Source organism: Astatotilapia calliptera, chromosome 11, assembly GCF_900246225.1.
Source record: "Astatotilapia calliptera chromosome 11, fAstCal1.2, whole genome shotgun sequence".
Taxonomy (NCBI): Eukaryota; Metazoa; Chordata; class Actinopteri; order Cichliformes; family Cichlidae; genus Astatotilapia; species Astatotilapia calliptera.
This window is the reverse complement of record NC_039312.1, coordinates 25,794,853-25,859,652: the sequence shown is the minus strand read 5'-3', so window position 1 is coordinate 25,859,652 and position 64,800 is coordinate 25,794,853. Positions and strand designations below refer to the sequence as shown.

The window sequence follows — 64,800 nt, the reverse complement described above, 5'->3', positions numbered from 1 at the left end:
AATAAAAAGAAAATGCAAAAAATGTGAATGGATGAATCCACTATCAGAACATCTAACTATAATTACAATTTTCTATGGTATACTTGCAATATTAAACACTACCGAGATACTAATTAAAATCCACTGTAGCTCATATATCACTCGTACTATAATTCAAAACTGGCATTTCCCTTTCCTGTGTTCACAGATTTATGATATGCTTCATTTATTCGTTGTCATAAGGTCTGAAAAGCTCTTCACAGACTTGGCCAAAATACTGATTACGTCTGTCTGGCAGTAAAGATCAAAAGCTCTGATTTACCTTTGGACTAATTTAATGGGCTCAGCAAATCGGAAGGTGTATCAGTAAATCAAGTAAGGCATCTTTCTCTTGTGTCCTTGGATGCTGCCTCAGAGAAAAGTAATCGCCCTGCTCGAGTATTGTCAACCAGTTTTAACAGATTTGACCATCTCCTATCTCCAGATCCTTGCTACCTATTATTTGTTTATCAAAGCATGCAAGATACACAAAGAAGGATTCTCTTTATAGTTGATATTTAAAATATATGTATTTATAACTTCTGTATTCACCTCGACTTTTAAATAAATCTGTTTTTGAGATTTGAGTGTTCAAATGTATTTCTTTTAGGTAAAATGACAAAAGGTGGTTGCTGTTATGTCTGGCACACTAACACTCACATGAATTCTTAACAGTGAGTCACATTGCCTTAAAGAAACAACACAGGCAGCAGGGGCCATATTAGATTCATTTCCTGATACACATAATTGGATGTAATGTGAATGTATCCCCCTGAGTCTCGCTTGTTTGAATAAGCTTTAAATCACAGTAGCATTAGGATTGTACAGCTAATAGCATGCAAACTGTTGGCTTTAATCAGCCAGTACGCCGTGTGTGGAGAGAGTAAAGTCGAGGTTACATTATGTTTTTCATTATTCACACTGACAGTCATATAAATCTGAAATATACTATTTGTGTTGTTATTTCTGCACTGTCTGTTTATCTATTCTGTTAAGTATATTAAGAGCAATGAATAAAGCTCAATTCCTTGTATCTGTACACCCCTATTTGGCAAATAAATCTAATTCTGTTTTTCTCAAATGAGTCTTATAAATTGCTGCATATCCTTTAGTCTGTGCTTCCTGCATTTCTAAAGGAATCATGTTTGTACTGCCTTATCACTGTTCATTCTTCTCTTTTCTTAATCCCTTCATTTCTGTTCTGTCAGGAGGTGGAGCTAAACTACTGATATGCAAATAACAGGGACTGTTAGGGGGATTTTGGCAGGCTCTTGGGGGGGGGGGGGATTGAGGACGACACACTGGGAGGCCCAGAAGCTCCAGGGATTACTGAGCTCACCCTGTTTGCCATCCCCCAAAGGACAGGTAACACCCCCCCCCCACACACACACACACACTCACACACACACACCCCCCGTCCTGAACAGCAGCATGCATGCGTGGTAAAGAGCTAAATTTGACCATTTCTTGTGAGATATGATTAAAAATGCAGCATGAGTCAGACATTTTGCGCTTGCACTGAAGAATAAATAATGTTTCTAAATGTAGCACCACTTCAAGTGGAGGTTAGTTAAAAATTCATCACTTTTTTTATGACATATTAACAACAGAGCTCGCTAACAAGCTGACTACTGTTATTTTCCCTGAAGTCTGTTTAAAGTGCGCACTCAACTGCTTACATGCCTGCAGGTGCGCGCACACTTATGTATACAGTACTAGATGCATGAAAGGATCACGTCTCCTCAACACACGTTCCCTTCAAAGAGCAGTAGATGTGTGCAATGTGATCACATGGACAGGTTATGAGCACATTCTTTGCATTTCTGTTACACTCATGATGACACTTTACTGTGTATTTTTTACCTGCACAAAAATAGCATGATTTACTTCATATTATCCTAGGGAGGTTTGATAATTGTCGATAATTAATTTGTTTATATAGAGTAAATGTGATTCATAGATATATATTTTTCATGTAAACTTGCAACTGTTGATTAGTATTTGTATTTCTCTGGATTTTTTTTTTCTTGAACCTCAGGAAGAGGAAATAATATTAGAAGCAATTTTACTGGAAGACAAAGTGTTGTTGCTTCAGGGGCCAGCCTGTAAGGCATTTAAAGCTATTATAGTATTTACAGAAAAGACATAACATGGACACAAAAGACAGACAGCTGTGATAGTTACAGCTGGACAGAAATGTTCTCTCATCAATATAGATTAATCCTGTCTAATCTAGAGACTTGCATTAAAAAAACTAATCCTGTGAGCATCAGCATGAGTAAGAACATGTGTGTAAATGTATTTGTCACAGAGCTCAGTTGGAGCTTGACCTGAAGAGCATATCACTCTTTGTTTGTGTCTGTTGTTTGGGGAGGGGGTCAGTGTGAAGGCAAATCATTCATGTGACTCTTAATATCATTTATTATTGTGATCATTGGGTATAATATGCAGTGGGAAAGAATGAAACTTTCAGTGTTCAGTTTAAGTTAACAGGCATGCCTAATGTGGTGGCTGATGAGTATATATCAGAGGTATCTTCAAAATTACTACATAATTCTGTGATGAATATAAAAATGATTTTAATTATGTGCTTTGGCCAGTGCAGCATAATTTTAGAATGTTCTATACTTTTGTTGACCTTTTCTCCCCTTTTGTTTATTCTGTTATTAAAAAAAGGTTAATTAGCTTTCCTTTCCCTTCCTTTATTTCCTTTACTTCCTGATTACTTTGCGGTGATGTTGCTGGTGTTCTCTTGGCTGGTCAGTTTAACCTCACTGAAACTCAGGCTGTTGTAGTGATGGTCTCCCTCCCTTTAAATGAAACTAGAGGTCAAGGGAAGGCACTCCCACCCCTATAATTCAAGTTTTTCTTTTTCCTGCCTCTGTTATTTTCCTCTCTCTCCCTGTCCTCGGTGGGTTGTCATGGAAATGAAAGCTGGGGTGGGGGGGGGGGGGGGGGGGGGGCTTCTATTATTGAAGCAGTTGTGGGTTTGGTAGTGGGCAGGGAGTTGGGTATAGTGAAATGAAGCGATTCATGCACTCATAAACAGAGAGTGCGCTGGAGCAGAAGGGCGGTGGGGTGAGGGAGAGAGAGGCGAGGAAAAGGAGAATAGAGAGGGGCCCCGGGGGTGAGCGGAGAGACGAGCCAGCTCCACGTGTTTTGGCCCTGTTTCTAACTGATTGCATGTTTTAGGCCATTACGTCATGGTCTGCGAGGCTCTGCTGTTTGAGAAACACTGCTGCGGAATCTCATTCCTCATGGAAGATGGCAAAATGAACTCTTGGTAATGCCACCTGTTGTTGGGATGGTAGGAAGATACTGTTCAAAGAGTAGTGAGCATTGCTGATTTTCTCATATGTCATATAACAGATGAAAGTAATGTGACTTAACAACAGACTCGTGTAAAAAGATCTAAAGACTGACTCTGTCATTTATTGGCTGATCTTAGAAACAATGAATTCCTTAGACCCGGGGAATTCCTGGGAATTTCCTTCAGTCTACAAATTTTAGTCTAAATACTTACTAACTATTCTCCTTACATGTTGTCTGGTTGTCTGTTTCTCTGTGTTAGCCCTCCACCTGACTAGCAACCTAGACTCAAACCAAGGACAATGTTTATATGTTATCAACTGGGACATTTTTTTTGTTTTAAACCCTGAAATTAGGTTTATTTTAATCTTATTTTAATATAGATGTCTGCACACACTGTATCTTAAACATACATATTCCAAGATTCTTGGATATGTAACTTAATAATATATCAAGATCTCCCAAGGCAATTAAAACTCCAGCCCACAATAAGAGGCAGACTACATTCAGATGATTCAGACCAAACAGTGATCTTTCTCCCAGCGCCCCAGAGACACACACAAAGACAGAAGCAACTCTCCCACACTCTGTCTCGCCCTGTAACTCTGCAAGGGCTCACACACACATTTTTAATGTGACATGTAATGTAGGACATGATTAAATCACACTACATGAAACAAAAGACAACATAGTCGTAAATTATTTGAACCTACAGGCTCCCTGCAGGTGCCTTCGCCCTTTCACCCTGTTGAGTCTAGACAATGGTGCAGTAAAGCAACAGGTTTGCTTTCTGAAACCTGAAAGCAATCTGAAACAGCTACTCCAGCTTTAGTGACATCGCTACAGTGTTGTGCAAAAACAGTATATGTTCTTGCAAACAAACATTTTCCATTAATAAATCATATCTACCCTTTCCTTATTCTACCTGCCCTTGCTGCTTAAAATGCATCCTTTTCTTAAAATAGAGATGGGTCAGTGCTCTCTGGGGACATTCTGAACATTCCTGCTATTGTTATTTCATTACTAGGATGAGGGTTGCCCTTGCCATTCATAGCAGCTGACCTCTAGACTTTGCGTCAGTCCCCATTTCTTAGAATCAAAAATATGAGATTGGAGTTCTTCCATTTTCAAAGGTGATTGATGGACAGCTGTTTAGATGATTCAGTTCTCATGCATCTCTTTCACTTTCACATTTTACTTGCTTTTTACTCTATGTAAGAAACGGTTACTATTTATTGGTCAACTACGTGTAGCAATCTCAATATAAAAATGCTAGGATGCTTATTTTACAAAGAACTACTAGACCTTTGCATATATATAAATATATATACATATATATATACACACACATGTATAGCGTGCCTGAGAGGGATATAGCCATTATACAAAGGAACAAAAAAAGCAAGCATTAGAGATCAGCTTCACCAGGATGTTGCGGTCATGCCTGAACAGTTTGGGTTTACATTAGTCTTTTGATCATCTTTTTGAACAACCTTGTCCCTTTCAAGAGCAGGGGTCCTTTTGGGTCATGTTCAAACAACCCAAATTCAAACTGGTACAAAGGGTTAGGGTTATTCTGCACATCTAAGTGCAGACTACTGTTTCCACAGAAACCCCTCAGCAGCCCTGTTTTCTCCAGCACTATCTGTTGTTCCTTGAATGTTAAGGCTCTCAACCATATCTTTAAATTACTTTGAGCTTTTGTTCTTCTGCTTTTCTGGAGTGTGTTTACTAATGCAATTATGCCCTTTAATCTCATATTCTCACTCTTCTGCCTATTTTCAGTGCACAAACTGCTTACAGTGATCAGGGTTAGTTTTAATGAGATATGCATTTAGCTTATATACAGCTTCACGGGTTACTGAAACAGTGGTACGAATTCACAACAGAAACGGAATAAAGGATCTAAGAGCCATTAATTGCTGAACCTCCTGAATTTGTGCAACATTTCAGCACATGTAATACAAATTTAACGGTGGCCAAATGTGATGTTTTTTAGTTTCTGATTTGCATCCATGTCACTTTGAATGGCTCATTACTTAGAATGCTTGATAAATGGACACATGGCTCCTGATACTGAGGTATGCTTTAATTTCCCTATCAGACTGCTTGCCTTCAATACTAGGTCTTTTGTGCAGTGTGTTGTGTGTAGGGTTTAGCTCTACTGTACCTTGTTTTTGTTGCGGTATAAAAGTAAAAAAAATATCATTCAGTATTTTTGTTTATTGCATAGATTGTATATAAAATACATTATTACACTCTTATTTCTTATGTCTTTCCTGCAAAAACAGGTAATGACCTCAATGACATTCGCATGAAATGAGTGATTAAGATATTTTATTCCCCAGGAAATCTACATTTTTTAAGTCTCCTTGCGTCAATATGTCATAGTCAAAACAAAATGTGGAGAGCACGTCAGTATCAGAGATTGTTCATGACTTCAGATATATGTTTAGTTAAAGGATGTTAATGTTTACACTAAGTACGGGAATTCTTCCTTGTCCTATGACATGAAAGAGTTTAATAAGGGCTTACACATTTCTAAGGTTCCTGGTACACACTTATGGCTTCTATCTTCCGTAAACAAACATGACATTTTTGAGCATTCTTGAGCTTTTGGCTGACTAATGGAGCCATTGATCTTTAATTAAAAGCAAAGAAATATGTTTTCTGCTTGCTTTCCATGTGTTCTTGACTTGAAGGAAATAAGAACTGAACTCTTAACTGCTCCTTTTATCTTAAAATTAAAAAAAGACGCTAATCTGTGATTTAATTATAGATAGCTCTTGAATCAACATAATTCAATGACATTAGGGTTACTGGGAGAAATCCACTTATTTAAGTCATGATTAATTTATCAAGGATGATTAAGAATAATATGATTACAAGTACATGGAGACTTTAAGACACACGTGGTCACACTTTTTTGGCTTCAATTTGGCAAAACCAACACACTCCAGCAGCATACCCAACCCCCACTTTCTTGAGCACCCCCCACTTTCAAGTTGCAGTGACAGGTGGCTCTTGGGGGTTTGGGTGAATACAACTCAACAGCTGCACAAAAGAATCCCAATGGGGTCCTTTTGACAGGGTGTCCCCTCTCAAGCGTGCCGATGGGCGCCTGGCCCAGCCCCCACCTTGGCAGATGCTGTAGGAGATCCACAGGTGGTAGATGAGAAGACACAGTGGAGTTCTTAGAAATGCTGTGTAATCAAGATCCATTTTTAGGGACTTGTTTTTGCCACAATTAAAAAACACAAGCTGCACACAAAGTCTGCACAATTTTATTATCTCAATGCAGTAGGCTGAAGTAGATTCCAAAATAAAACCTTATGTATGTATTTTGACTGAGCTGTCATCTTCTACTATTGTTTCACTCCTGTATAGTGTGATTGGGAATGTCTGGTTTCGTTTAGACTCTGAAATCTCAGATGAATCTTCTTTAACGTGTCTCTAAAGATTATAGGAAGAGAAGAAGTATTTACTTTTTAGCTATTTAGCTTTTTTTCTTTGGGGTGTTTTCCTTCTGCACTTAATTGGGGTTAAAAGTACACAAAAGCCACCTTTCCTTTTATTCTGATTCCTAGATAAACCTGTAAAGCCGCATGCTGGATTATAATCCCGGAAAGGCATTTGAATTCTGCAGGTTAAAAATGATATACTAGCATTTACCCAGCAGCACGTGAAAACCTGTTGTACTGATCACGCCTATGTGGGGTTTCAGTATGTAGGTACATTTTTATGTGGGGAAAATGCTTTAACCAACTCATGAATTAGACAAGCTAGAGACTAAACTATATCATCCAGGCACACAGGTACGCTTTACAAGTCAAAGGTTTATTTGAATGTGAACTGTGAACCGGCTGCGAGTCTTGTAGTTTTTGTGGGTGAGAGAACCAATCAGAACGTCGGGGGGAGGTTAGGGAAAAAATATTTTTAACATGAAAACAGATACAGGGATGTCAGTGAAATCTGTGCTAATCTTGCGCTAAGCACATTCGAATGTATCAGTAATTATTCGTGTCTTCTGTATCGTTAAGGATAACTTAACAAATAATACCAGAGTGTCCCCCTTGTTGATAGTGGTACAGTCCGATCCGGAGGCCAGTGAGGGATCGTTCGCACCAGCAGAGCATCAGCTGTGGCGTGTCGTGGAGTGAGAAACTTCTCTCCCTCCTCCTTGTTGCCTCTCTTTCTTCTCATATTCCCTCGGACACCTTGTCATCTAACTTTTCAGAGACGCAGTGACCGGTGAACAGCAGCTGGCTGTACAGGCGAGGGTTTCGTTTGTTTATTTATTTTTTATTTCTGACCTATCTGGACGCTCTCCGGAGGATTTCCTTTTCCAGTTCATGCAACTGGAGTGACTCGACCAACTCCCCCCTCACCCCACCCCACCTCCGAATCCCTGCCTGAGGAATGAGAGGACTGCTGGAGAGGAAGAGCCGAAACTCGCATGTTTGAATGAACAAAAGAACAGAAAGCGAGGCTATCGCTCCCGGAATGGAGGGAAATATTCTGCCTGCAGCAACATGTAAGTCATAGTATAGACAGGAATTTGGGAATTCAAAAGCATGCACAAGTGCTTTGTCATCCACGTCCTTTGTCAGTCTGCAACGAAATGTTTTAAGACGCAACATAGTTGTCGAGTCAGATTTAGAGGTTAGGAAACATTAATGTTTGCGGGCTCGACAGTGTGATGGAGAATAATGAATGTGGGATCAATTATTAATGTTGATCTATTATGGGAGCAGAGAGGGAGACAGACCGTTCATAAAGCGTAAAGATAACGCAGCCTAGTTTAACACCTCAGTCCCAGAGCAGATTTGAATCTGTGTTGTGAGGTGATTTATCAATTTGCAGATCTTAATGTAGAGAAAAAGTCAAACACCGGTGCGATCAGCTGACCGTTGTTGTCTCTTAAAAAAAAGAAAAGAATGTCTGTTGCCATTTTTTTTGCACAGAGCTCAGGTTATAAGGGTTATAATAACAACACAATTTGCACTAGATGAGGTAATCTCACTAGTCTCACCCCATCCCATCCCCCGCCTCACGTTATGTTTAGCTCTCTACTAACACGATGGAGTCACAGGCGGTCTTGTATCATTTGCGGTCTCCTCTTTGCGTCTCTTCTCCTCCAGCAGAGCATGTTTTCCAAATTCAGTGAATAGTTTATGCACAGGTGCAGTCATGCTCCCTGCTGGTGCCGCGATGCATCAACAAACTCCTAAAATCTAGAACATTTTAATGAGATCAGCTGCCGACCAAAGTGCAGGATGAAGAGTCTGCAACACACTCTGGCCAGCTTTGCCGTAGTTACAGATTTATATGTGCAGTTACAAACGGTGTGATCCCACAATCATGCAGTTCAAAGACAGTTTTCCCATTCGGTCGTAACAAATGTCTGAGCCTGAGACAAGATGGAATATCCATGCTGGAAGTCTGCCAATGTGAAATCTCTCATGTAAGACAGATCGACCAAGTCTGGTCTAATATTTTGGTTTCCACGTTAAACTACTGTATATTATTGACATGTTGCCCGTTTCTGGAAATAGAAGGGGACATACAATGTGTCTGATAACAAAAAACTTCCTTCCTTTTCCTCTGTGGGGGGAGGTCAGTGTGATTTGACTCTGTCTCAAGCAGGAGGGGACAGATGCTTTACTCTGATTGTAGGTGCCTTCAAAATGTTCTGAATAAAGCTTGCATTGAAGGCTAGCTCACTCTCACAAGAAGAAGACTGATTTCAGGCCACTCTAATGTTTCATGTAATGAAGTCAGCCAGACTGTTATGCTCCCACGCTTATTAAAAATGATCAAAAGTTCTTCCCACAGGTTTCTTTGATGCATTGATGACCAGAGATCCAATGCTCCTTGTGAGCAACGCAATCGTGCATTGCTACATTCGACTCAAGCATGATATTACATTAAATCCAGTATGTTGCTTTAATAAACATTTGACCTCTTTATGAGCTCAGTTATGAAAGTGAAGAAAGGGTACACTAGTTGCTAAAAATGTCTTGCTTCATCATGTCCTCCAAAAAACACGTATTCTTGGCTCCTCAGCAAATAATTGACACAACAACTGAAGGCAGCGAAAGCATGGATTACAGTAAAATAGGCTGTCAGATGTCTGGGCCCTTTTATTTTCAGGCTTTCATCTTCTTGAGTTCTTCATTCCCTCACAGTTTAACAGATGGGCTTTGTTGTCCTCTTAACTTGAACAACAAGGTTGTGACCAGTTAAGATAAAAAACAAGCTCTATGTTCTACGTCTACCTGCAATTTCTAGAACATTTACTGGCATCTCAGAGGGTTTGAACTAACACACAGACAGCAGACTATAACTACAGTGACAACTGAAAGCGTAAGCGGAGTCAATAGAAGATGGCTCATAGTGTTGTCAATTGTGTAATAAGGGAGAATCCACCAGCTTTGCCTGTCAAGCGTGTAGTGAACAAGATCTGTCAGCTACACATTTGCACGGGTGATTATGTAATCAAAGGAATGCATGCAATCAACTGTGCTGCACTTTTTTATTTGGGGGGGTTGTTAGGTTTGTTTGCAAATTAACAGAGGGCAGAGTCACATGCGCCCCTTTAAATTAACTGACTAATGTGGGTTCTTTTAACATCAGAGGGGAGTCGTTGTTTGCAATGTCATGATGTCTTAAGGTGATGTTTTCATGGGTTTCTGAGGATATGTGGAGTAAATGTGAAAGCACTAATGTTTAACGTGGCCAACTGGGAGTATATTAAGATTCATATCTGTTACCATGTTAAAAAACAAAGATTGTGATAGAACATTTGTGAATATACATCAAAAAAGATATGGATTTTACTTTGTATGTTGAGCAGTGGCTTATTGGCAGTATACTTAAAAAACAACTTGCCATTATCAGTTTTAGCAGGTTGACTCTGTGTGCATGTCATCAGGAATGTGGTCCCAGACTGTACAGAAACTACCACAAAGCCGGTTTAGAGTACTTTGACTGTGTTTCTATGTCTGTCTGTGCTAATGTTGCAACTTTGCGTCATTCAGCGACAAAACATTACACGTACATAGGTGGAATAAAAATGCAGGTGAGAAAGGAGTGAAGGATGCTGGAAGTATAAGGGCCAAGTGGCCCATTGATTTTCCTGTTAGGGCTGGACAATGTTAAAATTTTCCAGTGAAACTATCAGTGTGAACTGGAGCTAATTAACAATCTAAATGATCTAAGTAAAGTAATTAGATGGAGAATGGCTTGTAGTCTCTAAAGATACAAAGATACAGGATGCTATTAAATACTCCGAGTACGCAACCTGTACCAAGAGCCACCAAGACATATCTTTATATCCTACCCTCTATGGGCTCCAGTGTACCTAGTTAGCTCTGGAATTTGGGGGACACGGGATTGGAAACTTTCACACTGGTGCTTCCTTCACCAGTACTTATTATTAACTTAGCAGTAACCAGTGCTCATGACACTACATTTGCTAGTCACATGTGATGGAAGTATTCATTAGTGTATGGGCAGAACTCCCAATACTATCTTAGTAAAATAAAAAAGAAGAAGACATCACCTTATGGTGCCATTCAGCATTTGCACTTTTCAAATTAAGTATTTACTTATTGGATTCTCAAGGAGACAGATTACTAAATTGGTGTAAGGAAACAATCAAAAAAAAAAATTTGAAAAATTTCCTGAAACAGAACTAGTACATGTCTTGACCATGAACAAATAAAGTAGGCCAAATAAGTATTGAACAACTCAACATGTTTTTCTGTAAATATATTTCTGATGGGGCTAGTCACTGTTACCGATATCAAGTGACTAGCCGCTAGTCACTTGATATCGGTAACAGTCAAAGTAATTCACACATATAAAACAAATATGTACGTTTTATAAAGTGGAGTGACACAGGGAATACGTTTTGAACACAGAGGTGCAAAAAGTGATGGGAAGCCAATGAACAAGTTGAAATCTATTTCTGTTACGATCAAATTAATATCAGGTAGTTCAGTCCTAATCGATGGTTTCAATTCCAAGGTGTCACACAAGAAACATCTCATGATGAGTAAAAGCAAACAGTTCTTTGAAAACTGTTGCAAGCTTATTGTTGCAAAATATACCGATAGCATCAGTTACAGACGTATATCTAAACTTCTGATGCATAATATCTGGACAAGCCAATGAACTATTGAGAGTATATAGTCTGATCAGATGAGACCAAAACACTCTATCAATAGAGAAATATATTTACTGTGAAAAATGTTGGCATGTTCAGTAGTTGAATAGAATATTTCCACTGCTGTAGCAGATTTATTCATTCGATTGCTGACTCTGAATTCCCGTTTTATGCCCACGTCGTGCAGTCATTTCCATTTTTTTGCATTTCTAACTCCATTAATGACGCATTTTCATCAGTTTTATCAGTGTGTAATGTTCTCTGTGATAGGTGTTGGTGGGAGCAATGAATGGTGATCTGTCTCAAGATGTTCTGCAGTTCATGTAGTGTCATTAAAAACCTGATTCTGATATTCTGCAGTTTTTTATACTGTTTTTTTCCATCTCATTTTTGTATTACTTGGTGCGCGTACAAAAGGACCAATCAGTGAGCTGGCTCCATATTACATAATCCAATTAATTCAGAATATGTGGCTGCAATCACTGATTACATTGTCTATTTAATGGATTTTTCCAGGCATCTTAATCTGGCTTTTTAACAAGAAATGCCAAACTTCATGCATGCTTGAAAGGATTAAACTGGCAAACGGAGTGAACTGTAACACTTTACCACACACTTTGAGAAGATGATGCTTTTCTTTTGGTATCAAGATTAATTGATTATTCTTCTAAGGCTACTGTGGGTGGCCATGTTCAGATATTTTCAAACTCTACACTGAGTGAACTTTATAATGGGACTCGTGCCATGTTTTAAGTTGGGAGAGAAAAGGGGAAAAACAGAAACATCTGAGTCACACAGAACCGACTGAAGTCATGCCAACACTGTGGCACTGAGGTCTGCTTTTAAAGCTACAGTGCAGTCTTTTGACAGTGATGCATTTGTAGTTGAGTACAGAAGAGCCAAAAATCTCACTGGACTGGCAATGAGACAGTGACAAGGGCCTCAGCTCTGAGGGTGTTTGACACTGTAGAAACCAAGATGATTTGAGTATTATCAGTGTCATAGCTTTTACATAAAGCAGCAAGAGCAATAAATATTTCGTATGCTATTTCTCTGTGCGAATATCCTCAAGTTCATTTTAGAAGTTAAAGAACATTTTATGCTAACCTTTAATTTCAAGTCAAATATTTTATCCAGAGACAAATTCTCCAAATACTCAAGATGTGCACAGAATAATCTGTAATAATTTACCCTTCTAACAATCAAAGTAAGATAATTATTTTAGGAATAAAAGCCCTTATTGGTTTATCTAATGTTTAAAAGTTTTTGTATATACATGTTTATCTATATTTAAAAAAACTTATAAGGGAGAAGTCTCTGGAAAACCCTCCCCATTAACAAGCATTGCATGGATTTATGCTTGTGCGTTAAATCTATGCCATAGGTACACAATGACCTCAAACCCTGTGCTGTAACTTGGGTGGTAATCTGTAATGTAACTACATGTCGACACAGCTTGCAATGACTTTAACTAGGCCATTCGGTCCTAGTGTTTCTTCCTGTGCACTTCCAGCTACTACTACTTCTGTTGCTATTTTTCAAATTGACTTAAAGAGAGAAATTGCAGACCAGCAGGGGTTTACCATGCACAGGTATAGGGTCAACAGCATCAGCCACTTATATTGGTTGTGTGGGTTCTTCGTAGATTCTGCACAGATGTAAGAATTAAACTTTTGTTGTAGTCTTCCAGGATATAGCAATGATCAGTAAGTGCATACAGACACCATTATTTACCAGCTGCAACAATTTGGCTTGTTGTTATTACCTTGTGAAACTGTGTGTTTGTCTGTGTGTTTCTGGAGACACGTGGGCCAGCATTTTTATGTCTGTCTGTGGGTAGACTTTGTCAATGTGATGACACTAAAACCCTGAAAGATGCAGTCAGGTGAGTTTACACGTGTACAGCCATGATCAAAATGAGTTGGAAGAGTTAGAAGTTGGGTGTGGTGTTCAATATTTTTGTGTTTTTGTTTATTTTTATTTGTAACTTCCCATATATCATAATCATCATCTTCATGCTGTCTAAATATATACAGTGATGGCCAGCCATCAAAGTGTAGCTAGGATTATTTTGTCGTTGTGAGTCCCTGTGTGTGTTTGCATGTGTCATCACAGCAAAATGTGGTTCTGCAGATACCAACTGTTGCAGCAACAACTACAAAGGTGGCTTTGAATACTTTGGGAAATGTTTCTGAGTCAACGGTGTCACAACCCTGCATGATACACGGAGCTTCAGAACTATAGACGGAGCTTCAGAAATTCACAGTTGAATTATAAAAACAGACAAATAGTATCTTTAACATGAAAATATGGATTAAGGTAGGATTAGAGTTAAACCAGTCTATCTTTGAACCATCTATAACAAATTAAATTGCATGGCATGTCAAACGCCAGGGTTTGTGTGCAAATAGTAGTTCCTACATTTTGATTAATGTCACTTAAATATCTCTGCTGATTCCTGATTCCCTACTAATTCACTCAATTCACTCAATGGCCAGAGGGGCCGATGGCGCGATATGGCAGCCTCGCTTCTGTCAGTCTGTCCCAGGGCAGCTGTGGCTACAACCGTAGCTTGCCTCCACCAGTGTGTGAATGCGAGAGTGAATGAATAGTGGCATTGTAAAGCGCTTTGGGTGCCTTGAAAAGCGCTATATAAATCCAATCCATTATTATTATTATTATTAATTTCCACAGTCCAATTACATGTGCTGTTAGTCACACATAAAAATGACCTGAGGCTGTAGTTTTAATACCCTTCCCTCTAAAATGAAATGCTTGTGACACCAACACCATTTGCTTCTGGAAAATAAATTTGAAGACTAGCTTTACTAAAACCTGTATTTATCTCATTGGGTCCTTTGGTCTTTTCCATATAACACTACCCTTTGATATGTAATACGTCTGATTATCCAGACAGATACAACTTGTCCAGGACCATCTGTGATGACTTTGAGCTGCTGGAGTTAAAGCTAGTCTCAGAGCTCATTATTATTTGGGGATTACGAGGTATGTTGAACAAAAATGAAGACAACTGTACTTAACCTTTCTCCCAGCCAGGTCCAACGGATTTTGTTAAGCATATTGGTGAGATTTTTAGATCTGTTGGTAGGATGCCCCATTTCCAGTTTGATTAGAGGGATTTACCTGCATCACTGTTAATAGTCAATATATATATATTTTTTAAAAATAAAATGTGCAAAAGCTGTTTAAATTACTGGACCTAAGAATGACGAGGCACATTCAACAAACTGAATGCACCTTCATGCAATGCATTAAGAAACAAAATGCAACACAAAAAAGTGCTACTTGGAATGCATCTGCATTCCCAAACCACCTCCTGTCTTTTAGCCTTGACTGTAAGATTCTAGAAGGAAGCTGATGCGGCAGTGCTGGAGCCTAAATTTATTATTAGTGAGCTGTACCACCCTTCTCTCTGGTACACTAGAGGAAGGACGAGTAGAGGGAAGTCTTGATTTGGATTGTATTGCTTGTTCATACCACTCTACTGCTCTGAAAATATCCCAGACAAGACTGCTCCATGCCCTTTATTCGTCCAGTCACCAGACCTATCTGCTAATATTAGATCAGTCTCTCTTCAGCTAAAGGGCATACCTCGTATAGTGTAAACACATCTTGGTCTCCCTACAGTTTCCTGATTTTCACCGTATTTCATGTAATCAGAACTTTTTTTGTATTTGTATTAAAAGAAAAGTGCTTACTTTCTAAATAAATGCAACATTTTAAAATACTGTAAGATCAATGCAGGCCTCTGGGGATGAAAGTATTGTAATGATGTTTGCCTCTTCTTAAGAAGTTACCTGTGATTATGAAACCCAAGAGTGGACCTTGTAGCCAGCAAAGAAGTTGCGGGTCTTATGTGGGGAGACAAAAATCCAGTTAATGACAACTTTTGGATGTAATTGTGTGTTGGATGGTCATAAGATTACTGCTTGGGATGATTTTTACTTTAGGTAATGTTTACAAAAATAGGCATATTGCAACAAAATGACAAACTGCTCTGTGAGCTACATTTTAAAGGACACATAGTCAAGGCTATTATGAAATGTCCACAGCACTGCTGTCACCAATTATATTGTCTGTACCTATTTATTGTTCCTAGGGATGTTTCTAAAGCACCAGTACTACTTCAAACAGCTAGAACCAGTTTGGTCTTTATTATATTTCCAAATTAGTGTTAATTCTGGAGTCTTGTACAAAGAAACTGAAATTAGGTTGTGACAGAAATAGAAAATTAGAGAAATGCATATTACAGAAGCTTCCATGGTGGCATTGAGGAGTCAAATAAACTTTATGACATCCTACCTGGCTAACCACAGACTATTGAAATCTACTGTATGTTTCTATCTAGTAAAAATGCCAACGACATGTAGTCAGTCATAAGAATCCATTATAAATTTTGACTCTGTTGCCCTTGAAGGCACAGTGAAGCATTGTTCTTCTTGTTAATAGGCTTTGGCATAATAATATTAGAGTAATTGGGGTCAAGGAATAATTAAATTCCCCAAAGATCAAGCTAAAACTGTGACAAATTGTTCCTAACCTCTTCTGACTAAACCTGGTCCTGGAGTGTGATAGGGAACAAGGAAAAACGCAGTCATTGAAACCATTTCCTAACTCCCAAAAGGGATGTAAAGCTGGTAAAGAATGCCAGTCAGGCACTCCTGACTGGCATTCTTTACTGCTTTCAGTTATTAAAGCATTTTGCACAACCTCCGTGTCCTCTGCTGTCCTTCAGAGCAGTTTAGTTTAGTGTAGAGATGCTTGACACTTTGTCCCACCTCTGGTTGGACCGTTTTTGTTAGTCCTGTGTGTATGTTGGAGCATGTTGGTGGCAGCAGCAGATGCGGGATCCCTAGGGATCCGCTGCTGGTTCAGATAAGCGGAGCCTTTCATCAGCGCGGTAGTTTTGGCACATACACTGGTGCAGGGGAGAGCAGCAACTAAATGCCGGGCATTGTTGTTGGTCCAGTCCAGGTGATGGGATGAACGCCGTTGCAGTCATTGATGGAGACATTAGTATTCACTGGCCAGTTACTATGCAGGGAAGGAATGCTGTGATCTGAACGGTCTTGAGCCTTGTTGCTTGGTGTGCACGGCCACTTTTTGTTTTTATAAGGCAGACATTAGCTAAATCCTGATGAGTCAGTGTGCAGCTTATGTCACTATATTATGTTTTCTATCATGTGATTGAAAGTCTTTGTATTTTACTGTAGGGCAAACAAAAATATGTTTGAAGATTTTAGCTCAAATGCGACAGACTTTTAAAACACTGTATACACCAACCAATTAATAACTTGAGAACAACAGTTGATTCTTACACCCCCCTCGTTCATTTCCTTTCTTCTGTTGTTATGGAAACACATTATCACACATTTATAAATAGAGATTGACATATCGTCTGTCCATTACATCAAATTCACATGTTTTATCAGCCAGTAAAAATGTACCAAACTATCTTCTGCCAGCACTTTGTTGCTGAGTCACGCATTGGGCTTGTTAAAAATCACAAAATTCATAATTCATGTTGGAAATGAAAGAGTCCATATAGAAACTTATACTTAGCAAAGGACCTACATCTAGAAGAACAGGGACCTGTTTTTAGTGCATGTAAAATACCTACATATGCACATGCTCGACTGGTTGCAGAGGCTTTGAATGGTGAGTTGAGGGAAGGCTGACTACTGTCTATATTTTTTTTCCCCATTTATATTTTTACTTTTCTAGATTTCTGCCTATAGCTGTTTAAGGAATTTCCCCTAATTAATGAGCCTTTCCTCAGTTATAAATAAGTAAAGTCTAAGGTGCAGTCGCATCTACTTAAACCTTTGTTCTCACACACACAGGGCCTGGTCTGGCTTTGAGCCTGTGCTTGTTGTTTACACTAGGCTTCCTGTGTGTCTGGGCCCCTTGCCCTCTTACATCATCCTATTCGGTGCAGGAGGGACACAACGGGGTGAAGGGGTGATGGGTTAGGCAGTAAGCAATGAGGTAGTTCATTACTCCCCAGGCCCATCCTAAATGAGATGCAGATCCATTCTCCTTGTTTCCATACCCTCCCTCCCCCCTTTGTTACCGCCCCTTTCCCTTTCCAGTCTTTTGATTTTATACTCCAAGGCTCTTGGTAGGCCCATTTACATTTACATTTTCCTGGGAATGTGCTGCATTTCCACTCCCTTTATCTATGGTTGTTTTATTTATTTGTATTTTAGTCCATTTTATAGGTGGTGTTAACACTGGCCATTTTTTCTTCTTATCTGTTTGGCACAATAGGGATGTACATAGGATTAAAGCTCTTGGCTTCATAAATTTTCCATTATATTCTTACTCTGATTTGTGTCTTGCCAAAAACTTTGGCAGAGCTCTGGGATGACAAGAAAATGTTTAAAGCTTTCCACTACTTTGATGCATTTCTCACAAAGGAGTGCCTGCCAGAGTTTCATATTTATATGTTTTACAGCTCTTCCTGGCCGAAAGTATTCCTCCTTGAGCAGTCGCTGCCATAAGAATGTGCTGTTGTTTGTGCAGTTTGCTGACTCTGTCATATAGTGAGTCATGTGTTTTGCTTTGCTACATAGAATTTTTTGTTATCCTGGATCATAGTTCCCCTGTGAGGTTAGAACAGGTAGAAATAAACAGCTGTGTGGTATATTATTTGAGAGTACAAACATGTCTGCCTGTCAGAATCTGTGGTTTTTATATTTGTGCTAAGAAAAAAGAATTTTCATTGAAATGCAAAGGGCTGTTCCAAGGACACGCCTTTCTCACCTCTGCTTCATTTCTCAATAGTTATTTTTTATTGTTTGAACAAAGAAATTATTTCTAGTCTGTTGTTACTGAAATAATTAACCTGGAAGGATTTTTCTGCATTGCAGTTTATGATGTGGCTGTTTAGGAGGTGGAAAAAGGGCTCTGTGGCGTGGGTATTTATACACCTGCTCTAACAAAGTAATATGCTGTGAAATTGGATTTATGCTTAATCACATTTGGTGTGGCAGTAGAACCAGTTGCCCCAGTTTTAACTTGGCCCTTTACCCACAATATCTTCAGTCAGACTGTAAAGCGCTAAATTCCTTTGTAATTGTGCTTTGGGGGTGAATGTACAATGGACGTCATTAGATGCTGTGCTCTGTGCTTTCCCAACTCAACATTTGAAGTTTCATGCTGTGGTTCCAACTGAAAAATGGGACTGAGTTTCTGCTAATTACCTGCTGATTCTCAACCTGTCATTTTGCTCCCACACTGTGCTTATGCATCCGTGCATACACGCACTTCTGCAGGGATTTCTTTACCATTTTTGCCAATTCTTATAGATACTTTGTGCCATTCTGTCACTTTTAAATGTAAATGTGCTTCAGCTTGGTGCAGTAGGCTTTTTTCAACACCTGCAGCTAGAGAGGCCACAGAGGAGACCTGATGGGGGTAACAGAGATGTGGTTGAGCTGTATGTTCAACCGAATCATACATGGCGTGCTACAGATTCCCGAACGGCCTCTGACCCACTTTACTTTAGTCTCTTGGTTTTCTCATGCCCATATAATATGCAGGGGAACAAAACAAAGCATCCACACCAGGACATTATGTCTTTTTGTTGCTCTTAAACATGATTTTCTTTGTAGCCCCAGATTTGTCAGATAAAATCAATGAGAGATTTTGGATTATCAGACAAATAAAGATAAATATTATGTGGGGTTGAATGCTCATACTACAAAGCTGAATCATTGACAGATGCTAGAGGTACACACCGCAGTCAGGATCCTGTGTGAGATTTTATCAGGCTTGTGAAATAATGACCCAAGCATTGTGTATTTTTTTTCTCTGCACTTCCAATAATAAGATGGACCAAAGTGTTTTTCCATGTTTGTTCTTGGTGGAGACTCCAGCCTCTCAGAGGAAGCTGATGTGCATTGATTTATGAATAATGTAAGTGACAAGCAGGTGGTCTAATGGCTTTCGGTTGTTGGAAACTGCCACGTAAATACAGAGAGGGTGTAGTTATAGGTTAATTAAGAACAACCTTAGGTGGTAGAGTCTCTCTGTTATTGTCCCCCAAAAAGTTGGGAAGATGTTTAAAATGGAAGTAAATATGAAATGCAATGATTTGGCCATTAAACACAACTTTGTATTTTATTTATTTTTCTTTTTAAGACATCCTTATCTCAACATTTGCCGTTGAAAAGTAAAAAAAAAAAAGGCACATTTACCTATGTCGCCTCTTCGAAATAACAGTTCTGAAGACACCATGACGTGAGTCATAATGTAATAGAATTAAGTGGATAATTGTCTTTTGGCAATGATTTCACATATAAATGCTCCAAATGAGAACATTTCATTGTGCAAGAGCTAGATAATTTCATTAGCTTCGCTCAAGCCAGTTTCAGAACATTTACAACACCGAATTCGTAAACCGCAGAATTAGATTAGTGCCATGCGTTTCGTCATTGCATTTAGCTCATCTGTGCAAATATTACTCAAGCATCCTGTTCAAAGCACCACATTAGTGTGTCCCCGTCGTGTTTGCTTTTAGGGGTCACTGCATGGACAGCTTTCCAAATGCACCGGCACCCATTACTGTCAGCTAAAGACATGCAGTAGTCCATAAATTAGAGCAATTACGTAACTACTAACTTAGCAGACGTCTTTGACATTTTTATGTTGAAGGTGATAAGTGGAGGATACTTGTGAACAAACTTGTGCCGACACTCTGTGCACCGCTTCACAATTCATTGTGTGCATCCTTGGTTCCTGGCTTTGTGTCCCCTGTGTTTATATGCAGTTTTGACAGAGTGAATTAGTGCAGAACCATCGACATATACAGTACGGTGCAAAACTCTGTTAACCCTCATTTCTATATATTTTATTTCCAAGAAGCCAAGGTTTCTTGTTATCTGTTCAGTGCCCTTGAGCAATACTTACTCAAGCTTTCTGAAAAACCTTTAAAGTTTTCTTTGGACATAGGCTGCTTTTTATTTTTTATTTTTTTATTTTTACTAATTTTCAGGCCAGTCCTTGCAAAAAACCCCCCAAAAAACCCCATGGTTCGATCCCAGACGGAGAGATGAATATCTTGGGGGTTGCATAAGGGAGGACATGCAGCATAAAAATCTACCAAATCAAATATGCAGCTTTACTTTGTGAGTTAGCTTTACTGACTCAATCATTCAAGCATAAAAAGGCACCCAACTCAAGGGATGAAGCAGTGTTGGGTGTACACCAATTACAACTACCACCCTTTGACAAAAACACATAATTTGTTTCCATTTCTTTATTTGAATGTACAAAAAATGGTGTGATGGGGATAAAATAGCATTTTTGCACTATTAAGATGATTCCCAAGAGCTATTAGCCACAAATTTCACATATCTTGACAGAGAGTGCAGTATCCTTAAATTTGAGAAAACTGAACAAATGGGGTTCAAAGAAGAAATGGCAGGGCTACAAAAACTATGTACAGAAGGAGCGCTGTATCAATCAACCCTTGTTTCAGTCTCTTGATACACAGCAGCAGTCCTCTCCCTCAACTCCCATCCAGTTTTTCTACCTCAGGTTTCATTCCTATTCGTTGTCACTACCACCTACACAACAGAGTATTCTATGTTCTCACTCTCTTCAGCATTGCCAATGTACAGTACAGTAACCTTGTCACCAGCTAAACACAGTCCTACAAGTTAGTTCTTTGTGGTTCCAGTTCCCAGGTGTATGGAAAAGTGCTCACAGAGTATAATGTTAGAGCTGTACCAGCTCCTGCCACGTTTGGTAGTCTAGCTGTCATATCTGCCCTCTGGGATGTGTGAGAAAAAAGGGCCAGATGATAAATTCCAAGATAAGGTTTGTGTGAGTCATCACCTGAGACTTCACGTCATCACCTGAGACTTCACAGTGGTGCAACACCTGAGGTTCTGTGTAGCAAAAAAATGTAGCAGGGTTTGATTACTAAATCACAAGAATAGTTTTCTGTGCAAAGACATAATCTGAATGATTTAACCTGACCAAATCCAGTAAAAATATCCCTTCTTGTTGTATTACATTGCGTAATTTCCTTTTTTACGCAGGCTTGCACCGAACAGATTTTAGTGCTCATCGTCTACGTTCCGCCTATCTCACCACTATCCCCCTCTTCCTTTCCGCTCTCACTGTCATTGCAGTGTTTTGGCTGCTGTCCCGTTGCTATGCAGAGACCACAACAATGGCCCCTCTCTGTCACAGCACATCACTGCCCGAGGAATGCTTATTTAATAGTGGCATGCTCTGACAATGAAATTGCATTGTCTTGTCTCCCAGCTGAACTCTTTCATAGACTCTTACTGCCTGTCAGCCTTTGTGCAGTTCAGGTTCATCAGCAACAGGCTTCATTTCCCAGATTGCTTACATAGCCTATGTGCCAAGCAGAGTTCAGACAACCTCTGCCCCATGTCTTTATTACTTTTTGAATTCTACCAAGTGTCTGCAGTTGCAGTAGTTGAAGGTTGACCAACGCTCTTGGATGACACTCATCCATACAGACTGTTTTCAGGTTTTTATGGACAAGGCAGCAGACGTACAGACGTGTGTGTGTGCGCGCATTGAGTTCCACAGTCCGTTTAAGGCTTAAGAGGCACACTGTACAGTTTACACAAAAATTGATCAATTCCCTTTGAAGCTGCACAGAATTGGCCTCGCTGCTGATTGTTCCTTTTCTGTGCAAACTGTTGAACAGCACAGCATTTCTATAGTAAATCTTCAGCGCACTCACTGTCTTTGTGTGACAGCCCCCAACTGTCTGTGCTGTTTTTGGATAAGTCTGAATAATTTACAGCATGTTGCCCCAGTGTGTACCTTCAGACACTATACAGAAAACACTGTTCCCCAACATGGTTCCACGGGGAGTGCAGGGATACAGTGCTGAGTGGACAAAGCCAAGTGTCCCTGCCATGAGGATCTTTGTTTGACCGTCAAAGCCTGGGCAAACTAATGTTTGAGTTAGAGATTCAAGTTCAGCAGCCTGCCAAATGTGAGTCATAGTGCTATTAGTGAAGCTGCCGCCCTAAAAGGCCACCCCAGCCCCCTTCCCCAAAAAAAAAAAATCTACAGATGACTGCTGAACCTAAACTGTGTGCTCCTGAGTCGTTTTCATTAAAAACAGGAAGTTTAACCATTTTTGGATAGATGATTACTCTGATTTTGTTTTCCAGTGACTCAATAGAATCGTCAGGATGCCAAAAAGCAATTACAGTGTTTTGCTCTGCCAGAGACTCAGGCTATTTGTACAGGCCAGTCTGTCAATAAATCGGTAGCACAGTAGAAATGCTATTATGTGTAGAGACAGAAAAGGAGGCTTTGGACTTATCATCTCGTGCTTCTTGACAAATGGTGCAATCTCTGCAATTGATAATATTTTTCAGTCTTTGGAAGAATTTTGTACAGAAACAGAGACATCTCACTCATTACTTTTGCAGTGTTCAGTTGGATTATTTTCTTTCGGTGGTGAGAATGTTGTTCTTAAAGATCCTCTCCCATCAGTCGGCTCCACCTCACACTTCAAGAAATTTACATCATGCACACTGAACTACTTCGTAGGCTCAGTAGTACATGGAATGAAGATAAACAGGTTGAGTTACGGATTCCTGTTACCTTTTGGCTCTTCATTTACTAACTTAAATTTATTTTGTATTTTTCTGTTCCATCAGCTCCCTGCCCAGTTCTAAACACAAACCCTGTGAGACCTGATCCAGAGGGGGAAAGCAGTCCTTTGAAGACGGACAACACCGAGAGGATGGATTCTCCAGCTAAGAAAGATACAGACCGAAGACGGACGACCCCTTCAAAATCTGACATTATCTCTCGATCACCTGCGTCACCAGCATCACCAGCCCTCAAGTCAAAACGAGGTGAGCAAAAATGAAAGATTTTATCTTTTGAGGTGTTCCTTAGATAGCATTTAGCTGCTTAAAATTAATGGAGGCTGAATTTGGCTGACTGGTAATGGTATAATTACACTTTTGCATTAAGTTGGAGTGAACTCAACTCTCTTTGGCCAGTATTGGAGTCACAGTGACCACAGGCTTTCAGACACAAAGCAAAATCCAATAGTGCTGCTGCAGGTTATCTTTATGTGTTGGAACAGTCGCTGCACAGGATGTTATGTTATGTGAGAACAGCTTAGCCTGCAGAATATGAACAAATTAGCTTTTGGTAAGTGGATAGCTATTGGTGATCACTGCTATGCACTAATCTCCAATGAACGGTCTGCAGATGGAACCTATATTGAAATTTCCATTTCAAAGAGTTTTTCCAAGAAGGCATTGAGGTTTACGTGCCATTTGCACTGTAGTTGTTCCACTAGGACTCTGTACAAGAAGTGCCTTTCTCTTAAAAAAAAAAAAAACCCAACCTTATTTCTTTTTATTTTTCAGCTAATAACATTTTACTGTGGTCATGATCTTTATTCTCTTAGAGTAAAGTGACAGGACTACACCCCCACAAGTTCCAGGTGTCTCCCAATCTTAGAAAATACTGCACAGCTGGATACCTCATTGAGAGTTCTTGGTTTATTTGCCAAAGTTTGCCCTGTCCTGGGTCTCCAAACTTTATGTAAGGTGTGCACCTTACACACAGCTATCATGCAAATGACTCTTTAAGGAAACTGCCTTTGCTGTTTAAACAGTTTTGCTAGACGGTTCAGTCTGACTTCTGTCCAAAAGATTCTGGTTGCGTCGCTTCTTGCAATGTTTGTTTCAGTGTTGTGATTATGCCAGATGTTAATGGTGGCAAAGGCCAAATTGTTATCTTAGTGAAAGTCTCTTAAGCATGCTCATTTTCTTGCATCCTGACTACTACCCCAGTAATCCGTATATCCTGTGCTGCTCCATTTGTAAAGATCGGAGCCAAAGAAATAACAGAACTGACATTTTAAGAGCAAGCGTGAACAGTCTGAAACTCAGATGCCGCACCTCGTAGTATTTTCTAGGCCAGTCTGTTTTCCTCTTGGACACCTTGTACATTTGACTTTATGATTAACATGGTGGTGAGTTGCGAACATCAGCAAGTAACACTTACCAAGGCCACGCACATGGCATTTCCAACATACTATAAATATCAATGTAGGTCAGGAGTTGTTCTTAGGGGAGGCTGCATGGCAGATTGTTTTCGTCTTCATGATTCACACCTCCCCCTATTCGATGTTGCTGAGGAGTGATTTCCTTTGTGATTGATGCTGAACATCTGGACCGTAAAGATCGAGGAGGATGATGTAGACTAAAGGCTCAAGAATGCCTTCCGTGTCACTGTTCTCAGTGGGTGGTACTAGGGTATGTTGGCTGTGGTAGAAATGGTATTTCACAGTAATTCATTTGAAGTCTGCAGAAATGAGTTGCATACATACTGTTGAGAAAAAAACATGCAATTACAGAAAAAAATAATTAACCTTTCCCCAATTTAAATCTGTTTTAACATCAACTATAAGTGTTAATTTAATATGGGTTACCAACCACATCTCAACACACTGTTCCACTGACTGTTTTTGTTAGTTGTAAATGATCTTTATTGATATATTCTTAGGCTCACATACCAAGACAAAGTGTGCCTTTGGCTTGTTTGAGCATTTTTCACTAGACATGCCCAAAATTTAAATTACTGTGTCAGAAAGCTATGTTTATATAATTTAGTTATAACATATTCAAGTCACCCACACTACGAGATTTCTGGTATTTGCCACATGCTACTGCTTCTATTTTGATGGGATTGGCTTGCTGGCAGAATTTTCTTAATTTTTTCCTGTTGTATCTTAATCTAGATAATAGAATACACATTATCTGTAGCCCTAGGTTGTGCATTAGTGTTGAAATTGTGATATTAGTCAGTCAGTCAGTAAGTTTCCTGTCAATGCATTATGCCATGGATTTTCTTGTGGAGCCATTTAGAGATTAAAAAGCCATCGCTGCAATGACTTTATAGCAGTGAAGAAGGCATTTACTGCATTTCTATTTATATGAGGTCAGATGCATCATTGATGCCTCAAGTCAGTTTGCAGCTGAGGATGGTTTGAAATGGAGTGGTTTTCTGTGGGGCTTTTAGAAGATTGTAGAACTTATGATTAAATGATGTATTCTTTATATCTTCAAAAGGTGCCCTTGACTAGTCGGCTTTAACTGATATCTTAGTAGGTGTGTTTCAAATAGGTATCATTTTAAGTACTGGGAGATGCAATGCTAGAAATCTGCAGATACTGAATGATTCAGTGTGTGTGTGTGTGTGTGTGTGTGTGTGTGTGTGTGTGTGTGTGTGTGTGTGTGTGTGTGTGTGTGTGTGTGTGTGTGTGTGTGTGTGTGTGAGGGAGAGAGAGAGAATAAGACATGCTGGATAAAGCATTTTGAGTCCCCAAGTAGAGTAGAAAAACGCTATATAATAACCACAATTTCCAATATATAAAGTGTCTGGAGATGATTTAATCAGTTTGGATGATGCAAGGTGATACCTATCATTAATCCTCTTTCTTCTGCCTTCATTCTAATCTTAGATGCCATGAAGTCAGAAGACAGGCAGAAGCTTGCAAAAGAGCGGCGAGAGGAGAAAGCGAAATATCTAGGTAAGTAAAAACCAGGGGTGGGAGGCCATTTCTTTTAAATGGATAGAGAGCTCCACCTGGTGTTAGGGTGGAGGAGGTTGTTAGCAGTTGATTGGCTACTGGGTTGGCTTTAGGCTGCAAAAGGCATGCTCAACATTATACACACAGACACTTGGAGAGGATAAAAAGGTAGTTTGGACTTCTACAGAAAATGGGCCAAAATCAGTAAAAGCCAAGCCACCATTTTACCAGAGACAAGTGAGCATCTGTTTTCTGCATGCATGCTGAAACAGTCTTGAGCACTATCAAGACGCTTATTTATTGTTTTTGTATGAACAAAATCATTGCTTTAGCTCAACTGATACACATTACATTGTTCAAAAATGCTGCACGAATGACAAAAACGTACACGTTGATGGGGCTGAATATTTTATAACTTTTATAACTTATGACGAGTTGTGAAAGCCGAGAAAGTGCCCCAACTTACACTGATGCATTTTCAAGAAATGTCACAGCTCTCTCAGCACCTATGAGTTGTCTCTCTTTTTGTTTAACACGTGGCTCTCACATTATCACTTGCCTACTTGCCATGCACTGCTTTGCATGATTGACAGCTGCCTCTATCTTTTCTCTCACCCTTTACTCCTGCAGAAGAGCTCAGCAAGTTGCAAGGTAAGCCACTCACCTGTGTTTTTGTGGTGGTGGTGGTGGTGGTGCCAATGAATACCCCTTTTGATCATTCAGTTTCAGCTTAATAAAGTTCAGTAGTAAAAGCTAGAGCTGGGGAATGCACCAAAAGCTCAATTATCCTGCCTATAAAGAGAAGCAGCATGTAGAATAATGACTACTGTTTCAGTAATAGTGTAACAAAAATAAAGCTTTTTTGTAAATTTTAAAGCATAATTACACTTTAAAAAAAAAAAATCAAGTTAAGTGCTGCAAAGACAAAACTTGCATATTGACTTTTGGTAATAAAACCCAGCCCTAGAGCCTTTTCATTTATTTAATCCCCATGTTTCTTGTTTTAATCCTCCTCTTTTCCTGTGACAAAAATTTAAAATTTCATCCTCCCTTTCTCTGAACATCATAAATATGACTTAAACAAAAATCATGTACTCACTAAATCATCATTTATGTGTGAAAACCCTGTTACTTAACAGGAAGTTGTGGGTGACGAGAAGCCCGCCCTTACACTGACTGTTGTTTATCCACGTTCTAACAGCAGTCACCACAAAACTCTTCGGATTAAAAAAAAAAAAAAAGTACAAACACCAAGCCACAAAACCACCATGATAATCATCTGCCGAATTTATCTTGGCTGTGAAATTATATATAAACAACTTTGTTGCCAAACAGGACAAAAAAAGTTCAAAATGTTCTTAAAAGGGAAAATATGCAAATTAGTGTTCAGATACTGAGCCGAGTTGTATATCACCCAGCCTGTACGCACCGCGATACTTGCGTGAAAGTCACACAACGCAGTTCTTTTTTTAAAGCTAGTTGTTGTCACACTCGTACTTTCTGTAAAGCTTTGCTGTCTAATCCAAATTTGTGTTGGATTGCAGTAAGATGAGGTCAGCAGACTTCATACTGTGGATCAGTCTAATTGGGTGATCACCGTGGTACGCCAGATGGTAGGGGTCTGATCTAATACTCTCAGCCAGCTTGGGATAAAAGATGCGATCCTGCTAAAGCTTGTGTTTACAATATCAGCTTAAGGGATCTTATATCGCCAGAACCATTTCTAGTAGCAGAGGTATAAGTAGAAAAAAAATCTACATATACGAGCTCATCTGCTATTGGATTTGTTCTGTTATAGTTGCATAGATAGATGCTACTCTCATACCCTGTCCATCTTTGGTGAGGAGGTATAAATACTTAATGTACCAGGGTTAGCGCAGCCCTTTGGCAATGACTATTTAATGGCCATACTGTAGCAGGTCTAGATGCTGCTTGTCAGCGCTGATCACTGTCAGGAGAGAGTTGAGGAATGTCAGTGTCACTCTGGTACACTGTAACCGTCAAGACCCCAGCCAGTATCCAGCTCATTTCCTCCTGCAACCCACACCTACAGTGGGGCAAAAAAGTATTTAGTCAGCCACCGATTGTGCAAGTTCCCCCACTTAAAATGATGACAGAGGTCAATAATTTGCACAAGAGGTACACTTCAACTGTGAGAGACAGAATGTGAAAAAAAAATCCATGAATTCACATGGTAGGATTTGTAAAGAATTTATTCGTAAATTAGGGTGGAAAATAAGTATTTGGTCACCTCAAACAAGGAAAATCTCTGGCTCTCACAGACCTGTAACGTCCTCTGTAAGAAGCTTTTCTGTCCCCCACTCGTTACCTGTATGAATGGCACCTGTTTGAACTCATCATCTGTATAAAAGACACCTGTCCACAGCCTCAAACAGTCAGACTCCAAACTCCGCCATGACCAAGACCAAAGAGCTTTCGAAGGACACCAGGAAAAGTATTGTAGACCTGCACCAGACTGGGAAGAATGAATCTACAATAGGCAAGCAGCTTGGTGTGAAAAAATCAACTGTGGGAGCAATCATCAGAAAATGGAAGACATACAAGACCACTGATAATCTCCCTCGATCTGGGGCTCCACGCAAGATCTCATCCCGTGGGGTCAAAATGATCATGAGAACGGTGAGCAAAGATCCCAGAACCACACGGGGGGACCTGGTGAAAGACCTGCAGAGAGCTGGGACCAAAGTAACAAAGGTCGCCATCAGTAACACACTACAGCGGCAGGGAATCAAATCCCGCAGTGCCAGACGTGTTCCGCTGCTGAAGCCAGTGCATGTCCAGGCCCGTCTGAAGTTTGCCAGAGAGCACATGGATGAGACAGCAGAGGATTGGGAGAATGTCATGTGGTCAGATGAAACCAAAGTAGAACTTTTTGGTATAAACTCAACTCGTCGTGTTTGGAGGAAGAAGAATACTGAGTTGCATCCCAAGAACACCATACCTACTGTGAAGCATGGGGGTGGAAACATCATGCTATGGGGCTGTTTTTCTGCCAAGGGGACAGGACGACTGATCCGTGTTAAGGACAGAATGAATGGGGCCATGTATCGTGAGATTTTGAGCCAAAACCTCCTTCCATCAGTGAGAACTTTGAAGATGAAACGAGGCTGGGTCTTCCAACATGACAATGATCCAAAACACACCGCCCGGGCAACAAAGGAGTGGCTCCGTAAGAAGCATTTGAAAGTCCTGGAGTGGCCTAGCCAGTCTCCAGACCTCAACCCCATAGAAAATCTGTGGCGGGAGTTGAAAGTCTGTGTTGCTCGGCGACAGCCCCAAAACATCACTGCTCTCGAGAAGATCTGCATGGAGGAATGGGCCAAAATACCAGCTACTGTGTGTGCAAACCTGGTAAAGACCTATAGTAAACGTTTGACCTCTGTTATTGCCAACAAAGGTTATGTTACAAAGTATTGAGTTGTATTTTTGTTATTGGCCAAATACTTATTTTCCACCCTGATTTACGAATAAATTCTTTACAAATCCTACCATGTGGATTCATGGATTTTTTTTTTTCACATTCTGTCTCTCACAGTTGAAGTGTACCTCTGGTGCAAATTACTGACCTCTGTCATCATTTTAGGTGGGGGAACTTGCACAATCGGTGGCTGACTAAATACTTTTTTGCCCCACTGTATGTTCTGAAGAACCATTGCAACTGTGAGAGAATCAAATTTAAAAACGTAACCATCAAATGTCACAGACCTGACTTGCATGGAAAGAGTGGAAACACTTGTGTGACCTAAAGGTTTCCCTTCTGAGAAGGGAGGAAAAACTGGATGTGGAAAACTGCATTTGTAGGCGCTGGGATCTATTTCCTCCCCCTACTCGTCTCATCACTGCACAATAGGTGAATTATAAAACAGTTTCCACTGTGCTCTACTTAAAGTTCCCTAAAGCTTTAAGTCCGTGGAAGGTAGAGTTAAGGTACGTCTCAAATCGGGGCCATCGAACTCTGATATATGCACTGCAGCAGTTAGAAGTGTTTTCTGCAAGATGCTGACATGCAGGGCCTCAGTATAACTTTTATAAATTTCAGATCCCCTAGCCTCCAGTGCCTCTGCAATTATCCATCACTCTAGTCTGAAATCCACTATCAGTTGATTTTGGTGCATCAAGTGCTTCAGGGCGCAAAGCTTTACTTCTTTGAAAAGCCGATTGTTTGTGGAGGTTTGTAGTTTAAAGAAGTACGAAGAGTTGTGTACACAGAGGCAGCTGCAAAAGCCTCCTTCACGCTGTTTTTGAATGGCTCTGTGACAAAGAGGTGATTTCCATATCAAAGTGTGTGGTTTACTGAAGCTGAAGTGTAAGCTGTATGCGATTACGATGACATAAAAATGTCAGTTCAGAAGTCCTGCATCCATCTAATTTGGTTTTATGCAGTATTGAATTTATTTTTTCCAAACTCAAAAAGAGGTCTGATGCGAAGACCAAATTTGTTTTTCAAAAACTGCTTTATGTAATTTAAAACATCAGAGTTGCTTGATTTTGGGATTGCTTCAATGTTGGGATTATTGTTTTTTTTTCTCCCAACATGCCAAGTAGTGACTCTCATAGAGAGTAGAATTGGGGTGTTATATATTATTCTGATCGAACAGTGGAGGGAGACAGGACTTTACTTTTTCAGCACTCAACTGGAAAATATCTTCTCTCCTGACTATATTATCTGCCTTCTCTTAGCGGCCAAAAAGACCCAGTGGCTGGAGAAGGAGGAAAAGGCGCGGCAGCTCAGGGAGCAACAGCTGGAGGAACGACGCAGGAAGCTCGAGGAGCAGCGGATCAAGGCGGAAAAGCGGCGAACGGCCTTGGAGGAGAGACAAAAACAGAAACTAGAGAAAAACAAAGTATGTTTGGAAAAGCAATACATGTAATGTGATGCTTCAGCACCTTTGAAAGTGATGACTGCTAGATTTTAAGGTGAAATTTCAATGCACTCTGTCTGTGGGAGAGCACCTGAACTAGGTCAGCTGCTAGTTTCAATTTAGGGATTTAGGATTTTCGTCAGGGACTCATCAGCTACACAGGATTCAGGCTGCTCAGTTCACAGACATACATGCCATCCCTCCATATAGACTTAAAATGAATTCACATGCTAAAGACTGATATCTGTTCTGGTATCTGTTTCAGGAACGGTATCAGGCGGCCATCAACAGGTCAACAAAGAAGACGTGGGCAGAAATCCGACAGCAGAGATGGTCGTGGGCTGGTGCACTAAGCCAGAACTCAAGCCAGAAAGAGGGTGAGTATACTGGTGCCTCCTAGATAATGTAGTTTTTCTGAGGAGAAAATTATTTTGCCTCAGTATTACTTATATCAGTTATACTTGGATCTGTTTTTTTTAATGGGACTTTCATGTTTCAGCTATAGCAACTTTGCATGATCATTGTTCAAAATGGTCCCTATTAACCTTTGTTTGTTTCATTTGCTGTTTGAAACAAACTATTTGAAGTCTTTTTCTCTTCCTTTTTAGTCAGCTTTGTTCTGATTGGCTGCCTCTTATAGACAGAAGATGGGAAAAGCAGCTGTGTTTGTCATCTACGCTCACACTCAGAACCGTGTGTCTGAGATGGCCTTATTAAAGATATCTGTGGTCAATGACATCATTCATAGCAAAGAGTAGCAGAAAAGCTGTATGAAATTAAGAGTTTAAAGCAGCCTGAAGTCTGGGCTGTTGGCTGATCCCATTTCAAACTTTGGCCAACATTATGTAGATGACAAAATAAAGAAACAGATAACAGACCTGCTTTAATGATGCAGTTTAAAATAATTGCACATCAAATTCTCCTTCGCTTTCTCTTTTTTTCTGCTAAAGTTGGTCATTTGGCCTGTAAAATATTACAGCTGTTATAGTTTTCCAATTCGCGTGGTGGTCAATTTTACATTGGCATACATTCTCTTGATGGAGCAGACATCAATATTTGTTTGATGGATTTAACACCAAACAAATATTTGATAGTATGAAACCATATCGGTAACACCGCCAAAGCATTTAGATGTGCTGCAGTATGAAATTGGTGCATTATCACCTTGTTCAGATGATACACCAAAACAAATTTTATTGCCTGCTTCTTATTCCCAGCAGTAATCAATAGCTTAGACATTTGCAGTGTTATGACAGGCAGATGATGCCAGCAGTACTCTGTTATATTTTAAACTGGATATGTCTTTACTACATCAGTCACGCTTTTCCTCCTTGAACGCATTTCTGTCAGTACACACTGTTTTGTCTCTTGAACACACTGTTACACGGCTCTTAGCCACTGATCGTGACCAGACTGTATTGATTGCACAAAGTGTATGTGTGTTGCAGTAAGTAGCACGGCACCGCTGACTAGCAACAAGATTCAATTTGTTGTATGCAGTTGCTTAATTTGGGGCTAATAAGTGTCTTGACAGTCCAACAGCCAATTAGATCAGAGCCTTGGTGGTACGCTTTGATGAATGCTTCTGTACCGTGAGCTCCTGTGAACATGAAGTGTCCCATGTTCCATTTTATGCCATGTAATCGCTTCAGCCATATGCCAGGGGAATTATGGACACTCAAACCAATCTCCTTTTCCTCCCTCACTCACCAGCCTGCTGTCGGTCAGATGATGGGAGTAAACAAGTGTAAATAGGCGCCAGTGGAACATTTGAGAGCTCTAGATGTTTGTTTTTGTCCTTTGGAAATGCTCAGATGTATACATCTTAGCCTCAATCAAAGAGCATACTGCATCATGTGCTGGATTTGTGTGTTTAAACCCACAGTCATGCTCAGCCGACTTTAATGCTGCACCTCCATGACCACTAAATTGTCCAAGTCATTTGGAGAAAGAGAAGGTTATCCATCGATTGGACTGTGTTTAAGGGATATGAAATTGGGACAGATACAAGTATTGCACATGGATGGTTGCTCTTTTGAAGCGCCAGTTTACGTCAGCAGCTTTGAAATTAGTTTACATTTCCCTGTAGCCACTTCCCATCACATGTTTCCTTGTCAGGGTTGTATTTAATGTGCCATTCTTTTCACTGGGTTTGTTTTAGTGGCCTGAAGAGGCGGCTTTTAAAGGTTCCTTCTATATTTGACTTGCAATAGTAGATAAATGCAGATATTTCCTTAGTTAGTTAATGTAGCTATGAGAGTTGTTTGCACTAGATTATATAAATTGAGGCTGAGTGCTTATAAGTTGTATCAAATTTAGTGTATGTGTTCTTAACACCTAAAAATTAACATAACTTTTTAAATTGAAGTCATGTCCAGGTTACGTTGAAGAATCCACAAACATCACTGGTGGTAGTTTTACTGGAGTTACTTGCTCACCAACAAAATTGTGCTGATAGAAACTGTGCAGAGGAAGTGGTACAGAGTTATTTGGAAAAGAAACAAGAAGAAGCAAAACAAAAATAATATTTCTTTCACTTCCACTTCATTGAGCTCGCAGAAACAATATCTGATTGTAAGAGTAATAATACTGTGCTACAGTACAGTTAGAGTTTGGTTATGTGACACTTTGTTAGGAGTATCCACAAAGAAATATCATTCTTTAAATGCATGTTTTGTGCCACGGGTGGTCTGTCTGTACACTTGAAGGCTTGCAGAGGTGAACAGATCTCTTCCTGTGTGGATGTTTGTAATCAATGGATGGTATTGTGCGGTCAGCACACAAGAATAGCCTTGGATTGGGTTGGATTACACTTGGTGTCGTTGCCTTTACAGTGAGTGGGTATAAATTTGTAAAGGCATCACCTCAGCATAGCCCATGACGTCACACAAGCTCCACATCTTCTTCTCAAACCATGTGACCTGTGTGAACATCTGTGTGGCGCTCTCTTGGCTTCTTAGGCAGATGCTCTGTTTCAACGGTCAACCTGCCCAAACACGTGGACTCTGTTATAAACAAGCGACTCTCCAAGTCCTCCGCCACGCTCTGGAACTCGCCCAACAGAAGTAAGGCTACATCTGGAATGCCCCGCTCCTGTTTTAAATGTCCATCATTCTGACACTGCCAGCACTACCGAACCCGTCCATCATTGTCTTTTTTCAGTTACTTCTTCCCCTTTGATTTCAATCCTCTTCTTGCTTGATGGTTGATATTTGACCCATTTCCATCTTCCAAAAATCACAAGTTTTTTTTTTTTTCATTCCAAACTTTGGGTTGTGGTTTTGTTTGACATGCTCTGCATGCTCATATTTTGATATGGGAGTATTCCTAGTGGCGTTTTACTGTCCTTTGGTTGGTTAATTGTGTGGTGATGGCCTTTTCATTCCTGATGTGCCCAGTCCTTTTGTGTCCATTTGTCACCATAACGTACTGAATCACAGCCGTCTTTTTGTCTTAAATGTTTTTATTGATTTAATTGGTTTTTGTTGATTTCTTTAAATCGAGTTTGTGTCTCCAAGCTTAAGATGAGTATAGCTTTTTATAGCTCTACAGTTAACAAGGCCACTGCATACTTCTACACAGTCAGAGAAGAAAGTTAGTCAGTGAGTCAGCATTTTCTTAATGTATTCTCCTCGGAGCAGGTACTGTTCCTCTGTACTGGTAGAAAAAAAATCGACGGGTAACTTCCTCACTTGTCTTTTTTCCCGTCACAGTTAAAACTCCCAAACCTTACTCATTCTACATCTTACACCCAAATGAGACGCAGGATTCTGCTTCTTCGCCGTTTGTGCACAAGGCTGTCTACAAAAGAATTACCAATAACCCCTCTTCTCCTCGGTCATACCCATGCAGGTCAAGGTTACAGTGGACACATATACTGGCCTATTTTTCTTCTTTAAGTGGTACTGGTGTTTTATTGGTTTATTGTATGGTTCTTCTGGATTGCAGATGCAGTTCTACACTACACTTCTACACTTTACATTTGGTGTTGGGTGAGGAGTAACATTTCCCGTTTAACCACGAATGTGAGCTGAGATATAACAAAGCTTCCTCTGGTTCACGGCATCCCATTATCATGTATCTTTGGAGATAATTGAATTATTTTATTTTTCCTTCTTGCAGCGCGCAGCCTTGCGTTGAGTCCGTGGGAGAGCAGCATAGTCGACCGGCTGATGACACCAACTCTTTCTTTCCTCGCCCGGAGCCGCAGTGCTGCTAGTGTCCTCACAAATGGAAAAGACGGTCGTAAGTTTTCTTCTTTTTTTAAAAGCCTCAAATGAGTTGTTGCCGTCAGTGTGAATTTAGTGAATACTATTAGTATATAAATGTTGGCAAGGCTTAATTATTTGTTGCTCTGTTCTTTAGACTCTCCTCTCTGCCCTCGTTCAGCCTCAGCAAGTCCGTTGACCCTGTGTGGCCATCAGCCGCACCACCGCTGCTCTGACCGCTGGAGGGTGACGTCCAGCTCACCAGATATCACCCAGCGTCAACGCAGGCGGAGCTCCACACCTGTAAGTCTGCATAATTACCTATATGACATTATTATATAATCTATATGCCGTTTCAAATCTGCTTCTTTTTGCTTTGCATGTTGATATTTTCCATCTTTATACAGATGGATAAAAACAAGAAGGAAAAGAAAGACAAAGAAAGGGAGAATGAAATGGAAAAAAGTGCCATCACTAAAGAAAAAGTGCTGAAGAAGAGACAGTCTCTACCTAGTATGAGACATAGACCTGATCCAAGGTAAAACACTTAACAGATTTAATATTGGCTTGAATATTTCACCACTATCAGTACTGTGAGTTATATATATTTTATGGCTGCAGTGCAACATTTTTATTCCATTTAGTTACAAAATGTCAAAAGAATATCAACAAGTTTTGAGTCGAACAGAGAAATTTAAGCTTTTCACATTTTAGTCAGATATCAGCTCACAGATCAATCTTCTGTTAGTAAATCATCTAATCATCTAACTGGTTCTATCAATAACTTATGATGAAGAATAATCCAGTGAAATTACAAAAACGAAAGACAAAATGAAGCTAACAATAAAGACTCAACAGACTGTATAGCATACCTATATAGAAATCAGTGAGGGGATAGCATGCTAGCATGCAACTTATTTACAGTAGAGTTTTCTTGGATAGTCAGCATATCAGCAACAGTCTCGAGTTAAGCATATTTGGTGGCCAATTTCATATCGTTAGCTTCATAGCATAAGTGCCTAAGTCATTTGACTTAGTCAAATGACTTAGGCACTTATGCTATGAAGCTAACGATATATTCTTATTCTTATTTATTTTATCGGTGGATTAAAATATTCACCATATATACTACTAAAGTTCAGATGTTGCTAACCAGTTAATCCAGGCCCTGGACCATGTAGTGCATGCGTGGAAGCATCCACATTTGGCACATATACACAAAAATAAATCACAGAAACCTGAGTTCAATGCTAAACATTTTCAATAAATGTCTGGCCTCTGGGAAACCTAGCAGAAAGCTCCAACCCCCATGTAAAGTCAAAATGTCAAAGCTACCATCTCAGTTTAAAGTTTACATTATTCCATAACCTTAGAACCAGTTAAGAAATCTGTGTTATAATAACGCACCCTTTTTACTCTTTTAAATACGCAGAAACAAAAACTGCATTGTAAACCAGATTAGCCTTGGATGCACCTGACCTGCAGCCTGTTTCTGGTCAATGACTGGGTTGGTTTGGGTCTGTGCTGCAAAGACTTCACATTTCATGCATTGCTTGAGCATATGCATTGAGTGAATACCCAAGAATTTACCCTCTAATCCCCTGGTCCCAGAATAAATGACATCCATGGCAGAAGGGATAGAAAAGAAGAAAAAAAAAATCAATTTCTTTTGACTCAACAAAAAGGCAGCAAAGAGCTTGGCAGAGCAGTCAGCGCCAGAGGCTCAAGGGGGGAAAAAATCTTCAGCATAATGGATGTTGTTCCTCCAAGTGCTGCATTGCTGGGATGCTAACTGATAATGCACTATAAGGCATGATGCAATGTTTGAGTGCTTTGACTGCTGAGATCCTGTGCCGATGTCAGAGTTTCTTAAGGACATGTGCCATTTTAAGCATTTCAGGCCAGGTCTAAATATATAATGTGGTACGAGAGAACAACGCTGAGAACTGTTGACACAATTTTCCATCCTTCAGCTTTTGTTTTTACTTTTTTCCAGTCCTAGTCCTTTATCAAGACAACGGCCAGCGTCCCCTGCCACACCCAAGGGCAGAACTGCCTCTCCCAGCCCTGCTGCCTCCCCCAAGCCTCCGTCAGCACGCGGAAGCCCGTCAACCCCGAAGGCCCGGCCCAAAAGAGCCAGGACCCCTGCCAGGATAGACCACCGGACCTCTTCACCTGCCCCTCTTGAGAGAGTGAGACAGCCCCATAGGCCAGCCACCCCAGAAGAAAAAAAGAGTGAGTACAAAAAGGAGTGATAATCATGTCCTTCAGACAGGACTATAATTAATTTCAAATCAATTCAAGCAGTTAGTGAAATGATTTGTCCAAAGTGAGTTTGGATGGTAGACTCTGTCTCTCTGTGTTAGCCCTGTGGCAGACTGGTGACATAGTTCAATTATGAACAGCTTCTCTCTATTTTTATTGTCTTCCCAAAGAGATTCCCTCTGCCTGTGACTGAACAGAAAAACACATGCAGTGAAATTGAAACAGTGGTCAAAGATTACCGTCAAGCATAATTAGTCATGGAAATAAAGGGCGCACACTGAATGAGCCACACAGAGATCGTGGTCGGGGTCTTCTCTCGCACAAAGCTAAGAGGCTGTGCTAATCAGTCTTAAATATATAATTACTGCATTTGTAGGGTGAATGGCTGTGGTTGTTTACAGTTTAATAATAATTAACAGGCATCTCTTTATGAAAGCAAATACATTTCTGTGACTCTCCGCTTACAATACTGTTATTTCTTTTAGGTTCCCCTGTGGCTCCTGCCATTGTTGTATCCTCAGCTACTGCCAATGCATCAGGCACACCAGTCACAGCCAGCGCCATTTCCTCCTTGCCCGAGCCAGCCAATTCCTCTCCCTCTGTGCGTGCAGTGTCACCTGCACCCTCTCCATCCGCTAAGCCCATGGCAGGCACGAATGACCCAGAAGAGGCGGCTCGTATTCTGGCAGAGAAACGCCGACAGGCCCGAGAGCAGAGGGAGAGGGAAGAGCAGGAACGCCGCGAACAGGAAGAGAAAGAGAGGTCAGCTGGTTTTTAAAATGCATGCAAAGACAAAACGGTGACTATGCAACTCCTGTAAGCTGTGGGAAGTTTTTGAACTATGTAATATTCTCCTTTTCTTGTCAGCTATGCCAAAACCTGTACAAAAGGTTATAAGTGGGAATAAATATTAAAAAATACTTGGGCAAAAACAACATTTTGCATATCATTGTGAGGAAGAAGCTGTAGATATAGAGTAGTAGTTGTTTATGCAGCAGAATAAACCCACTCTGGACATTTAGCTATTTTCTGGGCAAATTCTGTGTAAATGGTTACATGTAAGGCAAATCATGAAGGGCTGGATGGACTATCCAAGCATATTCAAGATGAATGACTCTGCATTATCTCCAGATGTGTAACCATTTTTGATTTTGACCACAGCAAGTAACTATTTACTCCCTGGAAACTGATTTGATCTTTTTTCGGCACTCTTAATTCCAATTGTTTCCTTTCTCGTTCACACTGCTTACACTACGAGTAAATCAATTTAAATTGTTTATGACATTCGGAGCATTTGGCAGACGACTTTGTAGATAAAATGTCTTTGAAAAAGAGATTTTAATCTCAAGAGACTTTATGGTTAACTAAAAAAAAAATCTTATCTCAACCTTGTATTCAAACACTTCAGGATCCTGAGAGAGGAACGCTTAGCGAGGGAAGCAGAGGAGAGACAACGCAGGGAGGAGGAGGCACGGGCCATGGCTGAGGAGCAGAGGAAGAGGGATGAAGCGAAGAGGCTGCAAGAGGAGAAGGAGGCTCAGGAAAGGGCCAAAGCTGAGCAGGAGGAGAATTTACGGCTGCAGAAACAGGTATGCTGTCAACCTGCCCCTGGTTTCCAGAAGAGTATCAAGTGTATTTAAAGGAGTCTTGTAGTCACTCATCAGGTCTGGTTAGTTAGACGAGCATAAAACAGGACAACAGTCATAACTAGCTGATAACTCACTGTATTGCCACATCATTCCACTCTTCCCACCATGCCAAAACGTACACGGAAAACAATGAGACCCTTTCAGGTGCTGCTCACATTGACCTTGTCTGATATCATGTTCATCCTACAAACCCAGTCACCTATTTTGGGATGTTGTTGTCTTTTAAAGGTAAATATTAATCTGATCTGGTGAACATGGAGCGACACTGAATGTGGCCCCTTTAACCTTTCAGTCTGCCAGATAATCCGCCCGAACAGTATTGATTCTTCTTGTGTTTGCGGAAGTGGTTGTTGAGAACCAGATGACAATGAAGCTTGATAAGCAGAAAACAGAATGTGGCCATTCATCAGAGTGATCGATTATTCTGGGGTCGTGATTAATTGTGTCACTGCAGTATGTACGTTGCTATCAGATCAGGGCGCTTTGTCTCCCCCTTGTGGTTTGTCATAGAAGTGGCATTTGTGGTCAAACACGTTTCAGTAGAATTATGCAAAGACTTAAGTGTTGTCTTTCACTTTGAATCGCCCCCATGAAGCTGTAAATGTTGAAAATAGATCCTTTTGGCTCAAAGGTACAGAAAAATATCCCTTTTGTGGTCGTAGACAATAATTGCAGGGAGCAACCACACCCTTGTTACGTAAAAGGCATGTTATTTTGGCTGATGTTTTTTCCCTCTTCTGCTGCCATTAAAGTTGTGGTTGGATTTTTGCTTGTGTGTGTTTCAGAAAGAGGAGGCTGAGGCTAGAGCTCGGGAGGAGGCGGAGAAGCAGCGCCTGGAGAGGGAGAAACACTTCCAGAAGGAGGAGCAGGAGAGGCTGGAGAGGAAAAAGGTAGGGCCATACATCTGTCCTGCCAATGTTGTTTCTTTCAGCCAAGTAACTGAATTCCAAAAAGGAAATGGATATTTATGGGTTGTAAAGGATCATAAATGCAAAAATATCCCAGCTTGGATTTTTTTGGAATAATTTTTTTTTTTTAAAGTCCAAAGTTGTTTTTTTGTCTAACTGTCCTGTAGTGCCGTTTATCTATTTTTGGTGGGAGCTGGATTGTGTAGTAGATTGTAAAAATGTCTGTCTTCTTTTGAATATAACTGAACTAAATAACACTCGTGCTTGGTGCTCAATATATGCAATACATGTGAGAAACTCAGAAGTGATTGTCTCTTTACAGCAATCATGACAAAGTGGCTAATAAATAAATAAATCAACTTGTGAGTAGTTTCACGTAGCTCCACTGAGATATCATTCTGCAGAAGAAAGTGTCCATGTGCCTATGATAACAGTCTCATGCTAGTGGCAGCAAGACCAGATGAAAACATTAACGGTGTCCATACTCAGCTGTGCTGCATGTTTGGTTTCCTTCCAAATGCAGACGATGAAAAGAAGTTGAAATTGCTCACAACAATGTTTAAAAGTCATTATTTCTGGAAGGAGACATTGCTACTGAGTTTTTAAAACGCATTTGTTGGCACTTTGAAAACCTCAAGGCATGTGCCATCGTTTTCCTTTATATTGATGACAAGACATAACAATCTGAATGCATCAGTAGCATTACATGCAAGTACATTCGATTTGGAGTTGAACTTTTCCTTTCGAAATACAGCATCTCCAAACAGTGGCTGATTTAAAAGAGGAAAATGTTCTCTTGCACGATACAGAGTAATGCCAAAATCAATTTTGTAGTCGGTTTACAAAAGCTCTCCTCCCCCGGTGGTGGTATATTCCAAGATACATTCATCCTGAGGTCGGCCCTTTTTACATGACAAACGCAGAAAGTTGAATCCCTGAAACAAGATGAATGATGTTTTTTGGCTTATCCTGGATCGGCTGTCTGCATGCCATGATTTAATAGGGCTTACAATGTGAATGAGCATTAAGCTATATATAAAACTAATAACAGCGAGCTAGCTGTGTCAGTCATCTGTGTGTGGATCCTTTCTCATGTGTACTGATACCTGGGCCTTTGGTGAACATATATTCAAGTATATCACACACATAAGATCGTGCCTCTGCAGGCTATCTAAGCCTTTCTTTCCCTCTCCTCATCTTCTCTCCATGTGTGAAAGGCTGTTATCTAGGCGTGTCAGGCCTAGCTCCGCCAGCTGAAGTTTTGCTGTTGGCAGGAATTAGCCCACAAGAACAGCATGTCCTCTGCCCCAAAGACTTGCACCGCAGTCGCACTACACAAAACTCCTTTTACAGTCCTCTACCAAACCTAAGTGACTCAGTCTTATTACCTCAGCACAGGTGTTTATAGGTACCTCGAGCAGCACAACAACTCTTTACTCCTGAAACAGACATTTTGATGCCAAACTAGATACCAAAGCTGTGAGCGTGTGAGCGCTCCATATATGATCTTGGATCTTAAAAATGTCTCACTTTTATGAGTGGCAGCTGCAGCTATGATCTAGCTGTCCCAGGCTAGCTGTGTCCTCAAATAAAATTTTCATGTTGTTCAAACCTCTGTGCATACAAATTACCCATGCAGCGTTCTCTATATCACAGTGTAGCACACGCTTACCCTTTCTGTGTTTCCTGTTGTTCAGTATTCACTATTGTTTCAGCTCAGTACACCAACAGCGTTTTTACCCTCATTAGTCTAACCCACCACCCGATGTGCTTCAGTTTATTTTGAGCATAATAACCTGACTGCTTTAAAGAACTAATGAAAAGGGAAAGTTGAACCCTTAGCTTCTATCTAAACAATTCGGCAAGGTGTGTGGTCTAGTCCAGCCGAATAAGCGTAGCCAAATTTTCATCAAGTCAAACCAAATATTTTTTATAGATGTTGCATGAAGCCTATGTTTTACTGGTAATATGATATAACACAAGTGCCAGTATCATTGCGTTGTTGTCCACCAGTGCACAGAAAATGTACGTCTGCTTATTAGCATCTGGTTCCTTGTGGGGTATTATCTGTTTTATTCCTTTATTTATTCATTTTGTCTTCCTTTTGTAGCGACTGGAGGAGATCATGAAGAGGACACGGAAGACAGATGGAAGTGACAAGGTACATTTAAAAAAACCAAAACTTCTTTTACAAATTGAAAAAATAAAACTTAGTTTTGCTGTAAAAGTGACTGAAATTCTCTCCCACTTTCACAGAAAGAGACAAAGTCCTCCCCAGTCGAACATGTCAATGACAAACAGGCAGAGAGTAGCAAAGGTAAGCCAAGCATCAGTCTGGACTTCCCCTCAGCCTTTTACAAAACATCCCTGAGTGAAATCATTACCCACTACTAGCCTTTAATCTGCTTGAATTACAAAGGATAATTGTCTTAACTCATCTCCCATTAATGTGTTATCTAGGAAGGGATTTAAAACAAAGTGGACGTCTTCTGGCCAGCTGGTGTTCAGAATACTCTTAGACTTTTACTGCTTCGATTAAACTCAAAAGAACTCAATTTTGGTAGATTCTACTGGCGTCTATAAAATACTTTCCACTGATGTACACATAAATATCAGTCTACCTCTTTTACCTCTTCCATAGCTTGCACAAAACAAAGCACAGATATGTCATATGCTTGTTATCAGTTCCCCTGTGAGTAAGATTCAGAGAGGGATGCACTTTTAAAAGGCCTATTATACATTTCCCCTCATATCCTGTACAGCTGGAGTTGCTCTTTGCAGAATAGGACCCATGTGGCCTTAGTTTGTTGTCCAATCCCTCGGACTGAGGAGAATTGAGTGGAAGAGTCACCTTATGGCAACAGCCTGCAGCAGTCTACATTCATTAGAGAGACTTTGAATAAAACAGTGATACATGTGTTGCTGCAAAGTTTTCAGACATAAACTACTCTCTCCCTACTTAACAATATCCTTACTAGCGAAATTTTAACATCACACGTTATAAATGAGTAAGATGGAAATGCAGTTTGTGTCAAATTTCACAAATTTCACATTGCAAGGAGACACTAGCGAGCCATTAAGTGGATTGAGACCTGGCAGAAATGCCTTTTAGTTCGTCATGTGTGAGTGTGAATGTCTTCGTTTTATGATATACATGAGGTCAGAAAACTGGACGTCTGCACCTCAATGTTCGAACCCAAATGTTTAAATGACCATTTGAAAATGATGACTAGAGTTTGGCATTTTATTGTGAACGTTTTGAAAAGGATGCAGATTTGGGGGTTGAGTACCCACTCGGGAGGTGTTTCTCCACAGCTATTAAGACTCTGAAGTTAGCAGCTGGTGTGCAATGTCAAAAGAAAATAAAAATGTCTTTTATTTACTTAGCATTATGGTCCAGCCTGATCATTTTCTCTATGTTGCTTTACAGTGTTTTGGATATTTAGCAGCAAGATCAGGATTGCTTGCAAATATATTATTCTGTAGAGAGTCATGTAGGCTAGATAAAGCCTGGTCTTCAATGTTAGTTCTTTTTTCTGTGTTTGGTTCTAACAGTTAGTTTGACAGTGCTAATGTTTATTTATTTTAATGGTGGTTGCAGCTGCAGCATGCATGTGTTTAATCAAATGCAGTACACCTACGTTAATCAGATATCCTCCTATACCAGGAAAGTACCAGCTCAGTAATAGGAGCTAATAAGACGATAAAAAATAACTACTAACAGATACACTAGTCTCCTGTTACTGCGACGCAGAAAAAATGTGGGTACTATCACCAACAGTTGAAAAGCACCAAAAGTGCTGATTCTCCTTAAGAGAGTAAAAAGAGGATGCACACGTGTGTGTGTTGAGGTTAGCCTGACACATCTCAGGGTTAACACACGGTGTGGGGTGGGATGTTTTATCTCTGTGGTCACACTTAATGACTGTATTGCTTTGTTCTCTCTAGCATCTGCTGACTACCAGCCAACGCCTGAGGTCGGCATTCCCAACAACAAAACAGAAAACGGACAGGCCGATGTCAAGGAAAGGTAAAACTAAAGCTTCTTTCGTTTCTTCTTTGTGTGCACATTGATGCAAGACCACCATGAACAGCACAAAACTTGTGCCAGGAGACCAAGCTGGGAGTTGACAACGAATCAAATCAGCAGGAGGTTCACGTTGCTGTAAACCTCAAGAGAAAACACAAGAAGCCCCATGATTCTGGCCAACAGTAAACAGTTATAACAGTGGGAGAATGATTTGGTATTTAAAAATGTTTACTCTTTGCATTTGATCATGCTTCTTGGGACCATTTAAAAAAAAAAAAAAGAATCCTCCTATTGTGGTGGGATGACTCATTTGTTTTATGAGTCATTCGGACCCATCCTGACTAGAACCATACCGTGATTTATGTCTTCCTCTCCAACAGCCTCTCAATCCAAGCAGTTAATGGGGTCCAGGCTACGAAGCTTGAAAACGGTCTTTCGACAAAAGAAGACACTGTCCACTTGGAAGACATCATCCATCTCACAAATCACGGCAACTCCACTAACGGAGCCTTGGACAAGTCTGAGACCAGCATGCCCACAGAGCCCATCCTTTCTTTTGAAAGCGAGGAGTCATTCATGAAAAAGGCAGGCCCAATGAAGCCTCAGCATGCTGCGGGTACAGAATTACAAACTGCTTTAATATACACAAGTGACAACAGCGCAAACATTTGTAACACAAACATGGAAAAGACAATTTACTTAACACAATCTGAAATGATTCATGAAAATATAAATAGAATAGATGAAATGATGCAGGGGAAAAAGCTATAATAGCAATCGTTCCACCACTGTTGAAATGAGATATTGATGGAGTGTTTTCCACAACTGGCTGACCCATGCTGAAAAGGTCTGGCTGTGCTTTGTAATGAGAGTCCACTTCTCTCCTTCTAGTTAACTTTTTAAGTCCTCGTTCAGGCTAGAGTTCAGGATTGTAAAATAAAAGATGAGGTTTTATTGACAGAGGTAAAAACTAAATCTAAATATATCTCCAATGAAAATTATGCAGATTCAGGCATGATTCATCTGCATCGACCTAGTTCCCATCACCCAATTTGAAAACTGCTGTACAAGGTACCATAAATGGGGTTATTGTCCTTGGCACGGAGCAAGAGAACCTGAATGTGTACTTAATATAAGGTGCAAGTCATCACCCCGGTGAAAGCGAGTCCCCCCTGAGGAGAGGAAGGTGTGGCATGGAGAGAATACCTACACTCACAAGGGGGTGGAGACGGGATATAAAAGAAATAGTGTTGGGAAGGGTGCTGAGAAGGAGGGTATCTTTATACTGTTGACAGCTTTTATTCAAAGTGTCTCACTGACTTGGACCGGGACCCAGTGAGGAATTCCAAGAATGACAGAGGTGATGAGACCCTATCCACAAGTGCTTCACTGCCAGGGGTTAGAAACTGGACTCTGGAGTAATTAAGCTTCATATGACTCCTCATTCATCCTCTTCCCAGCAGCAACGTCAGCAGCACCCTGTCCTCCCCGTTGCTGCTAGATCCTAACTTTCACCTGTTATCCTGAAAGCAAGCCAGCGATCAGAAATACTATGTAAACCAAAAAGAACGATTACCTCTGTTTGCCCCTACTTTAATGAATATTTCACTACCTTTTTTTTAACTACTGCATACTTCTGGTAAGTGTGTAATTAAAAAGGGAACATTCTCACTTCTTATATGCACTCTTGTAAATCTGGATATGTGAGATGACTTTTAGTATGTCAGACTGATTTAATTTTACACAGCAGTTTCTCAGGAGACCGGTTTATTTTGAGGCATGCTTCCAGGGTTTATTTGAATGTTCATACTTGTTGAGGATATGGCCCTCATCGGTCCCACATGTGGCATTGTCAGTCAGATCGAGTTTTTATATGGTAGCCGCTGTTAACAGTAACATTCCCATCTCATTTCTTTGAGTCATGCGAGCTTTCTGTTTGCTGCATGTAAAGACGACAATAAAGGTTTATAGGCCTTCCAATTGCAACATGTTTTGCATCCTTTTGCATTTATCATTGTCACCAGGTTGGAGGTTTGCAGACCTTGCCATTACGCACTTCAACAAGGTTGAATATATAGTTTAATTTGTCTGTTAGCATGTTCATTAAGCTTGTATGACTGCTGCTCCATCTGGCCTTTAACACTTTTCTCTCTGCCTCATTCACAGAGGTCCTGTGACATATTCCAGCGCTGAAGTGCTTGTTGCCTTAGGCCACTGACCTTTCCTAGTCCTGCCAAAGCTCGCATTGCGAGCCCTGTGACCTGTGCCAATCAAAAAAAAGCAAGCATACTTCCCTCCGAAGATAAAGTGGGTCACAGAAGAAGATGACGACAACACAACTGACAGAACAGGATGAAAGGTGTTGCCGCATACGGCACCGTTGCTATCGTTCATCAAACTCTTTGCAGCACCGATTCCATGCACCTTGCTACTCAACAGTATCATCCTTTGTACATTATAGTACAGCTGAGTAATGATTACAGTATACGGAAAAAGAACTGTTTTCTTTGCTCTTTAGTTATTTAACTAAAAGAAAAAAATTAAGACTGGGTACAACTTTGTGTATAATGTAAATGAACTTTACGTATCGGGAAAAGGAAGGTTGGATCAGTGGATTAAAGCTGTTTGAAAGGGAGTCATTTCATGCTACTCTATCATGAGTAGATATGAATAAAACCCAGATACTGTACATCCTGGTTTGTACAAAACTACCTGTACCGGTTTTTGAAAAAGGTAGACTGAGAAATCAGAAGATCTGAAATTAAACGTCACAAAGAATGGCTTGTTACTTTGTGTAAACATACTGTTGGTTCATGTCTAAACCTCAGCTATGATTGATTGTATGCATAACTGGATGTAATAATAAATCTGCAACCTTTACAATTAAGAAACTGTAAGTCATCAAAGGTCAAATGTCTGTAAACGGAGATCTCCTCCACTATTTAACAATTGAAGCCGTTTCCCTCCCCCACATGTGCAAGCATGACTTTTTTTTTTCTCATTTGAAATTCTGGCGCGTGTATATGCTATAGATATATTTTGATGTGCGATGTAAGGCCAGTGGGAATATCTCAAGTCTTATTAAAGACAAGTGGTCCAGTCTCTGTTCTAATCGTCCTTATGTCCCAACCGTTTAAGGATTTGATGCATTGTGAGATTATTCTTAGCCTGATTCAGATTAGTACACTTAAGAAATAGTTCATTTGTTATCAGTTGAATAGTTTTCTACTTTCATTTGCTTTGTTTACTTCAGACGCTCAACAGTGGCCCACTGTTACTGAAAGTAAAAAGAGAGCACATGCTAAGCAAAGGAAAACCGACATCTAAGCGGGACCACAAGCCTTACAGTCTGTGCAGCTAATGTGCTAGGCATGCAAGTTGGTTCAGCTGTCCATTTCTCTTTGGGTCTCCTTTTACAAAATCTCAACAGGGGGTACATGCCACTCTATCTGCTGGCCCTCTTTCACTATATTCTGCAGGCCTGTGGGAGATCTGGCACGCTGTGTTTGCAGCCCTGTAGGCAGCTGAAGTGCACACAAACACAATTTATGCCTCCTTCTACCACACGTGAAAACATGCCACGCTGAGCATATAAATTATGTGACTATGTTCTAACCTTGGTAGAATGAGGGATTAGATTTTCAACTTGAAACTGTAACAGAGACCCCCAGTGGGCTACATAAGATGAAATCACTATGGTAAATACAGCCAAACTGTCACCAAAATGAAACCGAAAGCCAAAGACGGAAAACTCTCTGATTCATGATTAAGGAGTAGCTGATCAAGATTTAATGCAAGTAAAAAAATATCTATTTTTTTCAAACTGTTTGATAAAACACCGACGTTTTTTTGGGAACTGCTTTTCTTACGGTTTCATTATTGCTACAAATTGCCTCTTAAGTCAAGCTAATGCTCGCAAACTTTCTTAAAGCAACAGTTTTTGCAGTTACAGCTGCGTCACTGCTTCAAACTTTTTTTAAAACGTGTCAAATAACACACATCTTTAGCTCGTATACGACACAGCTTTAATCTGCAAGACAGTTGACTTGCATGAGCAGGATGTTAACTTCAACCACATCTCCTCATTAGTTCACTTTGTTGTTCCTAAAGTTGTCCAAATGAGTCTGCTGCTAAAAGCTGTATTCATCGACCCCACAAGAGGGTGCAGCACCGCAGCATGGACTGCACATTTGACTTCTCTGTTTTCAGGCTTTAAACTTTATTACTGCAGTGTGTCAAAAGAGGACACAAACTGAAATGTCCCCATTTTAAAAATCTCTATATTTTTTCCATTAATAATAATGATAAGATTTCTGCCATTTTGTGCAGCTGATCTGTCAGTCAATCCCTGGTAATGTGCCGTACTTCTCAGAGGGGACCTGAGGATTAGTGGGGACTATTTTTAGGGAGGTGTTGCAAAGCAGTGGACAGTTACAGGTTGATTAGTGCCAAGTTTCAAAATAAATTGTCACAGAATGAGGGGTGAAAAAAAAAAAAAAAAAAAAGGAACTGAAGGAGTTGAATGTGTGGATGGGAAGGGTCATCCAAAAGCCAAGAGTGGTAAATGAATAAAGCAACTTTGTGCCAGTTGAGGTAGTCAGATTGTCCTGGAATAGCCAGGCCACGTGTTAAATCCACCACCAACATATGGTGTTCAAACCTGTTTGAATGATGGGTGTATTATCTCCTCTGCAAGTGTGCTCAGGAGGTGGAGGTGTCACAATTCTGACGATATTTTTACTCTCTTGCGTGAATAACGCCTTGTTAAAGCTCATATTAACAGCAACGGCAAAAAGGAAACAACCAGCTTCAGTCGCCTGAGGACTTTATAAGCATGGTGTCAAACGTTTAATGAAAGGTGCTCCATGTAGAGAATGCAGCCAGCCAAACACTGGACATACATTGACTGTTTTCCTGTCATAAATCTCTGCACTTGAGGACTGTATGGAATCTTGCAAATGTTTCTGAATGGCAAGTGTGCCTGCTCAACCTCTATTTCGCATAAGATGTGGGGGGTGGGAGGGGATCACACGATGGCGTCCCACTCCAGATAAGACCACCAATCGCAACCATCAAAGCTCATGTGCCTAACCTCTGTTTAGTGTTTATACTCACCCCTATCTTTATCTGCTCAGCAACAAGCTCTCTCTGAGCTGCTCTCAGATGGCAGGCAGTATTAATGAAAGGCCACAGAATGGCCAGCACTCACAGTAAGCGTGCTTCTCAATCCCTGGCAGAACTGTGGGAGCAGAGCAACCTCTTAGCTATTCTGATTAGAGATGGCAAGTTTTAAGGGTAACCAGGCTCTAGACCTTCTACTCCCCCCACCCCTAGAGAACTGATAACATGGAACTTTCTGAGGTTGCAGAAAGGACCCAGGGACTTGGATCGCATCAGAGGTAGACTTTGAGGACAAGTAGCAGCTGAGCCTACATGGACAGCTGTTGGATCATTGTCACAAACTGTCGGATGGAAGCTCTTTGATGAGATTCTGACGTTTCATCAAACCTCAAGTATTTAAAGAGTCTGGCCTCTGTGTTGCACTCTGCATTTGTGTTATTTTGAGCTGAGGGCATGCAATGTTTCCCCTGAATAAAAGCATGCTCCGATAAAGTGGGAACAGATTTACTGGACAAGTAGGCATTAACTTTAAGAAAGCATCTGCTTTGTGGTCAACTTGTACTGAGAATCTTTTGTTAACACCTAATAACAAAATGAAGGTTTGAATAACTGACTTGCTAACAGAAGGCTTTTATTGGCTTTTAATGTCAAGAATTTGTGCCAGAACAAATGCTTAACAATAAACTGTGCAGACTGTAAGTAGCAAACTCTGCTAATTGCAGACTTGATGAAGGTCCCATATTGTGAAGATGCACTTCAAATACTTAAAATAAACGCTGCCGTGTTACGACCAGTAAAAATATGAGGTTGCTTACTCCTTCCATTCCTCCTAGTATACGTACAACTACGTGCCCTCTCAGACTGACCAGAGAGAATATCCAGTTTCCACATAAAAACTGAAAAACGAATAGCCGCCAAGCTAACTGCTTGCTTCTTCTGAGATGATTGCCCAGGGGAGAACATATGATGATGCTAACTATTTAAATTTATGTGAAAGGGGAAGTTTCCACAGGACTTTATGCAGTCCTAAGAAAAACTACACTACTTCCAATATAAATGAGGTCACGACTAGCAGCCAGGTGCTGCCAATCAAATACACTTGATTAACTGATCATCAACAAGTGTAAGCACCTCTATAAACGCAGAGGTTAAGGAAGATTGCTGCTCTGGAGCATTCAGCTGTGTGCTCCACAGACCTCCTAGGAGTGGATGTCCCAGCAAATTCACCCCAAAGGTCAAACCTCAGAGAAACTTAAAAAATACAAACCCCAAGAGCTACGTTTCAGATTTTACAGGAAGCGGTTAGCATGTTAAATATTAAAACTCACAATAGTACAATTAGAAAAAGACTGAAGAAGTGGCTGGAAGGGCTACATAGAGAAAGCCTCTTCTCTCATAAAACAACATGGCAGCACGACTAAAGCTCGCAAAGATGCATGTGAGCAAACCACAAGCACTTATTTACCATAATGTGCGTGGAAAGCTTTTAACCTGTCCCCCACAAGTGCGTACACAACATGACACTCGGATTTATGAAACATACGCACCGGCCTATTTTGATCTTACCACACTGTAATCATTCTGAACCAGCAGGCTTGTGCAGTCTGCATCCTACCTGCCACGTTTACTCGTTTACCTGCAGGTGAAACGGAGAAAGTGATGAATATAGCGTAGGTTACGTCATAGGAGTTCAGAGGAGTTTGTTTTGATCTCATACATGCGGCGTAGATTTAAAAATACCCCTAAGGCAAGAAATGAGGAGAAAGTTCAACTGAAGAAAGGCAAAAAAAAAAAGGAAAAAATATATTTGTTTATCTTTTTATTACTACTTGTAGTAGTTGCAGTCTACATCTGCAACATCTACGTCTCACATCTGCATATGTGGCAGATATGCTGCACCCATATACTCCCTCAAGATCATTAACGCCTGCTTCTCAATTACTGCTGATAATGTTTCAGTCAAAGCCTTATGTGTCCTTGCACCAGAACTCTGGTCTAATCTAAGCTTAAAATACAAGCTTCCTTCAAGCTTTTGCACTTTCATCATAAATGTGCTATGCAAATAAAATCTAATTAGCCAGGTCTTCATTTCTTAATATACATAGTCAGAGACACTTCTGATTATTCACACAGAGGTTTGTGCATATGCACTGTTAACAAATGAGGGCCAATGTCCTCAAATGACAGACAATACCATAATGGAGATGTTTGGCCATAATGAAGAGCCATGTTTGGCAAAAAGCAAACACAACATATCAGCACAAACACCCCTCATATTAAGTGTCAAGCAATGATGGCGAGGAGGGATTATTTGGGCTTGTTTTGCACATTGCTGTCACCGAGTCGGCCAAAGTATTCTAGAGTCAAATGTGAGACGATCTATCAGAAAACTAAAGCTTGGCTGACATTTGGTCATACAACAGGATAATGGTCCCAAGAAAAGCAGCAATCTATAACAGAATGGCTAAAAAGGAAATGACTCAGGGTACTACAATGGCGCAATGAAAGTTCAGAACTTAACCTCATTAAAATGCTTTGCCGAACCTTAAGAGAACTGTGCAATGAACTGAAGCAACGCTCTATAGAAGAGCTGATCAAAATTCCTCCACAACAATGCAACAGACTTTTAAAGTCACACAGAACACAAGCTATTGCTGCTAAAAGTGGTTCTACGATTCTGGTTCTACATGCTCCTGGATTATGAGGTGTACTTTTTTAACATTGCACTAACCGGCACAAAAATGCAAAACTCACAGTGACACTATGGGAAACTTTAGGGGATTACCAGCATTACCAGCAAACGTCATCCTCTTGAGGCCACAAATGTCTCTACAGAGTGTCAGCCTACACTGCATCCACAGGGCTCGGCAACTACTGTGGTGAGAGGCTAGAACAAGGCAGTAACAAATTTCACCCCAGAGATTTCACATTTAGACGGCACACAGGTTTGATTTCAAAGATCTGTTATCTCTTCATTTTCAAGCTGATAGTTTTACAGCATTCCCTGCTAATCATCGCGCAGAGCTTCAGTTCTGCTAGCTTGCAGTGTTGGTTATTTTCAGTTCATTTGATAAATGGGAATTAATCCCTACCAGCCAGAGCATGTGCCTTTGGCACTTTTCTTTTCATTCCATTTTGGAAAAAAGAAAAAAAAAGAGGCTAATACGGTGGCTCATGAGGCACAACATAGGGATGTAAATATGTTTAAGGCAGAAAACTGATCTGCTGTTGGCCTGTGTTAGTGTTGGCTCACTAAGGTAGGACCCTTATAGATGACTTCTTCATGATAGACCACCTGCAGTGTCTAATGTCACTGTGAAGTATATCCTCACCCTGCTAATGTGTTGTGTTTGGTTGCTGTGACACTGGAACATCACAGCCACAGGAGGAATCAGAGGAAGCCACACCGACTAGTTTTTTTCCACTGGGAATTTTCATGTGACTGATATATTACTGAGCTACTTTCCCAGATTTGAAATTACATCTGGAACTAAAATGTGGTTTGTCACATTATTTTCTCTATAAAAGTTATTATTCTCCATAATAATGACAGAGTTTTGTTTGAAAATACTAAATTCCCTCCATCAGGTTTCTGTCAGTTTACTTAATGTTGTTGAGACAGTCATTTTTCAGCCATCCTCTCTCTCTCTCTCTGTGAATTTGATTTTGCTTTACTATCAAATTCTGTTTGTACCTGCATTTATGTGAACACGCAGATGCTTTTTTAAGTGTAGGAATGTGTGAAAAAGGTTCCAAGAAAGTTTATTTGCATGATACGTGAGAACAGCTGTTGGGACCCTGGAGAGCAAAGAGTGTGTAGAGAGAAAGAGGGGGAGGTGAAACCAGTGACCGCTCGGTACCACAGTGACCCTGAGTTGTCAGCGCTCTCACAGTAAAAGGATTCATGTAAACGGGGGGAAAAAGGGACACAAAGGGACATGTTTCTGTTTCACACCACACAGGGCCAAAGATCAGCCACACTTAGTCACATCGATGGCAGTGTTAGTGAAAAAGAGACTGAAACTGTCATTCTTCTTAGATACTGAATGAAAAGAAAAAAACAACAACTAACACCTGCGTTTGAGTTTTCAATTGTGCTAAAAAAACCGCTGTTAAGAAGAACTTTATAACCACGTTTTTTCCGAGAATTAATGATACGCTGTGAGCGTGATGCAACGGGTTTCGTCTTTGTTCTCACAAAGGTACAAAAAAACCTGATCATCTTTCGCAGAAGTAAAACACATGATAAAAATGTGTGGCTCACTATGTGGAAAATGACAGATGTGTCATTCGCAGCATTGGTGCAACTCTTGCTGTTAAAAAGAAATAAATACAATTATTCTTAAAGGAGTTAATAACATTCCTGTTTTTAAAAAAGTTTCCTGACTTTTCTTTACAGATATTTGTCTGTGGATGCTTTCTGAAGATTTTTGGCTTGGTCATTATTAGTATAACAATAGCTTAATAGTAGCTTTCATTTGACTTGAATTCACAAACCACATGTAATATAAGGAAAATTTGAACAGGCTGCAAAAAGAAACCAAATTGCAGTGAGCTAGTTTCAAAGATTATGTATTGTTCTTTAGCTATGAGAGGAAAGAAGATGAAGTACCTTAGAATAATGAAAGGTGGCTTTATTTCCTTTGTTCTCCAAGCAAAGTTTTAAGCTAAACACAGGACATTTTTACCAGCTGTTATACTGCAAAACTAATAATAAAAAAAAGAGTGTGTGTGCCTACATGTATAGTATATTTGCTGTAGTCCTTATACTTCCTGGTAATATAATGCCGTGCAAAGGTCTTGAATCACCCCTCGTTTCTTTATACTTTGCTGGGAAAATGGAAAAAAGTGCAGGGACTTTATGAACTGTGCAAACATACATGGAATTAATGTATATATGGGAAACAGAGCTTGCTTGAAAAAGCGCTTCTATGTATGTTGGCTGCCCTTTGTTCTGATATTCGACACTGCTCAATCCATAGCTAGTCCATGACTGATAGTCTCCACTACGTGTCTTAATTTGGCTGCCTTTTCTTTCAATTTCCCAATTGTGGCTTCTTGATAGCCAGCCTTCCACTGGGACCATTTCAAGGCAAGGCAAGGCAAGGCAAGGCAAGTTTATTTGTATAGCACAATTCAACAACAAGGTGATTCAAAGTGCTTTACAGAGACATTAGAAACAAGAACAAATAAAAAGCATGATTTAAAATTGATTAAAACAAGCAAATAAACTAACTAACTAATTAACAAACAAACAAACAAAACAGTATATAAAATCAAAACAGATAAAATCAGAACAGTAGATAAAATCAGTAGTTAAATGTAAGTTTTGAAATTTAAGCTTAAAGTGTGGATTTGGTGCTTTATTCAAATGCAGCTGAGAACAGGTGAGTCTTCAACCTGGATTTAAATAAACTGAGTGTTTCAGCTGATCTGAGGCTTTCTGGGAGTTTGTTCCAGATATAAGGAGCATAAAAGCTGAATGCAGCTTCTCCGTGTCTGGTTCTGACTCTGGGAACTGATAAAAGACCGGATCCAGATGACCTGAGGGATCTGGATGGTTCATACTGGGTCAGGAGGTCATTGATGTATTTTGGTCCTAAACCATTCAGAGCTTTATAGGCCAGCATCAGAACTTTAAAGTCTATCCTCTGACGGACAGGCAGCCAGTGTAAGGACCTCAGAGCTGGACTGATGTGGTCCACTTTTTTGGTCTTAGTGAGGACTCGAGCAGCAGAGTTCTGAATGAGCTGTAGTTGTCTGACTGATTTTTTAGGTAGACCTGTAAAGATGCTGTTACAGTAATCAAGCCTACTAAAGATGAATGCATGGACTAGTTTTTCCAGGTCCTGTTGAGACATCAGATCTTTTATCCTTGATATATTCTTGAGGTGATAGTAAGCTGACTTTGTTATTGTCTTAATGTGTTTTTCTAAGTTTAGGTCTGCATCCATCACTACACCCAAATTTCTCGCCTGGTTTGTGGTTTTTAGATGTATAGATTGAAGTTCTCTGGTGACCTGTAATCGTTTTTCTTTGGCGCCAAAGACTATTACCTCAGTTTTGTTTTTGTTTAGCTGGAGAAAATTGTGGCACAACCAGTCATTGATTTCCTCAATGCATTTACCAAGAGCCTGTACAGGGCCTCGGTCTCCTGGTGACATTGTGATATATATTTGTGTGTCATCTGCATAGCTGTGATAGTTTATTTTGTTGTTGTTTATAATCTGTGCCAGTGGGAGCATGTAGATGTTAAACAGAAGGGGTCCCAAGATGGAACCTTGGGGAACTCCACATGTGATACTTGTCTGCTCAGATGTGAAGTTACCTATTGATACAAAGTATTTCCTGTTTTCTACGTATGTTTTGAACCAGTTTAGTACAGTTCCTGAAAGACCTGTCCAGTTCTCCAGTCGTTTGAGTAATATGTTGTGGTCAACCGTATCAAATGCTGCACTGAGATCCAGTAAAACTAGGACTGACATTTTTCCACTGTCTGTATTCAGACATATGTCATTAAACACTTTGGTCAGAGCGGTTTCAGTGCTGTGGTTCTGTCTAAAACCTGACTGGAAGGCATCGTAGCAATTATTCTGTTTTAAGAAGTAACTGAGCTGTTGAGAAACTGCTTTTTCAATGATCTTACTTAAAAACGGGAGATTTGAGATCGGCCTGTAGTTGTTCATTTGTGTCTTGTCAAGATTGTCCTTTTTCAGTATAGGTTTGATTACAGCAGTTTTTAGTGATTCTGGAAACACACCTGATAATAAAGAAAAGTTGACGATCTGTAACAGGTCTGACTCTAAAGTCTTTGAGACCTTTTTGAAAAAACTTGTTGGCAGGACATCTACAGAAGGAACTTTAACAAAAGGAGACTTTGCTGTTTTTCCCCCTGTTTCCTGAGAACATGACTTTCAGATACTGTCTGTGCACTGTAGATTGCTTTTATGCCTGCCACTTATTATTTTCTTCTCTGCTTGTCCAGTTTCCTCGACTTCTTTCAGGACACACTGCAAATGATTCTGAGATATGCCAAGTTTTTGGCTAACAGCTCTATGGGAATGGCAAAATTTATTTTATGTTGTGAGACTGTGTTATAGTTGGCAATTTTCACAGATTCAGCTAAACTAAGTGGGAACAAGTTATGTGTTTTTTATAATAGAATGGTAGTAACAAGGTGCCAAAGATACAATTTAAAATGCTAATTTGTCTATTATGTGTAGACAAAACACTGTTCATCCCTTTTTTGTTCTCAAATGATTTGTAGGCCAGTATTAAGTGGTTTAACAAACAATAAAAACATCCTCTGTAAACAGTCAGGTTGCCTAAAAATGTGCCAGTGTCCAAAGAAAAAAGACCATCAGAAAGGAAACTGTTGCTCAAAACCACTTTAAAAAACTAAATCAGACTCCTTGTAAGCAAAATATAAAGATTATGAGGGTGTTCAAGACTTTTGCATAACACAACAAGTCCACATTGTAAGAATGAATGATCATTTTAATCATGTATGATGACTAACTTAAACCACAAAACACAAGAATCTTTTTAAATTCTGCTGATCTTGAAGAAACCAACCAAAGTCCCAATTTATTGAATATTTTCTGTCCATTTTCCCTGCGGGGACTTGAGGCCCAGCTGGTTCTCGCTTTGAGTTGGAAAGTCCCCCTTTGTGCATCTTTGTACTCATCTATTTTTTCAGTTTCTTGCTCTTTCCTTCACACATGAGAGAAAACCACTTTGCCAAAATAGTTGACTGTCTGGTTCTTCAGTTTGTTGCTGCTGGGTGTGACGTGGCTGAAAATTTGCCTTATGGAGGTGTCATCCACTGACTTACTTTATCTTGAAATTGTCAGGTGCTCCTCCCACCTGGACAGAACATGATATTTAGTTTATTAATTAGCATTAGGATCTTGGACTTCAAGCATACACTAAGATAAAAAGAAATAGAGTTCAAATGTGACAGAAATAAGTGCACACATGGTTTAGAAACAAGTGAAGGAAATAAAAGAGGAAATCCAGATATAGTATATAGATATACTGGTTGTTGGCTGAATATTAAACTGTTGATGTCTTAAACACACTGTGAACATACAGTGCAGATGGATATAATCTATAAAGTTACTATAACCACATGGTGCTGACAAACCAGAAACATTTTCTCTTGATGTATTTTTCCAGTATCTTGCCTACATTTGCTGTCCACTTAGACCACTGGTATAAAAATGTATGACAAAATTAAACAAACTGACATTTAACTGTGATACTGGCAGTACATAAAAGGTCAAGGAATCAACAGCGGTATTACATTCTTAGCATTAATGCTTCCTGGAAATCCTTCAATTGACATTTTACTTTAAGAGCACAAATGTGAACCTTATGCTAGGACTTACTTAAAAAATGGTGTATGGATCGCCAAATTTAGCAGTATTCAGCTGGGAACCATGAATTTCATGGCCGCTGATTGAGCAGGTAGACCAACTGACAGACTGACAGTGCCTTGGCTGACCTTGGCTGTTATCGTGCTTAAAATAATAAAAGACGAATTCATCTCAAATTAAGGAAAAACTTCTTGATTTTTTTTTCTCCTCACTCTATGCAAATCAGGAATAATTAAAAGAGCTGCATACAGTATTCAAACAAGGACACAGGATTTGTTTCTGAGACTATGGGGCCTAAAAGAAAGACCCCAAGACATCAGTGTTTGTTGTAAAATAGTGTCAGGTTGCACGCTGCGTAATTATTTCAAGTAGTTTGATACTGCTTGGGTTTAAAGAGTCTTTCAAAATTTTTGTCCTTGCTGTGATATTTCCAAACAAGGAAATAAATACTGATGATTGGCATAAACAAAGCTGTGGGTTACTTTGGAAGAAAAGGGCACTGGACTCAGTTTAGTTCACAAACTTACATATGCATGTTCCAAAAAACAATTAATATAACCCTGATAGAGTGGAGTGAGCCAGAGAGCAAGCCTTTGTAGTCTACACTCACTCTCTCTCTCTCTCTCTCTCTCTCTCACACACACACACACACACACACACACACACACACACACACACACACACACACACACACACACACACACACACACACACACACGCACACACACACACACATTTATTAAACACACATTAAACACATTAAATGACTTCAAGCATTGAATTTTTCTAGATTGGATTTAGTGAAATTATAAGAGTGTAGCGTTAGTAACATTGCTTATTCTGAACTAGGCCAACCACTACTAAGTGACATAATTGCATGTCATCATGACTCAAATTCACTTCTTTGTCAAGTCAATACTATTCGCCCCCTGCTGTGTTACTCAGTAAACTGATGTTTATTTGTATCCTGTAAAAACCTGCATGACAAATCCACCCTTTTGCACAAAAGAGAACTGTCCTGTCTTTCCTTTTCCACAAAAAAGAAAAAAAGAAAAAGCAATGGAAAGGGGAACACCAGAACTGAAAGTACTCTACATGTGTTCTTCATCTGGTGTGAAAAAGGCCCTAAATCAACCTTCAGTAAAAACTGAAAAAAAAGAAAAAGATGATCTCAGTAAGCTGCAGGGGATGCAAAAAAGCTGGAGAAAAAGGGAAATCTCGAGGTCCAGCATCCAGGACTTGTCCAGTGTCCAAGTCCCCCCTGCCCTGTAAAGCCAACTATCTCTGCACACAATGATCATAAACAAATATTTCCCAAAGACTGAGTTCTATTTCTGCTTATGTGGACACGGAAGATGTAAAACTTATGCAGCATCTTAGATTTCAAAAGGACCAGGGGAAAATACACAAGTTTAACAACGGGATGAAAATAAGAATCATGTTGATCTGAATGTTAAGCAAAGCCAGATCGCTCCACAAAGCCTCTGAGTGATGGATTGATGGTCAGGTTGCGGACAGCACACAGCTATTGCATAATTTGGCTGCTCTTGTTTACAAGTTATTTCTCAGACACTATCTATAATCTAACAGTTATAATATAACAGCTCAAGACTTCATGTATTTGATACAGTGGCGCAAAAGTGTTTTATTGCAGTGCCAATAACACTCTGAGCAACAGTCAAAGCAGCACAGCGTATGCAAGAAATATTTAATAGGTGCAGAGGTTAGACAATTTAAGAGGAGGTAAAGTTTGTGTCCTTCCAAATGAACCTGTTGATTTCATCACTCAGAGTTTTAAGTTGTTTATGAGAGGAACAATTTCAGAGTGCCTTGCGAGTTTACAAAAGTGCAGTATGTCACCATTGCTATTCTTGAACGCCACAAGCTTTCTAAGCTCTACAGCCTTGGATGTAACGCTGACAGACAGCTTGCTCTCTCCCTCTGCCCCTCAACAGTCATTCCTCTCTACGCAGAAATAGGAAGTAAGCTCTGAACGTCACTGTCGTGTTAAAAAAAAATGTTTGTGAGCTGGAAGATGCTGTGTGTGTCAACATGAGAGACGCAGAGTGATGGAACATGTGTGACAACGTGGCTGCTCTTTGCATTGTGTGTAAGAGAGTGTGTAGCGACAGGCTGTGCATGTGTCTGCAGCACAAGTCAGACAGAGAAGGGGGAAATACCGCTTAACCGAACCTTGGAGCGCAACCAAAAGCCACAAAAGTAGCTCTGAATCCAGCATCTCTGAGCTGTGTAGAGATGTCTAGCAGGACAGCACAGAGCTGAACAGAACAGTGGTTCTATTCAAACCAAACCATTTTTTCCCTGGCACCAGTTTGAATGGGTATAAAATGAGACCACTTTTTTTTTTCTTTTTTACAATCATAGATTTTGCAGAGAAAAAAATATTAATGTGAAAACAGAGAGGAAAGCATTTTTCTTCCTTCTATAACAGTAGCCTCGGACCATATGTGTCTTAGAGTCGAATGCAACAAGATTTCATTTTACTCTACAGCTACAAAAAAGTGTTTGGGTTAAAGATGATGGAGCCTCACTTTTTCCTGGTGGGATTGTTTTCTTTTCGGAAGTCAAGAGGACTGGAAATATTTCCCTCAACTGGAAGAATCAATTCACCCTTTTTACTCTGCCTGTCTTCTGTCACTCCTTCTCTTACATTCTTCTACAAACAGAGGACTGTCAGTTAAAACTACTGACTACCTGAGAATATTATCTTGAAGTCATATATCCCATCAGACCCCCCCCCCCCCCCCCCCCCCAAAAAAAAAAAACAACCACAGAGGGAGCCAAAAAAAGCACATTTTCCTGATTAAACTGACCCCATGAAGAAAAATAAGCACCAAAACAAAGCAGGGGTTCTGACTCATCACATCCTTATATTTTCAATTATTTCAGTCACAAGTTAAAAGTTTCAGATGTTTAGACTTATCAGAGTTTGTTTGAAATACGAATGATTTCATTTTCTTCATGAAAAAATAAATATGGCTTGGAAATGCCTGCAATAAACAACAAACGTAGATAAGTGCATGGAGGACGGGATGGCATAGAACACATACAAATATATAATTAGAGCTATAAACACATCTACAGCGCATACTGCACATTCCGTCGTGCTGTACAGTAGATATCTGAGGTCTATCAAAGCATGTTATAATGTTAAGTGCATGGCTCCAACCTATATAAACTTATTGACAAATGAAAGACACTATTGCTTATATTCTTCATAAAATGAGCACTGCTCAATTTAAGTGTCTTCCCTTAATTAGTATTTATTTTTCTGCTGCAAGTTTGGTTTTTTTTACGATTACTGGTACATTCTAATCTGCTTGGAGTTTGCAAATTCAGGTGTCTGGGTGTGTTGCAGCAGTCTATGCATGTGGTTAGGTTAAGTGGAAGTTATAAACTGATTGTAGGTGTGAATGTGAGTGTGAATGGCTGTCTGTTTCTATTTGTTAGCCCTGCAGCAGACTTGCAGCCTGTTCAGGGTATACCCTACTGTTGGGATAGGGTCCAGCTCCACTGCAATCCTCTATTGATGGAATACATTTTCATTATGGGCCATTTTCAAAGTCTCTAGGCAGCTAAAAACACATTACAAGGCACAAGATCACACATAAAAATCTAACTTAATATAAATTTGCTCTTGCAAAATAATTACTTTTGCATGACTTCTTAAAAAAAAGGAGATGAGTGAAGATAATGACGTGTTTGAGGGAAAACTATGGGTGGGACGTCTGCGGAGTATAATTGAGTTTAAGCAAAAACAATTTGGTTAGAGTTCTTGAAAGAACATTTTCCCCCCTTTTTTGAAGTGACCTTTCTCAATAAAAAACTATAGTCATCGAGTCATGGCCAATCCTAGATGGATTTCTTTCACCTGCAGAGGTGATTATTCTTTATCCTCACTCTCAGTCGCTTTCTTTTTTACACTGCAATCCTTGTTTTGCCTCTAGGTTGGCTGCTCCTCTCTTCAGTGGCAAACAGCAGATTTATACAGTGGAGAGACTTACCTGTCCATGGTGAACTAGTTTTGCAAGTGCATGAATATAATGGATGCAATACTATCAATGACCACTAGGAGAAAAAAGTAAAACTCTAAGTTAGAGCACTCATTCAGTTGAGTGTAAATTTAAATAGTTTTGAGGCACATATATCTTCACTACTTGAGTGTTCTGGTTTCTATCTGTCCTTCAAGTGTGACAGACCAATCAGCAGCCTACAAGTCCGTGCAAAAAAGGAAGTGCATTCACCAAATTGCATGAGATAAGCTTATCTATTTTCTGACAGTGACTTAGAAAGCCTTGGCTTGAACATGAGTCAGTTAGAACGAGAAGACCTGAAAAAATTTTTCATTTCCTCCAGAGACTAACTGCTCAGTTCCCAGATTGCACTCACCCGAAACACACAAATTGTACTGTTTGTCATTCCTTTAGAAATCATTCAACTATTTAAATATAACAACTGAATGAGTAGTTGGAGAGAAGCTCAGGAAACACTTTAAAGCAGTATACAAATATACCGAGGTCCCTTTTAAAAACACCACCGTCCATCTTAAAATGCCAAAACACCTATATTCACACAACAACAAGAACCACCAGCAGCATTTATATAACAATTCTTCATGGATGTTAACTATTTATTTGGTCCTAACAACCAAGAAATTTTCCAAAACTGTAACTCCAAATGCCAAATTTGGTGTTAATAATACTTAAAACATTTAATTACATCCCATAAATGACATTTATTACAAAAAGCTTTGTAATTATCATACATCTGAAGCAAATTACTACTTTTTTGCCATCCCTATGCACTTTGCATGAAGGGTATAGGTCTCCTGGAGACAATTATCTTCTGTTAAGTAACAGTGGGTGAGAGAGAATCAAACCCAGATGGGATTGTGGCACGTTACACTATTTGGGAACAAACCAGGAAAAGTACTCCTGACCAAACTGAAGATTTCTTTCTGTGCACCACCCAGACGCCTTTTTCCCTGCGCCCATTAAAAACTAGTTCCAATCAGTGCTGTTGAACAGGTTAAATGACTCGTCTGAACATGTAGAATGCAGACTTGAGGCCATGAGGTCCTGTTACGCTACAAAGCGCTCCCTCTCCTCTACTTTTAAATATTCCCTTTCTTCTCTTCAAGTTCCAAGTCCATATTTGAACATTTCTTGGCTTTTTGGTTAAGTTTAGTAATGTTAAAGGAATCTGGGCATGTTTTAAAAGCACGCTTTGGAAAACACATCTTACTGATACTGATATATGCTTGGATAATGATTTGTTCGGTAAGCTTTACCAGGGAACTACATCGTTCATTTAATGTAATTTCTTTGCGCATAATAAATTTGATAAAGCACAGTACTGTCAGTAAAACACAAATCATATCTCTCCTAATTATTTACCACAGAGATAATAATTACAGTTTATTAACATAACTAAAAGACTGGTCCAAGTTATCTACTAAAATATATTTAAACATAAAATAACATCACCTCAGGTTTGCACAGGTCACCATGGTGATAAAAATCATTAAAAGGGACTCCTTTCAGCCCTCTTGCATTAAGTTGGTGCATTTCCATGTGATAGTGTAAGACACATGGAAGATACAGTATAATGATTTCCCCACAGAGCTTACTCATTAGCTGTTTATCCAGAGCATTGTGAGTCTCCTCTCAGGGGCTTTAAAACACTGAAAAACAATTACATGACTGATCTTATTACAGCGACACCCCTGACACTCAGACACTCCCCTTATCTGATGTCTGGGAACAGCTGTGGTTAATAAATGTTGCTACTCTGAAAATGATTTTGACACCAATAACAGAAATTAACTGACCAAACTGTTTTCAGCATTTAAACTCTCCCAGCCCACCTGAAGAGCGCGTCTCTGGGCTTTTTAGCATTATCTGGGAGTCTTTTTGCTCCATATGAAAGACATCCAGTAGTTCAACACTGCCAGTTCTTTTTCATTCAGTTTATCATACTGAGACATGTGACATTAATTAAAGTCACTGGTGTCCTTCTGTCCTAACAAACCACAGTCAGTCCCTTGTTAGTAATGTCTCTCATCAACAGCCAATACAAAGTCATATGAGGACAGGAGTTGGAGGGGAGCGGAAACAAATAAATCCCAGCATAACACGGAAAATTATCAACTTGAATATCAGCTGATTGACAAATATCAACATAGAGGTTTAAGCAGGCGCTGCTGTATGTGTACATCCTCCAAGGTGATTATTTAGGCCAGATTTTCTTTTCTTTGCTGACTAAAAGGATTCTTTGTGGATCACTCTTCGTCTCTATTTACCTTGTGTCAGTCTTCATCTACATTTGGTTGCTATGCTTTCAGCAACAGAAGCATTTGACTTGTACAGTCAGCAATTTCTACTACATTGCTCAATTCATTTCAACTGCAGAGATTTAAAATTAGCTGTTAGAAGGACTTATTGAATTATGCATGTTTCTTTCAGTGACTCCAGAGAATTACTTTATATGGTGAGTAATGGTGATCTTTCAGCAGCGTTGTGTAAAGGTAGCTTAACTCTGTTGCTGAATTTGCAAGTTACCCTGCAAATCACTCAGCATCCCTCAGAAGCAGAAACGAGGGCTTGTGACCAGCTGGTGGCTGCATTCAATCTTTAAACAGTCTGCAAATGTCCTGGAAGCAAAGTGAATAAACGCAATTTTCCGTTTCTTCACCAGCAACTGGTGCAATGTCTTGACATGCCTTTAAGAAGAGAGGTTTGCTCCGCTGGTTAATCTGGACAGGAGAAACCACACAGTCTGTAGCTGTTAAACACTCGTCAACTGACAATGTGCTCTGGATGTTTTAAGAGGACAGGACATAAAAGGATGTAGCAGATGTATGTAAAACATGTGAAGCGGAAGGGGTTTACACATGATTCAAATTTGTGGCACAGATATTTGCATTAGAGTATACTGCGTAAAGCTTCAGTTGATGCAGAATTTCATGTTTATTTTATTTTAGTTGCTGTCGGAGTTTTCACCGTTGAAAGAAACCTCAGTTATTTCTCCAGCTAATAATCTGCAGCAGCTACATGACACATTAATGTAGCCAAAGTAAATGGAACAACAACAGCAGAGACTACTAATGAGAGTGGAAAGTATCTAAATGAGCTTGAGTTTAAATGTTCGGCACACACTGTGCAGAAGGTTTAAGTTGGATGTCTGAAGACAGCAGAAGAGTTGGAACGGTTGCTGGATGTAAATTGAAAAAACATGGCACTGAACTGTGCAGGTGGTTT

General features: G+C 39.9%; 1 protein-coding gene across 5 annotated transcripts; it reads left to right on the top strand.

Moving 5' to 3' along the window:
* Positions 1 to 7,441: 7,441 nt before the first annotated feature.
* Positions 7,442 to 47,123, top strand: map7d1a (MAP7 domain containing 1a). 5 transcript variants are annotated; one of them, XM_026184216.1, is made up of 19 exons: positions 7,442 to 7,861; positions 23,182 to 23,382; positions 26,010 to 26,078; positions 26,709 to 26,729; positions 30,780 to 30,943; positions 31,227 to 31,338; positions 33,922 to 34,026; positions 35,084 to 35,206; positions 35,327 to 35,472; positions 35,577 to 35,707; positions 37,166 to 37,404; positions 37,920 to 38,196; positions 38,843 to 39,023; positions 39,869 to 39,973; positions 42,102 to 42,152; positions 42,248 to 42,308; positions 43,940 to 44,021; positions 44,402 to 44,637; positions 46,188 to 47,123. In XM_026184216.1, exons 1-19 carry the CDS (start codon positions 7,792 to 7,794, stop codon positions 46,196 to 46,198), a joined length of 2,385 nt encoding a protein of 794 aa, XP_026040001.1. In that variant the 5' UTR covers positions 7,442 to 7,791; the 3' UTR covers positions 46,199 to 47,123. The 5 variants fall into 5 exon arrangements, with proteins under 5 accessions (XP_026040001.1, XP_026039997.1, XP_026039998.1 ...); XM_026184212.1 differs by lacking the exon at positions 46,188 to 47,123 and having other exon boundaries at positions 44,402 to 46,181; XM_026184213.1 differs by lacking the exons at positions 26,709 to 26,729; positions 46,188 to 47,123 and having other exon boundaries at positions 44,402 to 46,181.
* Positions 47,124 to 64,800: the final 17,677 nt, after the last annotated feature.

Excerpts from the sequence above, each read along its gene's own strand:
- map7d1a (XM_026184212.1), top strand. The coding sequence starts at position 7,792 with ATGAACAAAAGAACAGAAAGCGAGGCTATCGCTCCCGGAATGGAGGGA. Across the intron at positions 35,473-35,576 it reads GCAGGCGGAGCTCCACACCT|ATGGATAAAAACAAGAAGGA; the intron begins GTAAGTCTGCAT and ends ATCTTTATACAG. Across the intron at positions 39,974-42,101 it reads AGAGGCTGGAGAGGAAAAAG|CGACTGGAGGAGATCATGAA; the intron begins GTAGGGCCATAC and ends TTCCTTTTGTAG.